At 36.5% G+C, this 72,089-nt stretch overlaps 1 protein-coding gene across 1 annotated transcript; it reads left to right on the top strand.

Annotated features, from left to right (window-relative positions):
• Positions 1–33,545: 33,545 nt before the first annotated feature.
• On the top strand, positions 33,546–62,499 carry LOC128207398 (vam6/Vps39-like protein). Its single transcript, XM_052910287.1, has 26 exons — positions 33,546–33,695; positions 36,083–36,154; positions 39,365–39,429; positions 40,038–40,080; positions 40,701–40,798; positions 41,758–41,835; positions 42,051–42,089; positions 42,704–42,796; positions 43,967–44,150; positions 46,027–46,147; positions 46,787–46,904; positions 49,214–49,343; positions 50,187–50,329; positions 50,951–51,088; positions 52,165–52,306; positions 52,567–52,653; positions 53,497–53,570; positions 54,066–54,170; positions 54,670–54,793; positions 55,505–55,630; positions 57,502–57,604; positions 57,888–57,921; positions 59,659–59,805; positions 60,307–60,441; positions 60,738–60,832; positions 61,460–62,499. Exons 1-26 carry the CDS (start codon positions 33,620–33,622, stop codon positions 61,530–61,532), a joined length of 2,643 nt encoding a protein of 880 aa, XP_052766247.1. The 5' UTR covers positions 33,546–33,619; the 3' UTR covers positions 61,533–62,499.
• The last annotated feature ends 9,590 nt before the right edge of the window (positions 62,500–72,089 follow it).

Genomic DNA, 72,089 nt, shown 5'->3' with positions numbered 1-72,089 from the left:
AAAGAGATAACTCGGCTGTGCAGATTACTGCATCCACAAGCTCTCAAAGGAGTCCTCCAAGATGAGGATTAACCAAAAGATCAGCAGCCCCTTAAATAAATAAAGTGATATTCCATCAGTGGCTCTAGCAATTAATATGTGCAATACCCTTTGGCTTCATTCAAATGAGCTGGTCTGGTCCTATCAACTATTGAAAACAAAATAATTGCCCTAGGGAAAAAAATGCTTTAGTGCCAACCTGGTGTACAGTCCCTTAAATAAAACTGACTCACTTTTTATTTCTATTGCCTTGAGTGTAAATGTTAAAATGTCAAATATTAGATTTACAATTTCATATGCAAACATCAATATTCTTCGGTTAAGCACTGTCAACTGGCCAAATTTCAACCAGATAGCTGTATAATTCCAAAATCCAAATGTCACTGGTATACGTTACATTCCCGAAATAAGAAAATAAAACGCTATCTATAGAAAGATAATTATGTTTCAAACATCAGAGGAAGGCTCCTAAAGAGATATCTCGGCTGTGCAGATTACTGCATCCACAAGCTCTCAAAGGAGTCCTCCAAAATGAGGATAACCCAAACGATCAGCAGCCCATTATATAAATAAAGTGATATTCCATCAGTGGCTCTAGCAATTAATATGTGCAATACCCTTTGGCTTCATTCAAATGAGCTGGTCCTATCAATTATTGAAAACAAAATAATTGCCATGAGATTCGTTATAGAAAAAAAATTCTTTAATGCCAATCCGGTGTACAGTCCCTTTAATGAAACCGACTCACTTTTTATTTCTATTGACTTGAGTGTAAATTTTAAAATGTCAAAACTTTATCAGAAAACAATGTATTATTAATTTATATTATGTATTAGTATATTTACAATTTCATGCTCAAACATCAATATTCTTTGGATAAGCACTGTCAACTGGCCAAATTTCAACCAGATAGCTGTATATGTAATTCCAAAATCCAAATGTCACTGGTATACGTTACATTCCCGAAATAAGAAAAAAAACGCTACCTATAGAAAGATAATTATGTTTCAAACATCAGAGGAAAGCTCCTAAAGAGATAACTCGGCTGTGCAGATTACTGCATCCACAAGCTCTCAAAGGAGTCCTCCAAGATGAGGATTAACCAAAAGATCAGCAGCCCCTTAAATAAATAAAGTGATATTCCATCAGTGGCTCTAGCCATTAATATGTGCAATACCCTTTGGCTTCATTCAAATGAGCTGGCCCTATCAATTATCGAAAACAAAATAATTGCCCTAGCGGAAAAAAAATGCTTTAGTGCCAATCTGGTGTACAGTCCCTTAAATGAAACAGACTCACTTTTTATTTCTATTGCCTTGAGTGTAAATGTTAAAATGTCAAATATTAGATTTACAATTTCATACGCAAACATCAATATTCTTCGGTTAAGCACTTTCAACTGGCCAAATTTCAACCAGATAGCTGTATAATTCCAAAATCCAAATGTCACTGGTATACGTTACATTCCCGAAATAAGAAAAAAAAAACGCTACCTATAGAAAGATTATTATGTTTCAAACATCAGAGGAAGGCTCCTAAAGAGATAACTCGGCTGTGCAGATTACTGCATCCACAAGCTCTCAAAGGAGTCCTCCAAGATGAGGATTAACCAAAAGATCAGCAGCCACTTAAATAAATAAAGTGATATTCCATCAGTGGCTCTAGCCATTAATAATTATGTGCAATACCCTTTGGGTTTATTTAAATGAGCTGGCCCTATCAATTATTGAAAACAAAATAATTGCCCTAGCGGAAAAAAAATGCTTTAGTGCCAATCTGGTGTACAGTCCCTTAAATGAAACAGACTCACTTTTTATTTCTATTGACTTGAGTGTAAATGTTAAAATGTCAAATATTAGATTTACAATTTCATATGCAAACATCAATATTCTTCGGTTAAGCACTTTCAACTGGCCAAATTTCAACCAGATAGCTGTATAATTCCAAAATCCAAATGTCACTGGTATACGTTACATTCCCGAAATAAGAAAAAAAAACGCTACCTATAGAAAGATAATTATGTTTCAAACATCAGAGGAAGGCTCCTAAAGAGATAACTCGGCTGTGCAGATTACTGCATCCACAAGCTCTCAAAGGAGTCCTCCAAGATGAGGATTAACCAAAAGATCAGCAGCCCCTTAAATAAATAAAGTGATATTCCATCAGTGGCTCTAGCAATTAATATGTGCAATACCCTTTGGCTTCATTCAAATGAGCTGGTCCGGTCCTATCAATTATTGAAAACAAAATAATTGCCCTAGGGAAAAAAATGCTTTAGTGCCAATCTGGTGTACAGTCCCTTTAATGAAACCAACTCACTTTTTATTTCTATTGCCTTGAGTGTAAATGTTAAAATGTCAACACTATATCAGAAAATAATGTATTATTAATTTATATTATGTATTAGTATATTTACAATTTCATGCTCAAACATCAATATTCTTCGGTTAAGCTCTGTCAACTGGCCAAATTTCAACCAGATAGCTGTATAATTCCAAAATCCAAACTCACTGGTATACATTACATTCCCGAAATTAGAAAAAAACGCTATCTATAGAAAGATAATTATGTTTCAAACATCAGAGGAAGGCTCCTAAAGAGATAACTCGGCTGTGCAGATTACTGCATCCACCAGCTCTCAAAGGAGTCCTCCAAGATGAGGATTAACCAAAAGATCAGCAGTCCCTTAAATAAATAGATATTCCATTAGTGGCTCTAGCCATTAATATGTGCAATACCCTTTGGCTTCATTCAAATGAGCTGGTCCTATCAATTATTGAAAACAAAATAATTGCCCTAAGGAAAAAAATGCTTTAGTGCCAACCTGGTGTACAGTCCCTTAAATGAAACAGACTCGCTTTTTATTTCTTTTGACTTGAGTGTAAATTTTTAAATGTCATATATTAGATTTACAATTTCATACTCAAACATCAATATTCTTCGGTTAAGCACTGTCAACTAGCCAAATTTCAACCAGATAGCTGTATAATTCCAAAATCCAAATGTCACTGGTATACGTTACATTCCCGAAATAAGAAAAAAACGCTATCTATAAAAAGATAATTATGTTTCAAACATCAGAGGAAGGCTCCTAAAGAGATAACTCGGCTGTGCAGATTACTGCATCCACAAGCTCTCAACGGAGTCCTCCAAGATGAGGATTAACCAAAAGATCAGCAGCCCCTTAAATAAATAAAGTGATATTCTATCAGTGGCTCTAGCCATTAATAATTATGTGCAATACCCTTTGGGTTTATTCAAATGAGCTTGCCCTATCAATTATCGAAAACAAAATAATTGCCCTAGGGAAAAAAAAATGCTTTAGTGCCAATCTGGTGTACAGTCCCTTAAATAAAACTGACTAACCTTTTATTTCTATTGCCTTGAGTGTAAATGTTAAAATGTCAAATATTAGATTTACAATTTCATACGCAAACATCAATATTCTTCGGTTAAGCACTTTCAACTGGCCAAATTTCAACCAGATAGCTGTATAATTCCAAAATCCAAATGTCACTGGTATACGTTACATTCCCGAAATAAGAAAAAAACAACGCTACCTATAGAAAGATAATTATGTTTCAAACATCAGAGGAAGGCTCCTAAAGAGATAACCCGGCTGTGCAGATTACTGCATCCACAAGCTCTCAAAGGAGTCCTCCAAGATGAGGATTAACCAAAAGATCAGCAGCCCCTTAAATAAATAAAGTGATATTCCATCAGTGGCTCTAGCAATTAATATGTGCAATACCCTTTGGCTTCATTCAAATGAGCTGGTCTGGTCCTATCAATTATTGAAAACAAAATAATTGCCCTAGGGAAAAAAATGCTTTAGTGCCAATCTGGTGTACAGTCCCTTTAATGAAACCAACTCACTTTTTATTTCTATTGCCTTGAGTGTAAATGTTAAAATGTCAACACTATATCAGAAAATAATGTTTTATTAATTTATATTATGTATTAGTATATTTACAATTTCATGCTCAAACATCAATATTCTTCGGTTAAGCTCTGTCAACTGGCCAAATTTCAACCAGATAGCTGTATAATTCCAAAATCCAAACTCACTGGTATACATTACATTCCCGAAATTAGAAAAAAAACGCTATCTATATAAAGATAATTATGTTTCAAACATCAGAGGAAGGCTCCTAAAGAGATAACTCGGCTGTGCAGATTACTGCATCCACAAGCTCTCAAAGGAGTCCTCCAAGATGAGGATTAACCAAAAGATCAGCAGTCCCTTAAATAGATAGATATTCCATTAGTGGCTCTAGCCATTAATATGTGCAATACCCTTTGGCTTCATTCAAATGAGCTGGTCCTATCAATTATTGAAAACAAAATAATTGCCCTAGGGAAAAAAATGCTTTAGTGCCAACCTGGTGTACAGTCCCTTAAATGAAACAGACTCACTTTTTATTTCTTTTGCCTTGAGTGTAAATGTTAAAATGTCAAATATTAGATTTACAATTTCATACTCAAACATCAATATTCTTCGGTTAAGCACTGTCAACTAGCCAAATTTCAACCAGATAGCTGTATAATTCCAAAATCCAAATGTCACTGGTATACGTTACATTCCCGAAATAAGAAAAAAAACACTATCTATAGAAAGATAATTATGTTTCAAACATCAGAGGAAGGCTCCTAAAGAGATAACTCGGCTGTGCAGATTACTGCATCCACAAGCTCTCAAAGGAGTCCTCCAAGATGAGGATTAACCAAAAGATCAGCAGCCACTTAAATAAATAAAGTGATATTCCATCAGTGGCTCTAGCAATTAATATGTGCAATACCCTTTGGCTTCATTCAAATGAGCTGGTCCTATCAATTATTGAAAACAAAAAAAAAATTGCCCTGAAATTTGTTATAGAAAAAAAATTCTTTAGTGCCAATCTGGTGTACAGTCCCTTTAATGAAACTGACTCACTTTTTATTTCTATTGACTTGAGTGTCAAAACTAATAAGAAAATAATGTATTATTAATTTATATTATGTATTAGTATATTAACAATTTCATGCTCAAACATCAATATTCTTTGGTTAAGCACTGTCAACTGGCCAAATTTCAACCAGATAGCTGTATAATTCCAAAATCCAAATGTCACTGGTATACGTTACATTCCCGAAATAAGAAAATAAAACGCTATCTATAGAAAGATAATTATGTTTCAAACATCAGAGGAAGGCTCCTAATGAGATAACTCGGCTGTGCAGATTACTGCATCCACAAGCTCTCAAAGGAGTCCTCCAAGATGAGGATTAACCAAAAGATCAGCAGCCCCTTAAATAAATAAAGTGATATTCCATCAGTGGCTCTAGCAATTAATATGTGCAATACCCTTTGGCTTCATTCAAATGAGCTGGTCTGGTCCTATCAATTATTGAAAACAAAATAATTGCCCTAGGGAAAAAAATGATTTAGTGCCAATCTGGTGTACAGTCCCTTAAATGAAACCAACTCACTTTTTATTTCTATTGCCTTAGTGTAAATGTTAAAATGTCAAAACTATATAAGAAAATAATGTATTATTAATTTATATTATGTATTAGTATAGTTACAATTTCATGCTCAAACATCAATATTCTTCGGTTAAGCTCTGTCAACTGGCCAAATTTCAACCAGATAGCTGTATAATTCCAAAATCCAAACTCACTGGTATACATTACATTCCCGAAATTAGAAAAAAAACGCTATCTATAGAAAGATAATTATGTTTCAAACATCAGAGGAAGGCTCCTAAAGAGATAACTCGGCTGTGCAGATTACTGCATCCACAAGCTCTCAACGGAGTCCTCCAAGATGAGGATTAACCAAAAGATCAGCAGTCCCTTAAATAAATAGATATTCCATTAGTGGCTCTAGCCATTAATATTTGCAATACCCTTTGGCTTCATTCAAATGAGCTGGTCTGGTCCTATCAATTATTGAAAACAAAATAATTGCCCTAGGGAAAAAAATGCTTTAGTGCCAACCTGGTGTACAGTCCCTTAAATGAAACAGACTCACTTTTTATTTCTTTTGCCTTGAGTGTAAATGTTAAAATGTCAAATATTAGATTTACAATTTCATACGCAAACATCAATATTCTTCGGTTAAGCACTGTCAACTAGCCAAATTTCAACCAGATAGCTGTATAATTCCAAAATCCAAATGTCACTGGTATACGTTACATTCCCGAAATAAGAAAAAAACCGCTATCTATAGAAAGATAATTATGTTTCAAACATCAGAGGAAGGCTCCTAAAGAGATAACTCGGCTGTGCAGATTACTGCATCCACAAGCTCTCAAAGGAGTCCTCCAAGATGAGGATTAACCAAAAGATAGGCAGCCTCTTAAATAAATAAAGTGATATTCCATCAGTGGCTCTAGCAATTAATATGTGCAATACCCTTTGGCTTCATTCAAATGACCTGGTCCTATCAATTATTGAAAACAAAATAATTGCCATGAGATTTGTTATAGAAAAAAAATTCTTTAGTGCCAATCTGGTGTATAGTCCCTTTAATGAAACAGACTCACTTTTTATTTCTATTGACTTGAGTGTAAATGTTAAAATGTCAAAACTAATAAGAAAATAATGTATTATTAATTTATATTATGTATTAGTATATTTACAATTTCATGCTCAAACATCAATATTCTTTGGTTAAGCACTGTCAACTGGCCAAATTTCAACCAGATAGCTGTATAATTCCAAAATCCAAACTCACTGGTATACATTACATTCCCGAAATTAGAAAAAAAACGCTATCTATAGAAAGATAATTATGTTTCAAACATCAGAGGAAGGCTCCTAAAGAGATAACTCGGCTGTGCAGATTACTGCATCCACAAGCTCTCAACGGAGTCCTCCAAGATGAGGATTAACCAAAAGATCAGCAGTCCCTTAAATAAATAGATATTCCATTAGTGGCTCTAGCCATTAATATTTGCAATACCCTTTGGCTTCATTCAAATGAGCTGGTCCTATCAATTATTGAAAACAAAATAATTGCCCTAGGGAAAAAAATGCTTTAGTGCCAACCTGGTGTACAGTCCCTTAAATGAAACAGACTCACTTTTTATTTCTTTTGCCTTGAGTGTAAATGTTAAAATGTCAAATATTAGATTTACAATTTCATACGCAAACATCAATATTCTTCGGTTAAGCACTGTCAACTAGCCAAATTTCAACCAGATAGCTGTATAATTCCAAAATCCAAATGTCACTGGTATACGTTACATTCCCGAAATAAGAAAAAAAACGCTATCTATAGAAAGATAATTATGTTTCAAACATCAGAGGAAGGCTCCTAAAGAGATAACTCGGCTGTGCAGATTACTGCATCCACAAGCTCTCAAAGGAGTCCTCCAAGATGAGGATTAACCAAAAGATAGGCAGCCTCTTAAATAAATAAAGTGATATTCCATCAGTGGCTCTAGCAATTAATATGTGCAATACCCTTTGGCTTCATTCAAATGAGCTGGTCCTATCAATTATTGAAAACAAAAACAAAATTGCCCTGAAATTTGTTATAGAAAAAAAATTCTTTAGTGCCAATCTGGTGTACAGTCCCTTTAATGAAACTGACTCACTTTTTATTTCTATTGACTTGAGTGTCAAAACTAATAAGACAAGAGATGTTTGTCAAACATTATGCCCCCTGAGCGCCAAGTTGCCAGAAATATTTGGACAATTGAATGAAATATGCATGGACTGAAATGACAGCTGATTTGTCATTGGATGCATATGAGGCAGGTCATCTACTGGTCATACCTAATCTTCATGTCAAGTTTGATGACCATAGGTCCGGGAATTGTTGAGTTATCACTCGGACAAGCTTTGGTCTTCCAACAGACCGACCGACATGTGCAAAGCAATTATATAACCCCTCTGCTTCGAAGGGGGGCATAATTAAACTAGATGTTCACTGAAAACTGATACTTCAACTCATGCATTTAGTGACATATAAATTTCTACTGTCTACTATATAAGAAAATAAAATATGGACAATCAGAAAACCTTTTTTCAGCTTACAGTCACACTGACCTTGACCTTTGACCCACTGACCTCAAAATCAATAGGGTTCATCTGCTGGTCATGACCAATAAGCCTACCTAGTATGAGGTCCCTGGGTCAAAGCGTTCTCAAGTTATTGATCGGAAACCGTTTTTCATGTTAAGGTCACACTGACCTTGACCTTTGACCCACTGACCTCAAAATCAATAGGGTTCATCTGCTGGTCATGACCAATACACCTACCAAGTATGAGGTTCCTGGGTCAAAGCGTTCTCAAGTTATTGATCGGAAACCGTTTTTCATGTAAAGGTCACACTGACCTTGACCTTTGACCCACTGACCTCAAAATCAATAGGGTTCATCTGCTGGTCATGACCAATAAGCCTACCTAGTATGAGGTCCCTGGGTCAAAGCGTTCTCAAGTTATTGATCGGAAACCGTTTTTCATGTTAAGGTCACACTGACCTTGACCTTTGACCCACTGACCTCAAAATCAATAGGGTTCATCTGCTGGTCATGACCAATAAGCCTACCTAGTATGAGGTCCCTGGGTCAAAGCGTTCTCAAGTTATTGATCGGAAACCGTTTTTCATGTTAAGGTCACACTGACCTTGACCTTTGACCTCAAAATCAATAGGGTTCAAAATCAATAGGGTTCATCTGCTGGTCATGACCAATAAGCCTACCTAGTATGAGGTCCCTGGGTCAAAGCGTTCTCAAGTTATTGATCGGAAACCGTTTTTCATGTTAAGGTCACACTGACCTTGACCTTTGACCCACTGACCTCAAAATCAATAGGGTTCATCTGCTGGTCATGACCAATACACCTACCAAGTATGAGGTCCCTGGGTCAAAGCGTTCTCAAGTTATTGATCGGAAACCGTTTTTCATGTAAAGGTCACACTGACCTTGACCTTTGACCCACTGACCTCAAAATCAATAGGGTTCATCTGCTGGTGATGACCAATACACATACCAAGTATGAGGTCCCTCGGTCAAAGCGTTCTCAAGTTATTGATCGGAAACCATTTGGTATTCCGACCGACCGACCGACAGACCGACCGACCGACCGACCGACCGACCGACCGACATGTGCAAAACAATATACCCCACTTTTTTCAAAAGGGGGCATAAAAATAATGTATTATTAATTTATATTATGTATTAGTATATTAACAATTTCATGCTCAAACATCAATATTCTTTGGTTAAGCACTGTCAACTGGCCAAATTTCAACCAGATAGCTGTATAATTCCAAAATCCAAATGTCACTGGTATACGTTACATTCCCGAAATAAGAAAATAAAACGCTATCTATAGAAAGATAATTATGTTTCAAACATCAGAGGAAGGCTCCTAATGAGATAACTCGGCTGTGCAGATTACTGCATCCACAAGCTCTCAAAGGAGTCCTCCAAGATGAGGATTAACCAAAAGATCAGCAGCCCCTTAAATAAATAAAGTGATATTCCATCAGTGGCTCTAGCAATTAATATGTGCAATACCCTTTGGCTTCATTCAAATGAGCTGGTCTGGTCCTATCAATTATTGAAAACAAAATAATTGCCCTAGGGAAAAAAATGATTTAGTGCCAATCTGGTGTACAGTCCCTTAAATGAAACCAACTCACTTTTTATTTCTATTGCCTTAGTGTAAATGTTAAAATGTCAAAACTATATAAGAAAATAATGTATTATTAATTTATATTATGTATTAGTATAGTTACAATTTCATGCTCAAACATCAATATTCTTCGGTTAAGCTCTGTCAACTGGCCAAATTTCAACCAGATAGCTGTATAATTCCAAAATCCAAACTCACTGGTATACATTACATTCCCGAAATTAGAAAAAAAAACGCTATCTATAGAAAGATAATTATGTTTCAAACATCAGAGGAAGGCTCCTAAAGAGATAACTCGGCTGTGCAGATTACTGCATCCACAAGCTCTCAACGGAGTCCTCCAAGATGAGGATTAACCAAAAGATCAGCAGTCCCTTAAATAAATAGATATTCCATTAGTGGCTCTAGCCATTAATATTTGCAATACCCTTTGGCTTCATTCAAATGAGCTGGTCTGGTCCTATCAATTATTGAAAACAAAATAATTGCCCTAGGGAAAAAAATGCTTTAGTGCCAACCTGGTGTACAGTCCCTTAAATGAAACAGACTCACTTTTTATTTCTTTTGCCTTGAGTGTAAATGTTAAAATGTCAAATATTAGATTTACAATTTCATACGCAAACATCAATATTCTTCGGTTAAGCACTGTCAACTAGCCAAATTTCAACCAGATAGCTGTATAATTCCAAAATCCAAATGTCACTGGTATACGTTACATTCCCGAAATAAGAAAAAAACCGCTATCTATAGAAAGATAATTATGTTTCAAACATCAGAGGAAGGCTCCTAAAGAGATATCTCGGCTGTGCAGATTACTGCATCCACAAGCTCTCAAAAGAGTCCTCCAAGATGAGGATTAACCAAAAGATAGGCAGCCTCTTAAATAAATAAAGTGATATTCCATCAGTGGCTCTAGCAATTAATATGTGCAATACCCTTTGGCTTCATTCAAATGACCTGGTCCTATCAATTATTGAAAACAAAATAATTGCCATGAGATTTGTTATAGAAAAAAAATTCTTTAGTGCCAATCTGGTGTATAGTCCCTTTAATGAAACAGACTCACTTTTTATTTCTATTGACTTGAGTGTAAATGTTAAAATGTCAAAACTAATAAGAAAATAATGTATTATTAATTTATATTATGTATTAGTATATTTACAATTTCATGCTCAAACATCAATATTCTTTGGTTAAGCACTGTCAACTGGCCAAATTTCAACCAGATAGCTGTATAATTCCAAAATCCAAACTCACTGGTATACATTACATTCCCGAAATTAGAAAAAAAAACGCTATCTATAGAAAGATAATTATGTTTCAAACATCAGAGGAAGGCTCCTAAAGAGATAACTCGGCTGTGCAGATTACTGCATCCACAAGCTCTCAACGGAGTCCTCCAAGATGAGGATTAACCAAAAGATCAGCAGTCCCTTAAATAAATAGATATTCCATTAGTGGCTCTAGCCATTAATATTTGCAATACCCTTTGGCTTCATTCAAATGAGCTGGTCTGGTCCTATCAATTATTGAAAACAAAATAATTGCCCTAGGGAAAAAAATGCTTTAGTGCCAACCTGGTGTACAGTCCCTTAAATGAAACAGACTCACTTTTTATTTCTTTTGCCTTGAGTGTAAATGTTAAAATGTCAAATATTAGATTTACAATTTCATACGCAAACATCAATATTCTTCGGTTAAGCACTGTCAACTAGCCAAATTTCAACCAGATAGCTGTATAATTCCAAAATCCAAATGTCACTGGTATACGTTACATTCCCGAAATAAGGAAAAAAAACGCTATCTATAGAAAGATAATTATGTTTCAAACATCAGAGGAAGGCTCCTAAAGAGATAACTCGGCTGTGCAGATTACTGCATCCACAAGCTCTCAAAGGAGTCCTCCAAGATGAGGATTAACCAAAAGATAGGCAGCCTCTTAAATAAATAAAGTGATATTCCATCAGTGGCTCTAGCAATTAATATGTGCAATACCCTTTGGCTTCATTCAAATGACCTGGTCCTATCAATTATTGAAAACAAAATAATTGCCATGAGATTTGTTATAGAAAAAAAATTCTTTAGTGCCAATCTGGTGTATAGTCCCTTTAATGAAACAGACTCACTTTTTATTTCTATTGACTTGAGTGTAAATGTTAAAATGTCAAAACTAATAAGAAAATAATGTATTATTAATTTATATTATATATTAGTATATTTACAATTTCATGCTCAAACATCAATATTCTTTGGTTAAGCACTGTCAACTGGCCAAATTTCAACCAGATAGCTGTATAATTCCAAAATCCAAATGTCACTGGTATACGTTACATTCCCGAAATAAGAAAATAAAACGCTATCTATAGAAAGATAATTATGTTTCAAACATCAGAGGAAGGCTCCTAATGAGATAACTCGGCTGTGCAGATTACTGCATCCACAAGCTCTCAAAGGAGTCCTCCAAGATGAGGATTAACCAAAAGGTCAGCAGCCCCTTAAATAAATAAAGTGATATTCCATCAGTGGCTCTAGCAATTAATATGTGCAATACCCTTTGGCTTCATTCAAATGAGCTGGTCTGGTCCTATCAATTATTGAAAACAAAATAATTGCCCTAGGGAAAAAAATGCTTTAGTGCCAATCTGGTGTACAGTCCCTTAAATGAAACCAACTCACTTTTTATTTCTATTGCCTTGAGTGTAAATGTTAAAATGTCAAAACTATATAAGAAAATAATGTATTATTAATTTATATTATGTATTAGTATAGTTACAATTTCATGCTCAAACATCAATATTCTTTGGTTAAGGACTGTCAACTGGCCAAATTTCAACCAGATAGCTGTATAATTCCAAAATCCAAATGTCACTGGTATACGTTACATTCCCGAAATAAGAAAAAAAAATGCTATCTATAGAAAGATAATTATGTTTCAAACATCAGAGGAAGGCTCCTAAAGAGATAACTCGGTTGTGCAGATTACTGCATCCACAAGCTCTCAAAGGAGTCCTCCAAGATGAGGATTAACCAAAAGATCAGCAGTCCCTTAAATAAATAAAGTGATATTCCATCAGTGGCTCTAGCAATTAATATGTGCAATACCCTTTGGCTTCATTCAAATGAGCTGGTCCTATCAATTATTGAAAACAAAATAATTGCCATGAGATCTGTTATAGAAAAAAAATTCTTTAGTGCCAATCTGGTGTACAGTCCCTTTAATGAAACCGACTCACTTTTTATTTCTATTGCCTTGAGTGTAAATGTTAAAATGTCAAAACTATATAAGAAAATAATGTATTATTAATTTATATTATGTATTAGTATATTTACAATTTCATGCTCAAACATCAATATTCTTTGGTTAAGCACTGTCAACTGGCCAAATTTCAACCAGATAGCTGTATAATTCCAAAATCCAAATGTCACTGGTATACGTTACATTCCCGAAATAAGAAAAAAAACGCTATCTATAGAAAGATAATTATGTTTCAAACATCAGAGGAAGGCTCCTAAAGAGATAACTCGGCTGTGCAGATTACTGCATCCACAAGCTCTCAAAGGAGTCCTCCAAGATGAGGATTAACCAAAAGATCAGCAGCCCCTTAAATAAATAAAGTGATATTCCATCAGTGGCTCTAGCAATTAATATGTGCAATACCCTTTGGCTTCATTCAAATGAGCTGGTCCTATCAATTATTGAAAACAAAATAATTGCCATGAGATCTGTTATAGAAAAAAAATTCTTTAGTGCCAATCTGGTGTACAGTCCCTTTTATGAAACCGACTCACTTTTTATTTCTATTGCCTTGAGTGTAAATGTTAAAATGTCAAAACTATATAAGAAAATAATGTACTATTAATTTATATTATGTATTAGTATATTTACAATTTCATGCTCAAACATCAATATTCTTTGGTTAAGCACTGTCAACTGGCCAAATTTCAACCAGATAGCTGTATAATTCCAAAATCCAAATGTCACTGGTATATGTTACATTCCCGAAATAAGAAAAAAAACGCTATCTATAGAAAGATAATTATGTTTCAAACATCAGAGGAAGGCTCCTAAAGAGATAACTCGGCTGTGCAGATTACTGCATCCACAAGCTCTCAAAAGAGTCCTCCAAGATGAGGATTAACCAAAAGATAGGCAGCCTCTTAAATAAATAAAGTGATATTCCATCAGTGGCTCTAGCAATTAATATGTGCAATACCCTTTGGCTTCATTCAAATGACCTGGTCCTATCAATTATTGAAAACAAAAAATGTTTCAAACATCAGAGGAAGGCTCCTAAAGAGATAACTCGGTTGTGCAGATTACTGCATCCACAAGCTCTCAAAGGAGTCCTCCAAGATGAGGATTAACCAAAAGATCAGCAGTGCCTTAAATAAATAAAGTGATATTAGGACTCATGAAAGTCTCATTCATTCTACACATAATGTCACCGTAGCTAGGACTAACACATCTGTTAATCTCATTAACAGTGACATTATATGCAAAACGCTCATAGTTTTAAACCATGTGTTGTTTTTACATATAAAGCACAAATGTACATTAGTAAATCATTTGAAAATTGTATAGATAATCATATCAAAGATAATATTTACAAAATATGCGTATAGGACTCAAGAAAGTCTTAGTCATTCAAACTTTTCTTTTACCAGGGTTCATACAGACATACTAGCAAAAGACTCAACTGATCATGCTTATGTTAATTGTACAAGGAAGTTTTAAACCTGTACCATACCTAATTTCACACTAAGGCAAACAGATTGGAAAGGCAAATGGCTTAAAGCAAATTACCATTAAGATCAAAGGACTTTTGGATAGATATGTAGATTATTTATCACTACTGACACTTCATTTGGAATTGGCAGATATATCATTGTACCTATAACACTAACTGGGCTAATAGGCTTACTGTAGTTAAGAAGGGAACGTTTAACAATGATCTTACCATTCAAAGTGGGCAACTAGACAGGATTCTTATAATCTTATATTCAATACTGGTAAGCAAATTGCTTATATTAATTAATATAGCTGTTTGCAAAGACAATACTTGGGCACAATGCTAATCCACCTCATAATGGTCATTGTACAACTTATGCTCCAGAAATTCAAAAGCACTCATTGAGTGTTTTAACAATGTTCTTCACTATAGCTGTTAGATTGGCATTTCATTCATTTATAGACAATGATGTTGCCATTTACTTTTCAACTGTAGGTGACATTTGAACTAAAATTAACAACGTTAAGCCAGGAGCAAGCAATTGGTTATATAAGCAAAAATGAGCAAAACCCTAACACCGCAGACAAAAAAATGGCCAAATGAAATCAATTAAAGGGAAATAATAAAAAAACAAAGGGCAATACCTCTAATATGGAAGCAAGAGTTACATTTCTTGTGCACTGCACTTGCCCTCAATGAGATCTATTTATCTATTAAGTTTCAGGTTGATACCACTTATACGTTACGATATATGCCTCTGACAAAATTTAAGCTTGAAAATTAACAAAGGGCAATTACTCTAAACATATAGATGCAAGAGTTACAGTTCTTGTGCACTGCACTTGCCCTCAATGAGATCTATTTGGCTATGAAGTTTCAAGTTGATAACTCTTATATTCTACAGGATATGCCCCGGGCAAAACGTTTAAGCATAAAAATTAACAAAGGGCAATTACTCTAAAACTATGAAAGCAAGAGTTATTGTTATTGTGCACTGCACTTGCCCCAGACAAAACTTTAAGCATGAAAATAAACAAAGTGCAATTATTTTGTAACTATGAAAGCAAGGGTAACAGTTCTTGTGCTTTGCACTTGACCTCAATGAGATTTATCTACATATGAAATTTCAATTGATACCACTTATAGTTCACAAGATATGCTCTGGACAAAAGAAAACAGGACACAGACGCCAACAAAGGGCAATTACTCTAAAAGTATGGAAGCAAGAGTTATGGTTCTTGTGCACTGCACTGTCAATGAGATCTATCTTGCTATGAAGTTTCAAGTTGATAACTCTTATTATCTACAAGATATGCTCCAGGCAAAACTTTAAACATGAAAATAACAAAGGGCAAGCAATTACTCTAATTAAACTTAGCTCTCAATGAGTGTTGGTTGTCTGTAGAGGTGGACAAGGAGACAATGATGACATCATACAGTTGTGTCTGCGACGATTTGTCAGGGGTAGCGCTGATGATGTAGGACATTATATTACGCGGCCATGTTGACGCAACAAACGTTCATCAGTTCAAACTTGCATAGCAGGCATAATCTGAAGACAACAATATAAGGTTACTGACATAGGCATTTAAACAATTAACCAAGCAACTTCATTGAATTGATATTCCTTACCAGACGGCAAAGTAGATGGCATAGATGCAAGACTTAGTGTTGGTGAAATACCAGACAGGAAAGTAGATGGCATAGATGCAAGACTTATTGTTGGTGAAATACCAGATGGCAAAGTAGATGGCATAGATGCAAGATTTAGTGTTGGTGAAATACCAGAAAGCAAAGTAGATGCCATAGATGCAAGACTTAGTGTTGGTGAAATACCAGACAGCAAAGTAGATGGCATAGATGCAAGATTTAGTGTTGGTGAAATACCAGACAGCAAAGTAGATGGCATAGATGCAAGACTTAGTGTTGGTGAAATACCAGACAGCAAAGTAGATGGCATAGATGCAAGACTTGGTGTTGGTGAAATACCAGACAGCAAAGTAGATGGCATAGATGCAAGACTTAGTGTTGGTGAAATATCCCAACCAAAACATGCAATGTGGTTGCAAAATGATGGACTCAAATGAACATGATGGGGGAAAAAGTAGGAAAAATAAGTAATGATTAACATCCTGAGTTAAACATTTGAAACAATCATAATGTCATACATACATGTCCTTTTAAAAATCATTAAGTGCAGGAGGCGAATCTTATTTTTGTACGATCAGGATAGGGTACAAATGTTAACATTGATTGCCCAGATGCACACATAAACATGTCTACCATTACTATATCCCCTTTGCCTTTTTGCAAGAGATATCAATAATACATGATTATATCAGTAATTAACAATGTATTCATAATTGTACAATAACAATGTATATGTATTAAGCAAAACATTTCATACAATAATTCATAAAAACAATTTATAACATAAGCAATTCATAATTCAAAAGTTATCATAGTAACATATTAATACAAGTGCATACCAGGAATATCCTTATCCAAGAATCACATTAACTTGATATGTAAAATTCTTCATAACTGTTTTTAAATTTTAAATAATGTGTATAATGTGTATTGAACTATATCAAGCTTTTGGAATTTAGCATAGGAATGAATAAGAAGGGGTAGTGCAAGAAATAAAATATGGCAAAGGATAAGAAAGTAATTGGTGTCAACCATTGTTAACTTATGGATTAAAATGTCACTCAAACTGACCATTTGTCACTCTTCCATAAATGATAATTTGTAATAGCCTGGTCACTGGCTTCATATAAAATTGACATGAAACCCATACAAAAGTCCTGAGTTATATATTTGAGTTACTTTTTATGGCAATAATTTATTAGTATCAATTTCAATCAGGAGAAAATTTGAATCACTGAAACACATCTCTATCACAGTTAGTTGATCAGAATGAATTCCTGCTTTGGTGTACAAGGTTTAGTGACATTTAACCTAAAACATTTCTTCTCTTCAAATTAATCGAAGGGGTCTCTCCTTTGAACAATCTAGCATGAAAAAACTGAATAACTGCAGTTAAACAATGTCTGAAAATCTCGAAATGCCCAAATATCTGAAATTAAAACAACTTAAATTTGATCGAATGTTTGGAGTAAGAATAACATGCCAAGAAAAGTATCCAAAGTCACATAAAAAAACATGCAGCCTACATGCACATTACCCTACAATCTTTCAACCAGAATTATCACCTGAACCTGTGTCTAGTTAAAGAAATTTGTTTCCAAATGTATCCAAAAACAAAGAGGCCCATGAGGGCCTAATATGCTCTACTGGCATTGCCCTTGTGGTCATTTTCAATCCAGAGCATGTATGTATGTATGGGAAATAGGCAAGAGAAGATTGTAGAAGTTTTTCTTATATAAGTTTCTAGGAAACATGCTTTTCAAACATTTCCAAATTGAAGTATACCAAACATGTGAGCCCACAGGCATGGCAAGTTAAATGACCCCAGGGGCATAATTTGAACGAACATTCACAAGCAGTTGTGTTTAGATGGATGCATGAATGACAGACACTTCTGGTCATTGGCCAATAGAGCTAAAAATGGCCATTGGATAATAGAGCTAAAAATCAACCAAACCCTTTAAATTGTAATTTTGATCTCTTTCAAAAAGGGCAAGGGAGAGTACAACATAAAATCAACTGCACAACCAAGAGACAAGTTGTCTCTCTTTAATCCTCGACTTGGCTATACATGATGACTTGGCTAAAAATAGCTTTTTTTAATACCTTCAAGGGCCATCATCCAGTCATGCATGAGAGATCTGGCTGGTTTTCGAAAGGAACCAAGTTCTGATGGATATCTATCTATTCTGTACAAGTTTCATGTTAACAGACACACTGATGCACGCATGGACACATATACAACTTAAACATTACCATCACATAAGCTTTTCTGGCCTTTAGTGATAATCGTATCTAGACACAGTCTGTATAATGATGACAAAGAAAAAAAAAGATAAGTTTTTTTTTATGCGTGTTGATTTAAAATCGCTAATGGTGATGAACAATCAGTTCCCCAAAAGAAGCCAAAATGAAATCATCTGTCTGTTAAAACTGTTTCAAAGTGGAAGAGGGAGTTGAACATTAAATTGACCATCAACACAGATGACAAAAGGAACATTTTCAAAATATTTTGCACAGACCAATACTGGCCTGATCAGACTTCATCAGTACTGTCAGTGTTACATATACATGTGTATGATGATATTGTTTAATGTACAATTACATGATAATTCATTAAAACAAACTATACCTTAAATCATTGTTTTCCAAGCAATATATATTTTTTCCTAGCAAACACAAAGATTTGCCTTAAAAAGTGCAAGTGAGTGTCTGGTTTTGCGAGTTGAAAATTTAAGCACTTGCAAAAATTTGCGAATATCAGACAACGCGAAAACTTTTTTTTCTTCACAGGACATTGCGACAGGTAAACACTGAAAGTTTACCTGTCACACCAAATGTTACAAACAGTATTCATGCAGTTACATCAGCCTAAACCTTGATTTTAATACTGCACTTTCACAGATATACCATCTTTACAACTTTTTAACACCGCCGCTCAAAAAAACTCATTTTTGAAATAAAAATAAAATTGTGATTTCGTTTTTTTTTTTATTTCCACCGATGAAACTTTATCGTGGCAAATCATTAAAAGCAGAGGACATCGCAATAGTTGTAAAAACATTGGTGTAAACATTTCTGAAAAAGTTTAAGCCAATGAAAAACATTCATCGGATTTGCAGGCTGGTGCTAAAAACCTGGTATCCGGTACCTGGTATCCCCCGGTATCCAGTATCACTTTCTGATACCGAATTATGTTAATATCAGGGTTAATATCAGATGATAAATTCAAGTATCCACGGTCCGTTAATAATTGCTTTTTGACAACCAATGCATACTTTAAATAACACAGTATCAACATAATCCGGTATCATAAACTGTGATAACGGCTTTTCTCGATAATATCGATACCTGGTACCGGGTTTTAGCTCACCAGGATAATCCTTTGCGGCAGAGTGACTTCCGGGTTATAACAGCGATAAATATGGACTAAATATCGTTCCAGGTTTGTTATTATTTATTTATTTTTATTAGATTTGTCATTTAAATGAGTTTATATTACATTATTGTGATATAATTTGAATGTCATGAGCTATAAATCGCTTGACTGTTTACCTGGACAGTTTAGTTCTGGTGGGTGGGGTAGATAGTTCAGAAAAGACTGCGGTTACTATTCTTATTGGAGTATTATTAATAACAAAAAATATCTATTCTAAAACCTTTGTTCTGAAAATTAACACAAATAATACATTAAGCTGTTTTACTATCTGACATGTAATTATGATAATCTAATGAGGAATCTGTATGTATATTACCAGGAACAGTATAACTATTTAATAGTCTTATGAATGAACATATATAAATCATCATCAATATATATTATGTTTTTATACTGCTCTGTGTGTTATAATACTATGTAATAACAATTTTAGATAAATAAGTCTGAAAGTAACTTATTTTTTTTATAAAAAATATACTTTTAATGTTCCATTCTTTTCTTTACAGATATGATTCAAATATGCTGATGTTATCTACTGAGACCATCACTTTCAATGTAGAACATCACTACAATCGGTTGGGCTGCTAGATTGGTAGCAACATGATGTAAGCTAGTGCCTGTTGAAACTCTATTGTTGGTTGGGCATCTATTGCTTACTAGACCGCTATATTGGATGGACCATACGTGTTGGTTGAACAACAGTTACTATAAATGGATGGACCACCAGTGTTGTTTGGACCACCAGTGTTATTTGGACTGCTTGTTGGACAGAATGTGTGATGGACAACTAGTATTATTTGAATCACTGTTGGATAGACAGCTTTTGTTTTATCAGACAGCTATAATCAGTTGATTTACAAGTTCCTGGATTGCTAGTTCCTGGCGGATAAATATTCCCTGTATAGAAGGAAACAAAAAAGCTCTTTTGCAAACTGTAACAATGACATGGTTGGTGAATTGGTATCAGACAATTTGCAGCCAAGACAACACAGTGAAGTGATAGCCGATTCCTTAAACTCAAAATGGCAAATAGATTTACCGAAAATAATTGATTATTATTATGTCACTTGTCTATTATAACCTGCATTTACAAAGTATAAAGAGTGATTAATGAAAATATGAAGTGAATATGAAGTGAACTTGTCAGATAGAGCAAAAACAAATGTGCACACTTACATATTGACTTGACATTAAAATAGAAAGTCGTAGAGAATACATCATAGCTTTTGCTTTTCTGTGTTTTTTTATTTTTATTTCCTCCTCCTCCGACACTTCACAACTCTGGCCGTTCGTAAAACATAATTAAAAAAAAAGAGGCCAAAACAGTGATATAAGATTGCTGACAAAAAATCAGATTGTAGATTTCCATATTTCCGTTCGAAAATTAATGTTTTATGGCTTAAACCGTTACTAACGGTTTAAAGAAATATATTAAACATCAATTTTTGAACTTAAATATAAAAAACTGCGATCGAAGTATTTGTCAGCAGCCTTATTTAACTGGTTTTCATGGAGTTTCGCAAAAATTGGGTCATTCCAAGACAAAAAATAAAAAAAGTTGTCAAAACGTTCAATCTGTGAGAGTGCAGCTTTAAGCCTCTTATTTAAATAAGTTTTGTAATTCCCCATTTTAACAGGTCTAGATTTCCTTGGTTATATGTGTCCTACTATTATAAATTACAAAAAAGAAGCTAAACACCAGGTCAAAGAAGTCAATATTTCGGATCTTAAGTTCTATTTTTTTCTGTCTTGCCTCCCAAAAAAAATTATAGCTGGTTCGTCTGCCAATCGAGCAGCTAGACTTTACTATTTTAATTCATCTTTAAATTAAAGATACAGTACAGTTATACAATTTCAGTTCCTTGACCAAAAAATATTACTCGTTCATACTAATGTGACTGTATGGTCGAATGTTTAACAATAACGAGTTGTACTACATGTCAAACTCAAACACAACATTGATGCGAAAACGAAAGTAGAGTTCTTGTTATTGGCAATGTTAAACAGAGCGGAAAGAGTGTCAGCTCGGTATATTCATCATCATTTTTAAATCAACATGATTGCCGGGAACCACTTCGCCGAAAAAAATTACATAGGAAATTTTGTAATTTCCGAACATTTCCGCCTATTCAAAAGTATTAGAGTACGAGCTGAAATCGGAACCTTACGTGTTTTTTCGGCCTCTACGGAAACATGTGCAAAACTGGGTTTACAAATAGTGATACACGGATTAACATGCTGAATAATCATGATATAATAGTTAAAAATAACTCTGAACATTTATTTAGAAACTGAAAGTAAATTTTCCGAAAATTTAACGGTGCTGACTGTAATTTTTCACTGGACATTGTGACCGACCAAAACAAAAGTTTTGTCAGTCAAAATCGAAATATAATGGACATGTCCGGCTGTCTGACGGACATTCGCATTGTCTGGAGTATCAAAAAAAGTTAAATTCAAGCCCTGTTAATTATATGGTGTTATGTAACCTAATTGTGCGATGGCCGTAAACAACTGTGTGAAGTATTAAGTCATTTGAATGAAGGGTATAGAAGTAATTAGTGAAAATCCTAACTTGCCATTAATCTTTACCCAGACAAAATGTGCCCAAAAACTTAAACCTAAGTTTCTAAGTCAATCAGGGGCCATAATTTGTATTTAGAATGAAATGGTGTTATGTAACCTAACTGTCAGGTGGTCGTCAATAATTGTGCGAAGTATTAAGTCATGGAATGAAGGGTATAGAAGTTATAAGTAAAAATCCCAACTGCCCTTAAACTTAAACCTGACACAATGTGCCCTTAAACTTTAACCGAAGTTCCTTTAAGTCAATCAGGGGCCAACACCAATGCTGGAGCGAGTAGTGAAGCCTCCTATTCTTCAACTAGTCGAGCTAGAAATAAACACTGTTTAGAGGCACATGTTAAGGGTCACAACAACAATGAACTAGAGACACAAAACCATAAACACCTGACTAACAGACCACACACTCAACAAAATACATTTACTGATAAATTATGGAATTATCACCTTGGAACTTTCAGTGAAACCCAAGTTCACTGGAACCCAAGTCTACTTAAGGCTTATAAGTATCTTTCCTTTTGTGAACCAATTATTAAATTGTAATTGAGAAGCATGGATTAAGATTATAAGTATCTATCATGTGTTTCCGTTCCGGATAGAAATATCTGACCCGAGGGCACGTGCTTAAGCCGGTAACGAGGCTTGCCAAGTTACCGGTCACGCAGCGTGCCCGAGGGTCGGATTTTTCGATCCGGACCGGAAAAACATGATTGATATTTTTTCTTGCATATCTGAAATTATCAATTTGTGGGAAAAAATGACGTAGAAAACGCACGTTTGTTCATGTCACCAAAAGGCATGTGTGACGTTGTTTATTGACATCACAAAGCATAGAAATTTTAAATAACTAAAAATCGCGTATATTACAATTATTTTATTTTCAATTTTTATTTAAAGTCTTGCATGTATACATATATTTGATTAGGCTTTATTGAAATGGCATAATATTTTTTTCATAAACCATGCAATAAAAGAAATAAGAAGTTGCGCGTTGTTGTGCATGACTCATCTCTCATGGTCACATGACCGGAAACACACGTCCGGTATGCAAGAACAAACTAGTTTGCATGGCACCATAACCTTAACCTTGTCTCAACATTTATCAATTATTACTAATTTAAAAAAATAAGCCTCATCAGAGCACGCATCAACTAGAAAACAATGAAGGATAAGGTCAAGTTTTACTTCAATCCATTAAGTACTTTCTAAGATATAAATTAGATATTGCCCGGACAATCACCTATTTTCAAAATAATTTCAGATAAGGGAAGTTCCAAGGGAGATAACAGAATCAGGGCAGGATTATGGCTCTTAGGTACAGCTTTTCCTCTTATTGACATCTGTATACATTTCAAGTTTCATTTCAATCCCTTTAGTATTTTTCCAAGATATGGCTAATAAAATGACCAATAAGAGTGTCACCCTCAGTGACAAATGCCCCCAAAGCAGTACTCAAGTGTGATTCAAAGGCCATTTAAAAAGGATATGTCAGTTTTATATGTCGAACACACGTAGCAAGTTATTTTGAAATCGGTCCATACTTGAGAAAGCTACAGCCCGGACACGACCATCTATTCTTTATGTCCTTATATGCAGCATTCCATAGTAAACAAACACTAAGTGTGACCTTGACCTTAGAGGTCAGGTCACGGGTCTTGCACATGACATGTCATCTTGGTATGTCCAACACATGTGGCAAGTTACTTGAGATATATGAATGGCAGGATTAGAGTTCTTGTACACTTCACCTCCTCTTTAATTGCCATCTATACATATTTAAAGTTTTATCCCTTTTTAATACCTTTTTCTAAGATATGACCCAGACAAGCACCGATTATCTTGTGCACTGCATTTTCTCTTATTGGCATCTATATATAGTATACACACAAAGTTTTATTTCAATCCAATCAGTAGTTTTGAAGTTATTCTCTGGTTAAGTGTGTTCTAAGCACAAATTGCGAAAAATGATTATAAGTGGAGATTACTGAATTACTATGCATGATAGGATTTTGTTTCGTGTGCACTGCACTTCCTCTCATTGCCATTGATCTGTAGACCTAATCACTTTAGAATTTAGAAGATATGGCCCACACTCTCTGTTGTTTTTGTTTTTATATTTATCAAACAAGAGCTGTCACAGAGACAGCTTGCACAACTATTCCGCTGCTTTCAGTCGAATAATAAAGGGCATTTATTTTGCATTAATGCAAACTAGAGTTATCTTACTTGGTTAATTAAGTAGGTTGGATGGTTGAGTACCATTGGGTACTCTCAACGCAATTCATCAAGTAGTTGCGGAGATATTAACCTATGTCACAATGTGTGCTCACATGCAAAACCTTACAAGAATTTCTAAGTCAAATAAAGCACCAGTCAATTGAAACCAAGCCCCCCCCCCCCACCCCGGCCCCCCAGGTCCAGGGGTATACCAGAGATAGCCAGGGAAATGGGCCATGTTTTTACCTTTTAGGAGGTGCAGTGCCAGGTGAATGCGGTGGTTTTGTCTTTGCGGCAAAACTGGCCGGGCCTCTCTTAGAGTCCCAGCAGTTTGATGCCGCAGGACAGGGATTTTATCCAGTCTTTGCTGGACAGAAAGTCCCCGCTTTTCCTCGGACCTAAAGGGGCGTGATACAATTGACTGGTGCATAATGAAGGCCCATTATTTGCATTGTATTCAAATAAGTGTTATCTTACTTCATTAATTTAGGAGGTTAGAAAGTTGGGAATACATATCCAAAGTTTCAATGCAATACATGATGTATTTACTAATTCAGTAATGCCTTAAAGGTGCCTACATGCAACACATTTTACCAAGTTGTGGCGCTGACGCCAACACTGACGCTAGGGTGAGTAGTATAGCTCTCCTTATTCTTCGAATAGTCGAGCTAAAAATCGTCAAAATCTCTGAAGCCCCTGTTTGTATAGATAACATTCAAGTCAAAGCAATACACGTGTATTTCGCACGTATATCGCGAAAACATATTACATGAAACCAATTAACACGAATATTATATTTCGATTAAAAAGTATCTTAAACAATAATGTGGGGATTAAAGATAGTTATAAAGACTATTGAGATACACCAATAACTTTGCTTAAACTTACCAAGAAAAGATGAAACAACACTTCGGTATATTTGATGCGTTTAACCAGTAATTGGACAAATCGGCATAAAATAGACTGGTCAATTAGGCACACATATATTCGGCACTAAGTGGACTCGGCGCCATGTGCCAGGCATACTCTCCATATATTCCAAGAGTACTTCGATTGTGAAAAATGAACACTTTAAATGGCCTAAAAATTGTTAACACCTACGGGGGTACATGCCAAGTGTGAAAAATATCCAAATCTAAGATAGATAGATAGATTCTTTTATTCCTCCAATAAATTATCTGATCCACTGGTGAACGTCACATAAATTGTAGCTTGGACACTAAAGTATGGCCCTTCTGTCCTTTGATATTGTTTAAAAAGTATTAATATGACATGACAATAATATTCTAAGAGAAAAAGTATATTTACCGCAATAAAAAGCCTTCGGATCAGATTAATACGCGTCTGAAAAAAAGTGTAAAAAGTGTAAGATTTTGTCAATTATTTTAAGAACTATTTGATGTAATTATTATGGAAATGTGGTTTTGGTGATTTCTGGACATGTTTACCATATACTGTATAGTATAATATATATATATTATTATAATATCATGAGTGGTCACTACTTCGAATTATTTTGAAATCCCACCATGATTTGAATAAAATTCTAAGAGTTTTACTTGAAAAAATAACACACACACATATATATATATATATATATATATGTGTGTGTGTTATTTTTTCAAGTAAAACTCTTAGAATTTTATTCAAATCATGGTGGGATTTCAAAATAATTCGAAGTAGTGACCACTCATGATATTATAATAATATATTAAAGTAAACTCACATGTGACTAACAAGAACTCTAATAAATAAGGAATAAGAAAAGTCTGGCAAACTTATGTTAACAATGAAGGTAAACATACCCGCTTGGCTCGTTTCTGAGTCTCGAGGTATTTTCTCCGGTCCCTTGAAGTTCGCGCAAACGGGGTTCGACTGTTGTTGATAATTATGAGGTATGCTGAAAAGTAAGGGGAATCACGACCTCAGCCCATTTAAACCGGACATGTCACTGCCAGAAACAATTTGCTGCCGCGATAAACTGAGAACTTTTCAAAATGACAACTTTATTTGTTTCATGGGTTAAGTGGTATTCGCCATATAGGAAGTTATTATGGGTCAGGGGGCATTGACGGTAATAAGATAAGACTTGCCGCAATTGCTCATATGTTCTACAGTACAATCTGGAACGGGCGACGGTTTCTGATTGGCCACACGAGCATAAGGGTCAGTCAATGAGAGCACGACGACAGGGGGTCCAACGTGATTTGTGTTTGCCGAATTTTAAGTGAGGGAAATTGTGTGAAGCCGAATGAAATGGCGGCGTTTGAAGGAATTTCGGTGTTTCAGGTAGGTATTTTCACCTTGTAAGTAAGTTACATCACCATTCTCGCAATATAAATACGCCTACCCGGAGACCACACGTGTAATCGTCTCTCGTTTTTTTTAAACTATTGTTTCTAGAGGCCTTAACAAAAAAGTTATTGAATGTACAAGCTGAGCGATTGATTGCTAACGAAGTGAAAATAGAAAATTGCATGACTTCAAACTGTGTTTCCAGTCAAAGTTTACCATTCTTGTGCCTATTTTAGCTATTTGTTATTGATTTTTTGCATTAATTATCTTTTCGACGGCTAATGCACTTACATGGGCACTATACGGCCGATTATTTTATGTTTAAACACCTACCCCTGGACGAGGAGGTCATGTTTTAAGTGAGCTACAAGAAAGACAAAGCTGGGCGTGAAGGTTTTGATAGCAGTTAGGGGCAGTTACGGTTGAAGGAAGGCGATTCCATTCTCGAATTGCAGAAGGAAGGAATGAAGTTTGATAGAGTTGAGATTTGCAAGCGATAGGTGTGGGTGTGATGAAGTTGTTGTTTCTGTGAGTGTATCTATGATTCGGCTGGTCAGGAAGCAAGAGCAATAAATATGTTTGTGTCAGATTATGTTTCGTTTAATAAAAAAACCCAGCAAGTTCGCCTTCTGTTTTTCAAAGTTGACTTCTTTGAAGACTTCAGATATATTACGTTATTTTGTAGTGCTCAACAGTTATGATTGTTGCAGCTTCAAGTTGTACCGCCTCAATGTCAGCTTTGAGCTGCTCAGACGCCTTGTCCCAGATAACGTCGCCGTTTTCGGGCAAGGGGCGAACGTTTGTGAGGTTTTCGAGAAGGAATTTAAGTTTTCGGAGACAAACTTTCCGTTGACAGCGTAAAATTGAAACCATTTAACACTGATAAATAAGAATAAATATGTCATTGATTTACATAGATGGCCAGACGTCTTGAGATAAACCATTATACTACAATTTTTTGTTTGAGCATTTGACGTTGAAATATCAGAATTTGACGCTATTGGACGATTTTAAGATAAAGGGATTTGTTATTAAAATCGGTCAAAGTTTTCTTTCTTGACGACCAATATGGTTGTTATTATTGGAAATAAACAACAATGACGTCCATTACAATCTTGGATTCTAAAATGTATTGTAAGTCAACGGCAACAACTCTTTTTAATTTAAAACTAGATATAATTTAATAAAAGGTGTTTAAACCGAATAATGTCATTTGACTGTACTGAGTTGTTCCGCTTTGCTTTATGCGGAGGTCACATAGTGCCGATTATTGCTCCTGTTTGAGATCAGACGCGTAAGTTACGGCCATGACGACACGAAAAGTGATAAAGTTAGATTACCAACCACAAATCATGATTAGACTTTTGACAAATTTTAATCGGTAATGGTCATTTCAAGGACGGCAGTATATAAGTAGATGTGTCACTGTGACTGAGAAGTAAATTATGTTGGCGATCACACATTGTCGACCATGGCTCCCGTTTGTGATCATACAGCACTACGTCACGAAAAGTAAAAAAAAAAAATCGGATTATTATCCCCAATGATCTGGAATATCCTATCATTGACTGGAGGCAGTCGTATGCGTTCGTTTCAGAATCCTGCTGACCGGGACTAGGCCGCCAGGATGGAGTTTTCAGCCATGGACCTCATGCGGAGTGATAGAGTGCTGTACCACTGAGCTAAATTAACATTTGGTATCAGTGTGTGTATACCACGTGATAAATTACGTCATTTATGCTACGTCGGAAGGCAATATTTAGCTTAAAATAAAGACTTAAATCAAAGATAACTTTTCGCTCACTACACCATTTTAAATGAAACAAAGGCCAGTCTATACCGCTTAAAGAGCCCACTCTTTGTTTTATAACCGGAGTTTGATAAGGTGATTAGTTTCGTCAAACACTTCGACAAACCTGTTCCCAAACATGTTTTGACAGTGCTCCGTCAGACGGCCGTATCGTGAAAAGGTTTATCGAAGTGTTATGAGAAACTGAACTCTCAATCAAGATTTGGTAAAAGAGCGAAGGCGGGGCTCCGTCAGCGGCCTAGACTGCGCTATGTTTCATTTAAAATGGTAAATAAAATGAAAAGTTATCATCGTTTTAAGTCTTCAATCGAAGCAAAATATTGCCTTCCGACGTAGCATTTATGACGCAATTTATCACGTGGTATACACACACTGTATAATGTAAAAAAGGTACAGAAAATAAACGTCCTAAAACAGAGTTTATAGCCATTTACAAACTTAATTACCCAGACTGCAAACATCTAAGAACATAAATCCAAACTGGTACCGAGTTTTAAGTACCAGGATGGTCACGGGCTACCAATTCACATGCAGACATGTTTGAAAAAGATGATTTGTAAATTTAAGTTTAAAATGAATAGTTGGACAGCTTTTTGCTTCGCAAACGTAAGTAAAACATTGACAAATGGCGACTTAAAGATTATCGCTGCAAAGTCTGCATTACAACATCGAATCAGAAGTTTTAGACTGTGTTGCTCCTTCCTTTGTCATCGAAATACAATCGAAACCTTTTGGCTTAATATCGTTCGATTTCCTCGTCGGTTCGAACTGGATGTCAAGGTCATATGTGTTTTCACTCTTTGTAGGCATTCCCGCTTGGCTCGATATTTGCAAGGCTCGAAGTATTTTGGTCTGTCCCTAGGATATTGAGCCAACAGGTTCGACTGTGTGCGTAATCATTAAAATATTCCCCTAGCTTTCAAATTGTCCTACAATGAATACTGGTTTCCATCATAATCGAGAAACGATTCAATTTATTTACCATTATATTTACTTAGGGACGCATCCATAGTGGTCAGGGGCGTAGCTAGGCCTAAAACAACTTGTAGGCCCGATGGTTCTATAGGAGTTTGGGGCATTACACACACTTAATTATATTTGCAATGATTACAATAAAATCAAGCAATACACCATGCACGTAGTTTAAACAAACACCAAACTTTGGTAAAATAAAACAAACTTTTGATTTGTTCAAAGTGTATGAGAATCTATTGGTTTTTATTGCATTTTTTTGGTTATTCAAATTTTGTCTTTTTTCAAAAAAAGTTGTAGGCCTACACGGCCTATACGTATGTACCTTCGCCACTGGTGGTGATCATAATAAATTACTAATAAAGTTTATAGTTAACGATGGTAAATGCCTTTTTATCAACTTATGATAAGCAATATGTTGCGCGAGTGTGTAGTTTTGTGTTGTTAGGGTAACCGGAACAGCTGTAGAAAACCCACTTGTCCGGCTCGATTACCACTAACTAATCCCATATATAAACTTACAAATATATCACCTCCTACATAAATCACGACGCTGTCAGATTGGTCTAGAGTGAGGGGTTGAATACTCCATAAAACCATTGTAATTTATACCCAACAAACAAGTTCGTCTTTTGAGTATTCGTTTGTATGAGTTCGTCTTTTGAGTATTCGTTTGTATGAGTTCGTCTTTTGAGTATTTGTTTGTATGAGTTCGTCTTATGAGTATTTGTTTGTATGAGTTCGTCTTTTGAGTATTTGTTTGTATGAGTTAGTCTTTTGAGTATTCGTTTGTATGAGTTCGTCTTATGAGTACGAGGTATGTTCGGAAAGTTCCCGGACTGTACTAATAACTTTGTTATTTTTCAACGTAGAGCTTTGAAACTTCGGCCAAGTTGAGACACATATATATTCATTTTGATAATAAGCGGACATTCGCCTAAGTCAATACATTCTTAAAATATTGTATCCATAGCAACATAATATTTGCTGTTGTGGAGCAAGCCATATATTTTCCTATAATGTTCACATTAAACGCATTTTGTAACATTAAAACACGCGGGAAACGTCATCTTGACGTCGAACCACAACATGACGTCATTAGTAAAATACGCATGACGTCATTTGAACAGACACCGCCTCGCAAAACAAACTCCAAAACAGGTGCTCAAAGCAAACATGCAACGCGAAATTATTGAAAAACAGCGTGTCGTGATACAGTTTCTCCAGAGTTTAGGTGTTTCACCGTCGAAAACATTGATACAGTTGAAGAAATCGTTTGGAGACCAAACTTTGAGTCGCACAGCTGTTTTTGAGTGGCACAGACGCTTTTAGGAGGGGCGCGAGTCAACATCCGACGACGAGAGATGTGGGAGGCCGGCACTTGTGGCGAAAAAGCGCGAAATGGTAAAGTCCATGCTTGATAGGGACCGACGAGTGTCTACACAGGAAGTGGCCGAGGAATGTGACATTGGGGTAGCAACAGCGTATAAGTTAATTACTGAAGAGTTTAAGATGACAAAGGTGTGCGCACGTTGGATACCAAGGCTGTTGGATGACAATCAGATGAAGGATAGGGTGAATAAATCATTGAACTTTTTGAGGTCCTATCGACGTGAAGGGGACATATTTCTTCAAAGAATAATCACATCGGATGAAACGTGGTTTCAGGACAATGCCCCAGCGCACAGGGCCCGGTACACAGAGTTGGAGCTGGATGTTCTCGGGATCGGCAGGTTGGAGCACGCCCCCTACAGCCCAGACCTTGCGCCACTTGATTTTGCGTTTTTCCCTGCCGTCAAAGCCCAGCTACGCGGAATCCGGTTCGATGATCTCGAGAGCCTACGTTGTCACGTGCAGACAATTATGTCTTAATTTGATAAACAATGGTTTCAAACTGTTTACACATCATGGGTCAGGAGACATGAACGTTGCGTGCAAGCACATGGCTGCTATTTCGAGAAAGAGTAAACTGAATTGACGTTGACGTTATAAATTTTAACGTCGGGTTGCTCCGCCATATCTTTGGTACATGTTTTAAATTTATTGTAACGTTTTTACTGTTATATGTATGGAATCGAAATTTTAGAGTGAAATGGAATAAAAGATGTAGTAAATCCGTACTTAATTTCATTATAATACAATGAGCCTTTCAAAAGGAATGCGTTCAATCCGGGAACTTTCCGAACATACCTCGTATTTGTTTGCATAGGTTAGTCTTTTGAGTATTTGTTTGCACGAGTTAGTCTGAGTAATAGCATGTATGAGCTCGTATATGTGTAGTAGTTTGCTTAAGTAAGTCGTATGAGTAGGAGATTGTATGAGTTCTTTTTATGAGTAGGAGTTTGTATGAGTTCTTTTTATGAGTAGGAGTTTGTATGAGTTCTTTTTATGAGTAGGAGTTTGTATGAGTTCTTTTTATGAGTAGGAGATTGTATGAGTTCTTTTTATGAGTAGGAGTTTGTATGAGTTCTTTTTATGAGTAGGAGTTTGTATGAGTTCGTCTTATGAGTAGGAGTTTGTATGAGTTCGTTTTATGAGTAGGAGTTTGTATGAGTTCGTCTTATGGGTAGTAGTTTTCATGAGTTCGTCTTATGAGTAGTAGTTTTAATGAGGTCGTCTTATGAGTAGTAGTTTTTATGAGTTCGTCTTATGAGAAGTAGTAGGTTTTTTAGATGTGGGTTGTGTATCCAAGTGTCCACTTTTGATTTTCCAATGCGGTTTAGGACAAATGGTCCCCAGGTACCATCAAACCCGGCTTCAAGTGTTATTTATTTTTGTTAAGCTCGTCTGTGTATTTTTTCTACAATAATAAACATAAGTTACATAAATCAGTTAAGTACCATGCACTTAAGACCAATAATTAAATCATTTTTATTTGGCCATATACATGGTGTCCAAGTTGAGTAAAGAGAACACAGATTCATGAGTTGCTCGGGGCCTGTTTGTTTAGGCGATAAGTAAATAAATGTACACGCTCATGGTCAATGACTTTCTTTCGTGGTTCCGTGGTCCAGTGGTCCTGCGGTCATGTGTTCCAGTGGTCCCGTGGTCCTGTGGTCATGTGTTCCAGTGTTCCAATGGTCCCGTGGCCATGTTGTCATGTGTTCCAGTGGCACCATGGTCCTGTGGTCATGTGTTCCGGTGGTACCATAGTCCCTTGTCCCCGTGGTCCTTTGGCCATGTGTTCCAGAGGTCCCGTGGCCCCGTGGTCCTGTGGTCATGTGTTCCAGTGGTACCATGGTCCCTTGTCCCCGTGGTCCTTTGGCCATGTTTTCCAGTGGTCCCGTGGTCCCCTGGTCATGTGTTCCAGTGGTCCCGTGGTCCTGTGGTCATGTGTTCCAGTGGTCCCGTGGTCCTGTGGTCATGTGTTCCAGTGGTCCCTTGTCCCCGTGGTCCTTTGGCCATGTGTTCCAGTGGTCCCGTGGTCCTGTGGTCATGTGTTCCAGTGGTCCCGTGGTCCTGTGGTCATGTGTTCCAGTGGTCCCTTGTTCCCGTGGTCCTTTGGCCATGTTTTCCAGTGGTCCCGTGGCCCCGTGGTCCTGTGGTCATGTGTTCCTGTGGTCATGAGTTCCAGTGGTACCATGGCAGATCCTGCAATCATGTGTTTAAGTTTCGCGCTATACATTTTTGTGTGGATTTTATTTCAGGATTCAGGCACATGTTGTAGAACACGATGCCACAAAAATCATTTCTCCCTGTATTTGTGCTATGGATACCATAATTAATATTGTGCTAAATTGATGTTTAACATTCATGATGAGTTTTATCCAAATCTGTATTGTTTAAAAATCAATTATCTTTTTTCTACGAAAAAGCGAGCTAAAGAAGCATAACACAGGAAGTAAGTGCATATATAACAATATAATACAAAATATACTGTATGAGAGGTGTTCCATTCAATAAGACATGGGTACAGTTTATCACATAAGGTTCTAGAACCACTATTAGGTAAAGTGTCGTTTGGTTACCGGTTACTTAAGAGTACAACCAAGAAATTTATCTTATGTCTTAATTTATCAACACGCAGATACAAGCCAAAACTGTGTTTCCTAGTACATTTAATCGATTGGGAGAAGTAATTAATTAAACACTCAAAAGTACTTCATAAAGATGCTACTTCTTACTATAATAATAACACTTGTACATATCATGATACATTTGTCAGGATATGGCCTCTTACATACACTGATCGCTTTCATCGATAATTATTGATATGTTCTTGTAACTAGAACGACTAGAAACTTCGGTTTAAAATGGATGCATATTACGTGGAAAAGATTATAAGTTTTAAAACTCTTGGAATTGCAGCGTCCTGTATAGCCGCGCATGGTAGGCTTTTCATACATCCACGTTCATGTTTTTTAAATTTGATATATTTGTTAAACAGAAGAAACTTAAGTGGATTACTTAAAGTATGCAAGGTAAATGGTACATTTGCCTTTAGGTAATCCACCCATCTGTACCACAAAAAGTTGTTACTGGTAAAGTTTCATTTTAAAGTTACAAAATGTTAAGTTTTGATATGCTTTAAAGTGTTCACTGAGAGCATTTTTATATAAACATTATGCTATTGAAGAAACACAAAAATGAAAATGCTATATAATCGTAGTAACAATTAACATGACGCGGCCTGTCAGTGAAACTGGCCGGACGATACCCGACTAACCAATCAGCGTCCAGATTAGGCTGGGCTTATCAGTTGCCCGTTGCTATCCGCCATAGCCCATTCTTCAAGGAATGACGTCACCATTACGAAAATTCTCAATAGAAAAAAAAAATCTTATGATTGATAGACATGTTTTCACATGCTCAATATACTGTAAATCAAAAATATCATTATTCCTGAAACTTTTATACCTTAAGTATCTATTCTTGCTTGATTTATCATTTAGAGTTGAGATTAAAGCATAAACCGCTGCCCTATAGTTTAAATGTCATTTTGGAAGAACTGTCATGGCGGACGGTGCAATTTTTAGAGTTTGTTTTTCAAGTGGAGTGATTTTTCTTAGGAATAACTTGAACCCCCACCCTTTTATTGGCTTAAAAGGTAATTTAAAGCTTGTTCTTTAAGAATATATGTGGTTATCATAGCCTGCATTTGCTGGAAATGCCTTTAAATGTTGTCTAAAAATTATAATTTTGCATTGAATTATATAGGGAATAACAATGGTGGTGTGTAACCTTCAAATCCTCCGATGATCTGCACTTATCAACAGTAGTGTAATCACTCTGTTTTCTAAATATTTAATACAAAATATGTTTCTTATAACTGAGAGATGGTAAAAAACAAGAAAGGAAATCCATAATACTGGCATTTTCCCTTATTGCCGCTCAAATGATGCATGTTTATGGCATTTGTTTGATAACAACGTGACCTTTCAGTAGACCATTTCAACCATCCAAATTGTATCTTTTCCGTTAGTCTTAAAACAAGGAATATCATTCAATATGAGTATTAATGCATAATATAAACGATATCTTGCGATTTATTTTGATTTTGATTATTTTCTCCTTCTTGTGCGTAAAGTTTTAAATCCGAAGCATATACATTTGCTTTTAACTTTGTTTGGACATACTGTTAGTGAAACAGACAATTCAGTTGATTTGAGTTGCCTTTTTTATGTAATGTAGATAAATGATCTTATATCATAAAGCTTAAGGTCACAAAAATTGAAGTGTATACGTACTGTATTTATAAAACAAAATCATCTTCGTAAATGACGCAAATTAATGTATAAACCTGTGCATTTATAATGACTATATGATCATTTTAACTCCTACATGTATGTTGCTTGTTAGAACAGTTTTGCATTTCATTCAACACGGATATTATTTCATTGAGAGAAACATTACGGTAGTTATATCAATAATGATAATTCACTAAACTTGTATCTATGTTGACTTAAATGGGGGAAGGAAGATCAACAGCAAAATACATTTGATCTAAACAAAAGTCGTTTATTGTTGAATTTCGTCAAGGAAATTAACACATGTTTTGTTTCTCTACATTTGAGTTTTACAATAGAGACTGCCTTTCTGTTGTAACAAAATTCAGATGCTATTTAGAAATTGATTATTGTAATTTATTTAAATTAAAGCCATTAAATTATATCTACCTGAATCAAACATTAATTCAATTAGTAATAATAATTAACTAATTTAATGTTATACTTGCTTTCATTGCTATGTTTGACCATGTTCCATGCATTTTTTTTATCTGAGTGTCAAGTATAACTTCTGTACAAATATCGTCTGCTTCTGTGTTCATGTCGGAAGGACTTACTAAGCGGTCACGTGACACTGTAGGCGTGGCCTTATCGTAATCGACGTGGTGTCAATTTGTTTTATTTCCTCTTTTTGATATATTTTACCATAATAGAAGCGTTATTATGGTGTTATTCAAAAATGTAATGCACCCTAGTGCAATAACCCGATAACTGCATTTAGAAACAGAAGCAATTATTGAGTTCTTGCATTAACGTGACGATTTATGGTAAATTAATATAAAAATAGAAATAAACTCGATTTTAATAGTTATATAACACATCTTTGAAGGCTTACGTTAATCTGCTCTAGTAGTCATAACTTCGTTATATTATGGTGTGGCGTTTTAAAAGTAATTTATAACTGAAAACTATACAAGAAAACACACAAATGTTTTATGTACAAGCGAACTTTGATTAAGTTGTTGTTAGATGAAAAGTTTTTAATTTCAGGCGACATTTTGTTGGCGGTTGTTGACACCGAACTTAGAGAGTATAAAGCTGAGACCAGTTTCGATGCCTCAAGTAAGCAAATATATACATTATGTCTTACTTTTACATGGTGAGACCAGTTTCGACCCCTCAAGTAAGCTAACTATACATTATGGCTTACTTCTACAAGGTGAGACCAGTTTCGACCACTCAAGTAAGCTAGTCTATACATTATGGCTTACTTTTACATGGTGAGACCAGTTTCGATCCCTCAAGTAAGCTAATCTATACATTATGGCTTACTTTTACATGGTGAGACCAGTTTCGATCCCTCAAGTAAGCTAATCTATACATTATGGCTTACTTTTACATGGTGAGACCAGTTTCGATCACTCAAGTAAGCTAATCTATACATTATGGCTTACTTTTACATGGTGAGACCAGTTTCGATCACTCAAGTAAGCTAATCTATATATTATGGCTTACTTTTACATGGCGAGACCAGTTTCGATCACTCAAGTAAGCTAGTCTATACATTATGGCTTACTTTTACATGGTGAGACCAGTTTCGATCACTCAAGTAAGCTAGTCTATACATTATGGCTTACTTTTACATGGTGAGACCAGTTTCGATCACTCAAGTAAGCTAATCTATACATTATGGCTTACTTTTACATGGTGAGACCAGTTTCGATCACTCAAGTAAGCTAATCTATATATTATGGCTTACTTTTACATGGTGAGACCAGTTTCGATCACTCAAGTAAGCTAGTCTATACATTATGGCTTACTTTTACATGGTGAGACCAGTTTCGATCACTCAAGTAAGCTAATCTATACATTATGGCTTACTTTTACATGGTGAGACCAGTTTCGATCACTCAAGTAAGCTAATCTATATATTATGGCTTACTTTTACATGGTGAGACCAGTTTCGATCACTCAAGTAAGCTAGTCTATACATTATGGCTTACTTTTACATGGTGAGACCAGTTTCGATCACTCAAGTAAGCTAGTCTATACATTATGGCTTACTTTTACATGGTGAGACCAGTTTCGATCCCTCAAGTAAGCTAACTATACATTATGGCTTACTTTTGGTGAGATCAGTTTCGATCCCACAAGTAAGCTGATCTATACATTGTGGCTTACTTTTACATGGTGAGATCAGTTTCGATCCCACAAGTAAGCTGATCTATACATTATGGCTTACTTTTACATGACGAGACTAGTTTCAACCCCTCAGGTAAAATAATCTCATCATTTTATGGCATACATTCACATGATGAGACCAGTTTCGATTGTCGATCGCAAGCGAATCTTGCATTATGGCATACCTTTACATGACGAGATTTTTTTCGATCCCTCAAGTCAGATAATCGCATCAAAATGACATATTTTTACAAGCTGTGACCTTTTTCGATCTCTCAGGTAAGCTGATCGCAACAACATGGCAACATCACTTCCATATATTGCTATTGTTTAGTTATGGAGCTTTATTCTGTCAAATAGCATGGCCCCTGGTTGACTTAGGACCCATTGGGCCGATTGTTCAGAACTTTGTTAAAGTTAACAACGTTATTAACATCATCGTTGTTAACTTTCAAATCAATATTGCTCTGTAAGTTTCACAGATACACTTATGATCTGCTGCAGTATTCCTAACAAGAGGTGAGACAACTGTTTAAGTTGTACTTGTTTTATTTGAATATACGAGCATATCAGCAAATATTTCACCTTTAAAAGTTAACAACAATGTCGTTAATTCCGTTGTTAACTTAAACAAAGTTCTGAACAATCGTGCCATTGTGTCAGGTTCTAGTTTTAGGGCATAATGGGGTTTTCAGTTATTACTTCTATACCCTTAATTGAATTAAATTAATACGCCACACAGTTGTTTTCGGCTCTCACGTAATCATGTTACATAACTTCATATTATACTTAATACAAATTATGGCCCTTGATCGACTTAAAACGTTTGGTTTCCAGTTTATGGGCGACTTTCAACTCAGATCTCAAATACCGTTCTTCCAATGGCCTTCATTCGTTACACAGTGGCCATCACACAGTTATGTAGCTCCATATTAATCCTCGATACAAATTATGGCCCTTGATTTTTTCTTTTTTTACTTTTTCATTACTTTGGACATGCACATTTTTATATTTTTAAAAGGTCACTGTTACTAAAATCAAAGGCAGTTCAAACTGAATCTCACAACGAATGCTAAAGTTCTTCTGTCAATCATTGAAAATCTGGTTTCGTCGCATTGTGGCGTTTCTTGTTTACATTGTTATTTTACTGTTTTGTATCGCTTTTGACAGGCACATATAGTGCAACATTATTGTATTCATTTCTAAGACAAAGCGGCGGCTTATATTCGAGCGCGCTGTCTTGCGACAGCTCTAATGGTTTGTCATGGTATACATGTTTGAATAATTGTATTGGTCGTCATCTGTATGCTGTCTAAATACTTGGGTCTGTGACTTTCTGGTAATAAATGTTTTGGGCCGGTGATTAAAATAACCCTCTTAAGTAATTCATTCAAGTCGATTTTATAAAAATGTTTATAGTCATATTTAAAGAAAAGTACAAGTGTTTTAACCTGAACGTAAGTGTTACATAAACATAAAAAATAAAAATATTTTTAGATGTCATGAAGTTATTACGAGTTACTTATAGAAGGGAAATGGCTCAAGTAAACACATAGCTTAAGATGTTTTATGAATATCAGCACTATTATGTTTTGTTCCGCTCTATCTACATGTATCAATATTCATGTAATCTATGTCGATTGTCTTGTGACAGTGCGTGTTTCCCTTTTTGTTTATTTTAGGCGTTGTTCCGTGTGCCTTTAAAGGGACTAGACACCAGATGGTCCAAATATCAGAAAATACAGTATGTCCTTGAAACAAGCCTAGAATAGTCAATGCGAGCTAGAATGAGGCCGATAATACACAATCATGTTGCTGTCTCATCTGTGTTTCCCCCTTCAAAAATAGGGCATAATGGTGTCCCGGTTTAAATCATATCTGTTTATGAGTACAAATGAATATACAGACGCTATTTTTAAACTTTCGAACTTGAAAAATGCACAAAGACTGCGAAAGATGCATGTGTCGTAAGTGATGTGATACACCAGTTAGTAAGATTCAATGCATTGAACACAACCATGTCAATTTTATGTAAGTTTTTGACAATTTTCCTTTTTTATTGCAATTGTATCATATGGTGTCTAGTCCCTTTAAACACGATGTTTGACAATATTTCAAGTGTTTTAGCTTTACTTTTTATTTATTTTTCAGAAAACCGGGACAGAGTAGGTCACAAATGTGTCACTCACAATGTTTTCAACACTGTCGTGCGAGAGGTGAGGCTAGTCCCTTAATACATTTTCCTTTTTTAACAAAATATGATATTGTCACATCGTAAATGTTTACATCGGGAAATATTTCGAGATACCGAACATACGATAACACCGAAATAAAAGAAGTGTTTAGCTTTTTTCAACACATTCGAAAAAAAAGTTCGTCATAACCAGAACATCGAGATAAAAGAGTTTTACATATCGAGTTTCGACTGTATCTGACAAATGAAATCATATATATATTGATGCTTGAAATGTTCACAATAAGCCATATTGGGTGAACAAAATTGCATTAATATCGAATATGTTCTCTCTTAATTTAGTGTTTACGCCCATGCCTCCGCAAATAGGATGACCGGTAGGATTCACCTTAAAGTTTAATAATTTAGAAAGGCTCTGTCGAAAATAAGCGCCAAATTTCCGTTAAGTCAATATTCGGGTTTAATAAGTTATTTAGACGTTCGCGCATGCGCGTGGCAGTCGCAGCCACTTTTAAGTAAGTATTTAGATTTACTTCGCGAATCAAATAAATCGCCGGTGTTAGATCGAATACGTGGTAAATACAATAACTAGTTCATATAATAGCTAACTGTATCATTGAATGTTTTCAGATGAAAATTGTCCCAGAAATCAACCAGGTTCTCATGGATTACGGTAAGATCGAAGCTCGGAATGATTCGCTTTATATCTGTATTTGGTACTGCTGATTTTGATGCTCGTTCTTAGAGGAAAGGATGACCGTGTCAAAACTATTCATGTAATGCATAAGGCTGCATCTCTCTCGTTTTGTGCCTGTTTAGTTAGCCTTTATCCTTATGCCTTTAATTTTAAAAATGAGGCTACTAAGCTCAAGCGAATCTAAAATATGTCACACGTGTAGAAGCAGAAAATAACATACATGTAGTCTTTTATAGGCTAAGAAACATTTCCAATTCTTTTCTCTCATTTTTTTAGCAATTAACGTCACTTTCGTGTTTGTTTACATCGGTTACGACCCGTGGTGACCCTTGTGAGAACCCCGTTGAAGTCACGTTATTCCTCACCTTGAATCTTGCAGAAATAATAACCATTGTTTGCACCATATGGGTTTACACGTTACCTGCATAAGTTTCAGAGTGAGGATGTTGCTTGGGATCTTCGTATATCGATTAAATTTTAATTGGTTTAAATTCTTTTTTGACGTATGAACGAAAAATGTATCGTATTGTGCAAACAAACTATATATTTTAGCAACTGAATATATTCATTAAGCCATTACTCCTTCATGTCTACAGGCGATGGCTTGCACGTGCACGACTTTGGCGACAACTACGAACATATACTGGACATACCAGATACAGAGGGACTTACATTCTTCGACGTTTTAGTCAAAGTAAGCGATTTGTTGGTAAATGCAATAAGATAAAATTCTTATAATTAGTTTCTTAACAAATAAGTCGAAAGGCTAGATGCCAGAATAATTTCTAACTTTCCCAGTGTTCAGAGCGATATGCCTATCGAATGCCTATATTCAAGCCAGAACGCATGCGCAAGCATTTTAACGCTTTAAGTTTGAACTAACTTAATAAAACTGATTAATGACTAAATCGAACGTTGACGGCTGTAATCTGCTTAATGGATTGTTTGTTGTCAGAGCTGTTCTAAATGTGATTATGTCCGGCGATTTCATTGGCGTATGCGTGACCCTGGATACTGGATAATACAATGTAATAAGAAGTCGAGATAGGAAATACAGAACATTTTAAAACCTTTTTAATGACTTCCTAGTGTATTACTTCTGCAAATACAACATGTCCCTTTGGTTTCCATGGTGTTTTGATAAATGTAAATGTACATTGTCTTAGTAAGTATAATTAAAGGATGAATTCTACTGATATATTACATTAATAGTTGGTGTTAACTGACATTTTCAACAAAAAGACACGTTAATAAAAGAGCTGTCAAAGAAACAAGCATTAACAGCTTAAGATGGGAACTACATGTTGCGTTAAGCCACTTTAAGAGAGGTTGAGAAACGCTGCTTGTACGATAACGTGTAGTTTCGCACTACGTTCTGTGTGCTACGTCACCAACATCTGTGTACACGCACGAGGATAGTAATCTACAGCATTTATTTCCGTACGGATAGCAACACATACAAGTACATGTATATTGTTTCACACCCTATCATTTTGGTGCTTTCTAACCTCAAGTTAATATTGAACATAACCGGACATGGGTATTTATTAAATGAATTATGTTTTTGTTGTTGTTGTTTTGTTAATTGTATGCCAAAGTTTTCATACTACAATTCCATTAATAATTAATTCCAAGTGACATAATTTCTTCCAGGAACAAGTAGATGTACTGAAAAAAATTCAGCTCGAAATTGAGGTTCAACTCTGTCTTGTCATTGGCAAAATCCTTAAGGTAGGTATTCCAAATACTGAATGTAGAAACGACAAATCTTCAGGACTTAAACAAAGAAGTAACTTTGCCCGTTTTTAAATGTTTCTTATAATTACGTGCACAACTTCTTTTATTGCTTTCTTTGTTGGTGATGTTCAGAACAACGTAAAGCAACGTCAAATGTGACGCCGACGTGAGTAGTTTTTGCTCTATAAAATGTTTATATATATTTCTAGGTTTTTGAATGGAATGGCAAGGAGTATGTTGAAAAACACGTAAGTACCCACTCGTATTGTAAATACGAGTAAAACTAGTTTTTTCACCATTTCAATTTTACACTATCCCAAGAAAGACAATGCTTTTGTTGTCTTATCAAAACAATGGAAGCCTTAAGTGTTTCTTATAGTTTCTGTATGTGTGCTCGGATAATGGGTTGACCCCGCCGTGACGACATCACGATGTTATTTTTTTGGCATCTGATGGAAGTGACTGCCGTTCCCTGTTATCTTGATAGAAACAAACGGAGAAAAAATGAGATCCGGGTGCGATACCCTAGCCCTTTCGAAGATACCAATGGGTTCTATTACGTTTCAATTTTCAAGTTTTATTGTTCTCAAGGCACAAAATTGAGGATATGAGTTAACATAAAACAATACAAAGTAACAAACAAAGTAATAAAACAACACGCTGTTATGTATCTAATTTAAATAGATGCATTATTGTACTATTATTCAATCTAACAGTAAAGTAAATTATTATTACATTCTCTATAAGCACTTCGGACGGAAATTTGGTTGTGGTTCCAGAAACTAAACACACATGATTGGGTTTGGTAAATGATGTGTTTCGTGTCGTGAAGTTTTGATAGGATTGCCTATGTTCATTTCAGGTCGACTTGAAGCTTAGCAGGCCCGCCAAAGCTGCCATGTGGTGTGGAGACAATATTGTCATAGGGTTCAAGGACGAATACATCATTGTCAAGGTCAGTATTACTTCATCCCTGCTATTTTTTCTTAATACAATCTTATTCTGTATTGTGCTCAGCTTATAACGTATATAGCACATTTTCAAATGGACCAAATATGCGCATCAAACAATATACAAGTATGTTGCTCATATGAATCCGGTGTTGGTTACAGGAATAAATACTCTGGCTTCATTTGAATTTTTGCTTCATATGTAATTATAGTATTTATGATTCTAAAATATGTGTTTGATGCCTCGTGAACTCTTGCGGGTCGGAATGAACCTATCTTACACTCTCGGCCATGGAAGATACTTATATTCCGACCCGAGCGTAGGGTGTTTTGCGGAAACGAGGTTTACCAAGTTTCCGCAAAACACCCTGCGCGAGGGTCGGGATGAACATATCTTACACGAGCGGCTATGGTAGATGCTTTTTCTCCCACATCAGTTAAACAAAATTAAGTAAAAATATTTTTTTTTGCTGGAACTCTTTTGTGCTTAGTGAAAATAATTGCGTACGGATATGCGATAATTCGTGGTTGTCATGGATATTCGCGCAGTGATTCAGAGTATGTAAATGGTCTGATCGGTCTTTAAATAGTTCTAAGAAGAGTAAAGCATTATTTCTTGAAAGGTGTGTGAAAACTGTTTTCTGGTGACATTTGAAGCGAGAAATAATTAACTAGCGTTCTAAATATTGCCACAAGACAAGGTGTCCATGATGCGCTACAGACGACAGTCTTCAACAAGGGAGGTAATTACAATGTGGTGACCATAAAAAGAAGTTCCATACGGGCATTTTATATTCGCCCGTGGGCAAGATAAGAATTTCAAGCATGGTTAAATTAATGGATCTACGTATCTGAGGTAGGAGAAAATTAAAGTTTAATTTTGAGCTGTTAATGTTGTCCCTAACTGTAGTTTCTAATTTAATTGGAATTACTAGTATATACATATCATTCCTGACGGGAGGCCATTAAAACCAAAATGAAGACCCTTCAGACCACTATATCACTTTTAAAGGAGCAATGAAAGGTCTTCCGCATAATTTATTATGTATTGTGAAAACGAAACACTTGTCAGGCTATATGAAATTACAACACCTTGCTAGAATTGCGGTCAGTATGGCATAAAATAAGTTGGGACATTAAGTAATGGTTTACTCATTTGATGTGCTGTTTTAAAGCCTGATAGCGGGAAAATGAAGGAGGTGTTCCAGTTCGGTAGTGGGCAGACAGAACCAGTTATGCTACGAATACCTGGGGACCTCATCCTCCTTGGCTATGACGTGAAGTCGCTCTTTGTAAACAGACGAGGAAAACCGGACAGGGATGCGTATATTCAGTGGACAACAAGGCCACGATTGCTGTGTAAGTGGTTTGCTTATTCTTAGAGCCATGTGTCCAGTGTTATTGTTCTAGATGGCGCAATGATCGAATATAATCGAATAATCGGCGTCCATCGAATATATAGAGGATGTTTGTTTATTTCAGTGTAAGATCGTATTTTATTTCACGAGTGTCATAGAAAAACATATTTTCACGAGTGGCGAAGCAATTCGAATACAACCGAATAATCGGCATCTATCGCATATAATCGAATACTCGGCGATAAACACCGTATATCGGTGATAATCGAGTAATCGGCGATAGACACCCAATATCGCTGATAATAGAATATAATCGACTAAACGGCGACGGACGCCTAATTCCGGCGATAATAGAATATAATAGAATATTCGGCCTTCATCGAATATAATCGAATAATGGGCGATTTACGCACAATATCGGTGATAATCGATTTATCGGCCATGGACACCCAATATCGGGATAATCGTTTATAATAGTCCATAATTGAATTTCATCGAAATTATTTTTTTACTGTTAATCGTCAATCAATGTATGATTTTTTCTACAGTCTTTCAATATAATTGGCCAATTCTGATATTCATATGTTTAGGAAAATACTGAAATTGTCATAAATGTTATTTGCATACCAGTTTTTAGTAAGTATTTTCATGTTCGGTTATTTTTTATTCGATGATCGATTATGGTTGTCTATAACGATTCGATTATCGATTATGATAGTCGTTCGGTTATCCAACACGTGATATGGATATAGCATTTCACGGACACATCAAACAAGTCTGCAATCTAATGGCAACGCTTATCCAAATTGAAGATGGTATGAATTTGATATGGCAATCGACAAAGAATTAAAGGACCAACAACTATGCATCATATTACATTTGACGTGTACATTCGGAACTCCTCGGCCATTTTTATCGAAAACAACCTCGGATGTACATGTATATGGACGGTTTACAAGTCAGAAATCGGTACACTTTAAGTCCGCTGCAAGTAGATTGCGTAGTAATTTTATTTGGCAGTTAAACTTAATGACTTAACTCTTTGAAAAATCTTAATTATGTTGGCGATAATACACTTCACTGACAATCAATTTAAATTTAGATTAACAAATACAAACTAAAACACTACATTTAATAAATGATATAATTCAAAATTGTACGAACTACTTTTACTGAAGTACCGGCACATATCCTAGTCTATTTAAGATAAAAATGGTCGAGGAGATCCGAATGTCGAAGTGTCTTATCATCTTTCAAATGTCTTTGTTGTAAAAAGAACAATGTGTTTATTTAGGTGCGTGAATGTTGGTCACCCGTACCGTACAGCTCTGATTTCATCCATAAGGACGATCAGTAGTTTGTGGAGACGTTTTAGTGTTCTCAGTAACATGTAGATGTCATTAAAACCAGGGGCGTAGCTAGCCCTCTATTCATGTGGATTCATAATTGTTTGGGGTCCGGGGGCATGCGCCCTAGGAAAATTTTGAAAACCATGGCGCAATCTGGTGCATTCTGGGCGTTCTGAGGTGCTTTATTTAGTGTACTTGAAAATGGACAGTTTTAGGATCATGTAGTCAAGTACGCAAACTGCAACTTTGTCTGATGTTTTTGTCAGAATCATGTGGTTTCATGTGGCCGCGTACTCGCGTATAGGCAGCAAGGCGCCTGAAAACCATTCGACTTCAACATGTTCTTCCGCATATATGTAATGGCATGTATCTAATCTTCTAGAGCTAATTATATCAGCGGTAGGACACTGGAGGCTGTTAAACGTTTACCTATCAGTTGCGTTTGCTTTTAATCTACAGTAACATGATGCTGGTGTATGATGGTGATTGCATGTACATATTTTAATGTAGTGGTGTTTATTTTCGCAGTCTACGACTCCCCGTATGTGATTGCAGTTATGCCAAAGCATTTGGAGATAAAGTCAGCACAGCCAAGCATCTCTATACAACAGATATATATGAAACTCGCCAAAAATGTCTGCAAAGGAAGGTACAAACATACACTTTTTTCATATCATATAATTCACCATTGTATAGGTTTTGTTTAATGTTTGACCAGTTTAAAGTTCGACAGGTTTATTGAGTATTCTTTCGTTTTGTTTTAATCACAAAATTGAAAATTACCAAAGAAATACACATTTAATTTATGACTTATCGAATTAAACAAATTGTATGTACGGAAAAACATTTTTTACATACGGTACATGTACTAACTTCAATTGAATTTTTCAGTTTTAAATACATCTTATGCTTTCAAATAACGCGGCGTGTACGTTATGTTTATTTTTATTTATTTATTTTTTTTGAAAATAGAAGGAATTGTGGTCGGAACAAAGCTTTGACCTCGACTGACCGCCGGTTTTCGAACGACCGCCTGTTCGAACGTCCGCAATTCGACTGTACCATTGGGAACAAAGCTTTGACCTCGACTGACCGCCGGTTTTCGAACGACCGCCTGTTCGAACGTCCGCAATTCGACTGTACCATTGTTTGTGCCGTCCAGTGTGTTCCATTGTAATTTGTGTTACCGTTTTTCGTTTTTATTTTGTACCAATAACCAATAACACAGTGGCCAGAGTGGGAACATTTGCATTATCCGTTTGCACTAGTCATTGAGTATCCATTTCAGGGAGGTGATATACGTTCAGACAGAGACAAGCGTTTACATGTTGACTCCTCGACCCGTGGAAGACCGCGTCAAATACCTTTCCCAGCATTACTGCTTCGACCTTGCCATTCAGATACAGGTCATATTAGATAAATACACTTCGATATTGTAGTTCAAATACAGGTCAACATTGTTACTTAGTTATGTTTACTTCGACCTTACCATTCAGATTCAGGCCCTCTAAGTTTCGTTGACGTACACATTGTCATTCATATAGAGGCCGTCTTAGTTCCGTTCACGTAGACGTCGCCATTCATATACAGGCCATCTCAGTTACATTCACGTAGACGTCGCCATTCATATACAGGCCTTCTCAGTTACATTCACGTAGACGTCGTCATTCAGATACAGGCCATCTCAGTTACGTTCACCTAGACATCGCCATTCAGATACAGGCCATCTCAGTTACGTTCACGTAGACATCGCCATTCATATACAGGCCATCTCAGTTACATTCACGTAGACATCGCCATTCATATACAGGTCATCTCAGTTACATTCACGTTGACATCGCCATTCATATACAGGCCATCTCAGTTACATTCACGTACACATCGCCATTCATATACAGGCCATCTCAGTTACATTCACGTAGACATCGCCATTCATATACAGGTCATCTCAGTTACGTTCACCTAGACATCGCCATTCATATACAGGCCATCTCAGTTACGTTCACGTAGACATTGCCATTCATATACAGGACATCTCAGTTACGTTCACGTAGACATTGCCATTCATATACAGGACATCTCAGTTACATTCACGTAGACATTGCCATTCATATACAGGACATCTCAGTTACGTTCAAGTAGACATTGCCATTCATATACAGGACATCTCAGTTACATTCACGTAGACATCGCCATTCATATACAGGCTATCTCAGTTACGTTCACCTAGACATCGCCATTCAGGTACAGGACATCTCAGTTACGTTCACGTAGACATCGCCATTCAGATACAGGCCATCTCATCGCCATTCAGATACAGGCCATCTCATCGCCATTCAGATACAGGCCATCTCATCGCCATTCAGTTACAGGCCATCTCATCGCCATTCAGTTACAGGTCATCTCATCGCCATTCAGTTACAGGTCATCTCATCGCCATTCAGTTACAGGTCATCTCATCGCCATTCAGATACAGGCCATCTCATTGCCATTCAGATACAGGCCATCTCATTGCCATTCAGATACAGGTCATCTCATCGCCATTCAGATACAGGCCATCTCATCGCCATTCAGATACAGGCCATCTCATCGCCATTCAGATACAGGCTATCTCATCGCCATTCAGATACAGGCCATCTCATCGCCATTCAGATACAGGCTATCTCATCGCCATTCAGATACAGGCCATCTCATCGCCATTCAGTTACAGGTCATCTCATCGCCATTCAGATACAGGCTATCTCAGTGCCATTCAGATACAGGCTATCTCATCGCCATTCAGATACAGGTCATATCAGTTACGTTCACGTAGACATCGCCATTCATAAACAGGCCATCACAGTTACATTCACGTAGACGTCGCCATTCAGATACAGGCCATCTCAGTTACGTTCGCGTAGACATCGCCATTCATATACAGGCCATCTCAGTTACATTCACGTAGACATCGCCATTCAGATACAGGCCATCTCAGTTACATTCACGTAGACGTCGCCATTCAGATACAGGCCATCTCAGTTACATTCACGTAGACATCGCCATTCAGATACAGGCCATCTCAGTTACATTCACGTAGACGTCGCCATTCAGATACAGGCCATCTCAGTTACGTTCACGTCGACATCGCCATTCAGATACAGGCCATCTCAGTTACGTTCACGTCGACATTGCCATTCAGATACAGGCCATATCAGTTACGTTCACGTAGACATCGCCATCAGATACAGGCCATCTCATCGCCATTCAGATACAAGCCATCTCATCGCCATCAGATACAGGCCATCTCATCCCCATTCAAATACAGGCCATCTCAGTTACGTTCACGTAGACATCGCCATCAGATACAGGCCATCGTATCTACGTTCATGTAGACATTGCAATTCAAATACTGGTCATCTTTTGACGTTCTTTTCGACCTGGCCATGCAGCTTGAGGTCATTTTAGTTAAGGATTCAAGGTTACCATTTTATTACTTCAACTCAAAGATGGGAGCATCAGTGTAGGATGGCGATACGATTTTTTAAAAAATCATGATAAAACTGAATGTGTCAAACTTGGGATGAAACTCGTAGATAAAGGTTTGATTTGCAGTTCAAATTCATGATTCAACTTCTTCTTTCCGCTTCGATTAAGATATATTGAGTAAAAGTCAGGCTTACATTTGGTCGAGGTTAGTCACAAATATGTGTTATAATTCATATATTCTATGTTTTAGATGCAAAGCAGCGAGGCTGCTGGTCACAATCAGTCTCTGATTAACTCCATCAGAGCTCACCAAGGGGTTTATTTTTTCTGCAAGAACAAGTTTGTTGAGTCCATGGAAATATTCAGTAGACTGGACACTGGTAGGAAGGTGTTGTTTTCTTTGACATATTTAAATTAGATGTCCAAGTATCCTCTCCAATAATAGTTGGACAACTTGTGACTTAAATACAGTACGACAGGAAGAGCAATCGGGATAGGAATTCACATGGTGAAGCTACCTTTTTTTTTAAAAATCCAACTATTTCCAATGAATGATTTCAGATCTTAAAACAGGAACAAATTTTAGATGTGTTCTTGTATTGAGGAAAGGTTCACCTTTATACAGATTCTCCGTTGTTGTTTTTTGGCTACTGGTAGTACAGTGGGATTGGCCTTTATAAAAACATATGTTAAGCATGTCTCAGACTTAACACCCATCATATGAACACGGGCGGCGCTCACACACAGTTATGAATTCTACACCTCGTCACTATGGTTACGGGCAACATGTTTAGGACAAGTTAGATAACTAGCCGGAAATTATCCTTTCACCTCGGAGTTATTGCCATGAGCGAAAACGATTTGACAGTGAACGCCCTTTAACTTTAGCAAATATATACACACCGTTCAAAAACTTTAGTGGTCACATGTTAATGGTTTAAATACCTTGAACATGTTAAATAACTAGCGTGGAAATCTCAGAATTCAGATTTATCGCCCTTCTGTTTGCACAAATACATGACTGAGGCCCGTTGTTGGCTCTCTTACTTTTGCAAACGCATACCAATCATTACTAAACTTGTTGGATAATGGTCGATCTGCACAAATTGCTCTACGCTTGTAAAATATCATCAATTTCCTAATGGAATTGAGTCGCATCCGTGATGGTATTAAGTAGAATATATAATTGTGATTTGAATGTTAGTATTCTCTCGTTGTTGCAGACATTCATCACGTGATTGGTATGGTCTCAAGCCTTCTTCCGTCGAGCTGGCGCAACCGGATACAGTACCCAGAAAAAATCCCAACGCTTCATGAATCTGACCTTCGACTTGCATTTGAGGCAATGGATGATTACCTTACTGAGGTATACCTTAAAGCCGCACTCTCACAGATTTACCGTTTTTACACCGTTTTTTTTTGTCTTGGAAAGAGCAAATTTTTGCGTTAATATCTGCAAACCAATGATAAAAGACGGCTGACAAAAGATCAGATCGCAGATTTTCATATTTCCGTTTGAAAATTAATGTTTTATGGCTAACGGTTTAAGAAAAATGCATAAAACGTCAATTTTGGAACTTGAATAAAAAAAATTGCGATCTAATTTTTTGTCAGCAGTCTTATATAACTGGTTTCCATGTCTTTTTGCAAAAGATGGCTCGTTCCAAGACAAAAAATAAAAAAGGTCAAAACGTTCAATCTGTGAGAGTGCAGCTTTAATGGTCAAGGCGGGTGGTAAATATGTCCATGATCTGTTCACCCAAAACGTACAGAGTGTCGAACCTTGCTCGGTATCTACAAGATTATTTGGATTTCTCGTATGTCGAATTTCAACCCAGCACGGTATTTTCAATCGTGATTCATTTTGTTCGTATAAAGCTGCAATAGTTGCACTGCATCGTTGTTTTTATTAATGTTAAGCTGATGCATTTATACTCTCCAAACATCATTATTGATGTGCACATAGAACCCTGCCTTTTATATTCAGAAGCGAGCGGCGATCGTGTCTGGAGGAGAGGACGTGTTTTTCACGCCAATATGGCCACACAAGGATAACGTGACTCTGGAGACGAAGGAAGAAGCGTTAATAGTTATTGACACGACATTGTTGAAAATATACATTCAGGTGACTCACTTTTTTAAACATTGTTGATCAAGACGATGAAATATGGTAATAAAAACATTGGAAACTACTGGGACAAATGGCAACAAAATCCATGATAAGCCCGTTTGAAGACACCATGTAAATACCATAGCATTTAGTCCGGAATCTGGTTCAATGCTTTTCGCCAGGGTTTGTCCGTGCAGTTCCCATTTGTTAGAAAAGACTTGCAATGCAATGCTGATGGTACGGGTTTCGAAGTGATAAGTTTGTGTATTACTTAAAAATGGCACTTGTGTATATAAGGAATACACTGAGTATTAAATGTCCTCCCTGAAACTGCATATCGGATAGGAACAAGTGGCACCCCTGTTGAGGCAGCCGGACAACATGGCCCACGTGCAGGCGGCGGAGAGGGCTCTGGTCAGAAGCCACAAGTACAGTGAGTTCATTATACTGTATGATTACCGCCAATATAGTATCCCTCTATTCACAGATCCGAGAAGAACAAGTGGCACCCCTGTTGAGGCAGCCGGACAACAAGGTCCACGTGCAGGCGGCGGAGAGGGCTCTGGTCAGAAGCCACAAGTACAGCGAGTTCATCATACTGTACGATCACCGCCAATATAGTATCCCTCTATTCACAGATCCGAGAAGAACAAGTGGCACCCCTGTTGAGGCAGCCGGACAAAATGGTCCACGTGCAGGCGGCGGAGAGGGCTCTGGTCAGAAGCCACAAGTACAGTGAGATCATCATACTGTATGATTACCGCCAATATAATATCCCTCTATTCACAGATCCGAGAAGAACAAGTGGCACCCCTGTTGAGGCAGCCGGACAACAAGGTCCACGTGCAGGCGGCGGAGAGGGCTCTGGTCATAAGCGACAAGTACAGCGAGTTCATCATACTGTATGATTACCGCCAAAATAGTATCCCTCTATTCACAGATCCGAGAAGAACAAGTGGCACCCTTGTTGAGGCAGCCGGACAACATGGTCCACGTGCAGGCGGCGGAGAGGGCTCTGGTCAGAAGGCACAAGTACAGTGAGATCATCATACTGTATGATTACCGCCAATAAAGTATCCCTCTATTCACAGATCCGAGAAGAACGAGTGGCACCCCTGTTGAGGCAGCCGGACAACAAGGTCCACGTGCAGGCGGCGGAGAGGGCTCTGGCCAAGAGCCACAAATACACAGAGCTCATTATTCTGTATGAAGAACACGGACGACATGCTGATGGTAAGAATGAGAAGTATAAATAATCAGACTGAGTAGATACGGAGATCAATGTACTGACATTTTTATTATTTATTATTATCTGTTTGTTCATTCTTTCGAATATGTCACTCTTTCTTCTTGACAGTCATGAATTATACTAGAAATGTATGTTATAATGTCAATTGGGACAAATAAAAACAAAAACTACAAGGATAACAATTGTTGCATTTTTAATTCATTTTCTTTCACTATTATGACAAAACACACCTCGGAATTTTCAGCCTTGCAAGTGATGAAAAACCAATCAAAGAACACCAAGTCATCACTCCAGGGCTTCGAGTCGACGATACACAAACTGCAACAGTTGGGTGAGCCTCATCAATGTGCAAAGACGAACACTGCATGTTAGGTCCTGTATTAGACAGTTTTGGTAGCGTGCTGTCTATTGTTTTGGCCCCAATTTCTCGAATTTTCTTAAGCTTAACAGGCTTAAGGCGCTTATTTCAATTAGCCAAAATACATACTGAAAATGGATTTTGATAAATGAAAAATGGTTTATTCTGATAATCATACAGATTATTCCTACATAATTTCTTATATTCTTGAAAAGGTAAATATAACACATTTTATAGAACAACAAAAATAGTGAGATTAGCATTAATCCTGTTATAAGGGACTAAAGAAGTTTCGAGAAATTGGGGCCTGGTGCTTATCTCAGTGAGAGAGCATTAAAGTAGTATTGGTAATAATCAGTTTTCAATACGTCTGCCAGAAACCGTGTTCATTTTTTAAAGTGAGCTTCCATACATGTACAACAACAATCCCCTAAAAGCAGAGAGGCCTTCTGCTACCAAGTATAAAATATAGCTGCATTTCAGATACCATATATTCACTTTTTAAGGATTTTTTTCTCATTGCGTTATTATCATTGTTTTGCTTTATATTAAATGTTTCATATTTAACTGTTAAATTATTTCAAAAACATTTTTTTTCTATATTTGGAACGCGGTCACGTATGTGACGTGGGGATTGGTAGACGTCATTTGTTGGCCAAAGAAGCACATGAAAATTTAAATTTGATCAGATTTACAAATTTATTTGAAACAGCTGCTTGTTTACTACTCTTATTACTACTATTATTATTACTATTATTATTATTATTATTATTATTATTATTATTATTATTATTATTATTATTATTATTATTATAGGCACTGCACATCTAAATCTGATATATGAGTGGTCAAAATGGGTGTTTGAAGTCAACCCATATGAGGCGCTTCAGGTACATTTACACGCATTGATAAACTCTACCTTTTAAATCAGACAAACTATATGAATTCATTTGGAAGATTTATTTGGTTTGACGAAAAACTTACCATTCAAAAAAATATAAAAAATGGTGAATTTTAAACACGGTAGCACTATCGGACCCAGGGGAGGGGCGCACCCAGCATCCCCCACCAAAAAAACGTTCAAGTTGTCTTTTTATTTCAATATTGGAGAAAAAAGTAATAAAATACGCTCAAATGCACCATTTCGGACTAGAAAATGTTAACATTTTCCTTGGGGGAGAAACAACCTCCTGCCAACACTTAAGACAAAATAAATTTCGGTTCTGAGGGAGGGGTATAAGTCAAAATGTTACGCCCCTTAGTTATGCCCCCTCTAACGCTGAATTCTGGGCCGCCCCTGGGTAGCATCGTTTATGTACAACTAGTGTTGAAAAGAACATCGTGTATGTGTTGTATTACACGTGTATATATTATATGTGTTGTAGATATTTACTGAGGATGTACAAACGGTCCGCGAGTTACCACGTGGCCATATTCTCAGCTTCCTGGAAACACTCGACACACTACCGATGATTGTCATCCAATACCTGGTGAGTAGAACTACAGAAAAACGTGTGTATTTTATCAGGGAAAAAAATGAAACGCACTTCTTATCTTATATATCCTTTGTGGAAATATGAATCTTAGTGTCAAAAATCACTGTTGAATAATTTAAACTTCATTTATTTTAAAACGATTGTGAAGAAAATCCTTTTAAAATGCTAAGTCAAACGCGTAACCACGATGTTGCACGAAATTGTGTGAGTTGTGTTGTGAGGAAAACCGGAGAACCCAGAGAAGGCATACGTGTCCGGTTTGGTTACCACCAAGCAAGCTCATAAATGCCCAGGCCGGGAATCGAACCTGACACGCCTTGGTAAGAAGCGAGTGCGCTAATCTCTGCGCTAAACGACTTCTCAGATGTTTCCTCTCTTTTATATAGACGCGGACATTTTAATAATAGTTTCGCTTAAATATGAACAATGAGTTCAATGCAAACTTCGAACGTTCATGTTCAAAACTATTATGTCATATGATGACGTCATTCAGGAGCACGTGATATACGAGTGGGGGGACCAGACTGAGGAGCTTCACCAGGCGCTTGCTTCTCACTTGAAGAATGCCGTGCTCAAGGAGTACCAGGACTCCCGAAGTTTTCACTACATGCCGCCATGTATGTAAACAATATGTAAAGTCGTGTCTTTGTCTTAAGATTTCTTTCATACGAGAAACGAAATTTGTCAAATATAAAAATAATTTTCGCAAAATGCTAAAAATAATCCTAACATCAAATCTATGATACGATTTACTAATACAATCGAAACTACATGAATGACTCCAGCAGTCAGGAAATTAATGAGCTCGTTTAAAGCTGCACTCTCACAGTTTTACCGTTTTGACAACTTTTTTATTTTTTGTCTTGTCTTGGAATGAGCCCATTTTTGCGAAGATATCTGCAAACCAGTGATAAAAGACTTTTGACAAAAGATCAGATCACAGAGTTTCATATTTCCGTTCGAAAATAAATGTTTTATGGCTAAAAGCGATACTTACGGTTAAAGAAAAATGCATAAAACATAATTTTTTGACTAAAATATAAAAATCTGCGATCTAATTTTTGTCAGCAGTCTTATATGACTAGTTAACATGCATTTTCGCATGAATTGGCTAGTTTCAAAAAAAAAAAATATGTCAAAACGTTCAATCTGTGAGGGTGCAGCTTTAAATGTACAATAATAAGAGCTCAACGAAAAAAACACAACACTCACTAAATTACATATATATCGGACTGCCTATAGTGTCCGAGTTCATAAAATAGTTTATTTTGATAATCAGATTTGATGTTTATCCAACCATGCGAGAGTGGTTTTTTTGCAAACCATAGGTGATCGTGAAAGTGGCGGGAAAGAAACCGGAATGTTGACTCTGTACCGTGGGAAGTTCCTGCGCTTCCTAAACAAAACCAGCCTTTACCAACCTGACCACGTGCTCACCCATCTTCCTATGAATGGTATGTCCAGGGGCCAAGTCTAGACTCAGACTCAGATAAGCATTTTTATAAAGGAACAAAAAGTCATATTAATTCCATTTCTTTTACAAAATTTATATTAATAACAGTTAAACATCTAAAAAGTAATATATATGTCAGCAAAATTTACCATCAATGTGTGAGCTAGTCACTGGTCAATTTGTTGGTTACCATAGGTACAGCTAGACCCTTCTGAAAACTCTTTCTCGGCAAATGACAGTATAAAATGGCAGACCCGGCCCAATATCACAAAAGTACTTATGTCATATCTCGATCTCAGACTCAGCTAATTTGACTTCAATACACCAACAGATATTTAAACTCGTGTATGTTTTCAGTACCCCTTTTAAAGGCGCATTCATGCTTAGAGCATGTTGAATAAAAACTAATTAACGACCTAGTACTGCCTTTAAATGCCATACAATTGCGTTAGAAGGTTTTGCTCCAATCTCAATTGTGGTCGAATAGTTGAAGCAAATTAAGGGCTTAAAGCTGCACTCTCATAGATTGAACGTTTTGACAACTTTTTTGTCTTATTTTTTGTCTTGGAACGAGCCAGTTTTTGCGAACATGCATGGAAACCAGTTAAATAAAACTTCTGACAAAATCAGATCGCAGATTTTTATATTTAAGTTCAAAAACTGATGTTTTATGCATTTTTCTTAAACAATTTGTAACGCTTCAACCCGTAAAATATTAATTTTCGAACGGAAATATAAAAATCTGTGATCTGATCTTTTGTCAGCAATCTTTTATCATTGGTTTGCAGATATTTACAGCAAAATTTTGCTCTTTCCAAGACAAAACAATAAAAGAAAGTTGTATAAACGGTATATCTGTGAGAGTGCTTCTTTAAAGGCAGGATTACTCCTAAAATCAGGATTGAGAGGTTTCTACGTCAGACTATAGTGCAGAACTTTGTAAAGATTGTTTTTTGCTTGGACATTTGTATCAAATTTGATATGAATATAAATGACTTTGGAAACAGTTTCAAATGGGGCTTTATCCCCATTACCAGGGTTAAATCCCACATACTCATACAGACCCCCTGCTAGCTTTTAGGATCGACAAATGTGAGCTCTATGAGCCACTTTAGTATACTCCACGAGCCATTTTTTGCGAAAATGCATGCAAACCAGTCAAATAAGACTGCTGACAAAAACAGATTGCAGATATTTCTATTTAAGTTCAAAAATTGTTGTTTAATGCATTTTTGTTAAACCGTTATTAACGGTTAAAGAAATAAAAAATTAATTTTCGAACGGAAAATTGAAAATCTGCGCTCTGATCTTTTGTCAGCAATTTTTTATCGTTGGTTTGCAGATATTTACGCACATATTTGCTCTTTCCAAGACAAAAAAAAATATGTGAAAACGGTATATCTGTGAGATAGCAGCTTTATAAGTGTAAGTTATTAGAATAACATACGTCGTTGTTTAGGCGGTTGGACTCACCTGTGACACTGAATAACTTTAGTTAGAAAAACGGTTGAAACTGAATATGTTTAGTTGGTGTTTACATATTGTGACCAAAATTGCTATGTAGAAATAATTTATGGAGACCTTTTATTGAATTTCGTTTGGGGCCCTTTGGGTCACCGTTACTAAAATTAGAAAAACGATAACTTTAGTTAGGGTTTACATATTTTGACCAAACTTGGTACAGGTATATAGTTAGAGTGTGTGGAAACCGTTCATGGGATCGTATTTGGGGCCCCAATCTGAAAACACCTTAGAAAAAAAACTTAGAATCTTTAGTTAAGGTTGACATATTGTGGCCAAACTTGTTTTGTATTGATTCATTTTGAATATATAGTTAATCTAGTTTTAATTTAAGACAGCTATTCTTCGCAGGCTTGTTTGAGGAGAGAGCTGTGTTACTAGGCCGCCTGAAGAAGCACGAGCAGGCCCTCGGTATCTATGTCTACGTGCTCTGTAAGATTGCAGACGCTGAAGAGTAGGTGCCTTTTTACATTTTCAAAATATTGATTATTTTTATATACATGTATTTGCAATCCCTTTTCAATGACTCAACATGCATAAAAAGTGTTTGAAGATTCGAACCGTGCCGTGCACGAAGTAATCGTTTTGATTTTGTTTTATTGATACAAATTTTAATGAATGGTTTACATTTCATTGTCAATGTAAAAGGGACAAAATAAAGTCCGGACAACCCATATGCGGTATACCCTCGTTTTTGTATTTGTGAAAATCTTATATTCTGTTTTGTTTCATTTCAGTTATTGCATCCAACACTATGAAGGCCATAAAGACGTAAGTCATTAAAGTCCCATTATATTTTAGTGATGTAAACGAACGAAATTTGCGTTTCACGTGACTTTCTGAATACGTTAAAATCTATGTTGAATAAGTGTTTTAAAACTCAAACAGTGCCGGTATCTTGTTATTATTATTTATCATATACATTGTATATATATTTGTTTCAAAATGCAACATTTGTGTCCATTTGTGTACATCTTTGAATATGTTTTGTTTAAGTACATATGTGTGAGTATGTATTTGGATATGTTATATTAAAGTGTGTACATCTTTACTTAACAGGTTAAAAGCTCGTGTTTTTTTGTATACAAATGTACAAGGAAAAGTGCTGTCATTACGTCAAACATAAACGTAGCGAACTGAAACTTTCTTTGTTTACGACATGCACATCAGAATGAAGTGAAGATAGAACAAAACTATAAAAAAGTGTATTATGTGTATATATGTATACAAATGTATTTTACTTAATATATTGTCCTGTCCGATAACTCATTTATCTGCTCCTGAATTTTGCTTCAAAAGGGAAATTTGTCCCCGGAAGCAGAAAAATTATTACAAATGCCATGCTTAAATTTCGCCTTGTTTGGGTGAAGTCAATGATTCTTGCATACTTTTTTTTATAGAAATCCAAAAGTATACACGAAACATTGACTTGACCTAAACAAGCCAAAATTGAATCATAACATTTAAAATATAACTGTTCTGCTAAATCTCCCGGCTGAAGTGTATTCAGGGGCAGATGCATGTCTGTCTAATCGGTCAAGTCACTTTGATTGCACGATGTTGCGCAAGATTGTTGTATTCAGTTATGTGTGGAAAACGGAAGGCCCTGTCCTGCATGGTAACGACTAACGCCTAGGCCGAGATCCGAACCCGTCCGGACGCCTTGGTTAGAAACGAATGCTAACTACTGCGCTAGCTGGACAATCACTGCGCTAGCCGGACAATCACTGCGCTAGCTGGACAATCACTGCGCTAGCCGGACAATAACTGCGCTAGCTGGACAACCACTGTGCTAGCCGGACAACCGGACAATCACTGCGCTAGCTGGACAATCACTGCGCTAGCTGGACAATCACTGCGCTTGCCGGACAACCACTGCGCTTGCCGGACAATCACTGCACTAGCCGGACAACCACTGCGCTAGCCGGACAACCACTGCGCTAGCCGGACAATCACTGCGCTAGCCGGACAATCACTGGGCTAGCCGGACAACCGGTCAATCACTGCGCTAGCCGGACAACCGGACAATCACTGCGCTAGCCGGACAATCACTGCGATAGCCGGACAGCCACTGCGCTAGCCGGACAACCACTGCACTAGCCGAACAACCACTGCGCTTACCGGACAAACTCTTGTATTTTAAAATGTTAGAAGTTGCATTGTTTATATAAGGATCTATTTGGATATATTAAAAAGTGTATTTTTATACAGATGTATTTGGATGTGTTGGGAGAATATTGTTTGTTGAAGATCTCTATGTATATGTTAAAAGTGAAATGTTTGTCCACAGATGTACATGTATTTGGAAACGTTAAATGCGTACGGTTTAAAAATCTTATTTTATTGTATTGTATTGTACAGGTGTTCAAGTGTACTAATGTACTAGTACATGTATTTGGAATAAACCCTGTCAATGGGAAACGGACATAGTTTCTATTATCTTCAGACGTCTTTTATACACTCTACAGGATAACAAGAACTCATTTATAGTTTACATTTTATATACAGGTGTACCTTGACTTGTTAAAAGTGTACCTGTATCCTCCAAAGCCGCTCAGCCTGGGAATACAAGAATTCCGTAGGGAACCAAAACAGAAGTTGGCCGACGCCCTCGCGATGCTGGAGACCCATGCTGCTGAAATCAATCTTTATAAGGTGAAACTTAGTTTATATGTTACGTTTCGACGATTCTCAGTCGTCGATTTTCTGTCCAACGGTAAAAAACCTTGTTACTTTTACTTCGGTCGATATATATGGTTCACTTAACTGAGAAATTGATGTCTGGGTTTGTAGTCTACATTCAACTTAAGTCAATGCTATACTCATTCATCATTGACTTAATTCACTGTATAGATCTTGTTTTTTTTAAGCAATCCGATTAGCTATATCGATGTTAAATGGAATTTAGACCACTAATAAATACCACACCTGAGCTGATATACAAGCTGCTTTTAAATTTAACATTGTTAATAGGTAAACTGCGCTTATGTTAGAATTATGAGTATGTTAGTACTGCAAGACTGTCCGTTTCGCTTTTGGTCCGTAAACTATGAGATCGGGAAGGGTTTGTCTGTTGGCTGTGCCCGTGTAATTAATATCGTTTTTAATGAAAACTTGTGAATTTGAACGTCATTCTATGTCAGGTATGATTTTCAGGCCGTTTCCATCCTACCCGAAGACCTTACCATAAAGAAACTTCGCTCCTTCCTCGAGGTGGCACTAGAAGCGGTCATTTCTCAGAACTATATGTGTCAAGTTCAGAAAAAAATAGAACGCCAACATAACATACAGGTAAAAAATCAGTTGAAGTAGTTCGTATTTTTTTAATCATATCATAAATTAAATGTAGTGTTTTAGAGTTGTATATATGTATCACGTTTAAATTGATTGCCAGTGAAGTGTATTATTGCAAACATAATTAATATTCCCAAGAGTTAAGTTTAACTGCTAAATAAAATTACTACGCGATCTACTTGCACCGGACTTAAACGTCCAAATACATCCGAGGTTGTTTTCGAAAAATGGCCAAGGAGCTGCGAATGTTAAAAGCCAAATAGTTTATACCACTTGTTTGGCAATGATTTCAGATAAATATTTTGCGGAGAGAACTTTGTTGCAAAACACCAATCAAAATTGCCGATGAGACAGATTGTCCAATTTGTAAATTCAAGATTGGCAAGACGTAAGTATTTGTGAAATATTAATTAAGTTTTCGCAAATCCTAATCAGTTCATAATTATTAAAGCTGCACTCTCACAGATTTACCGTTTTTTACAACTATTTCATATTTTGTCTTGGAATGAACATTTTTTTCCGTAAATATCTGCAAACCAGTGATAAAAGATTGCTGACAAAAGATCAGATGGCAGCTTCCGTTCGAAAATAATTGTTTAATGGCTAAAAGCGTTACTAACGGTTTAAGAAAAATGCATAAAACATCAATTTTTGAACTTAGATATAAAATCTGCGATCTAATTTTTTGTCAGCAGTCTTATATGACTGGTTAACATGCATTTTCGCATAAATTGGCTCGTTCTAAGACACACAATAAAAAGTTGGAAAAACGTTTAATCTGTGAGAGTGCAGCTTTAAGAATTTTAAAAAAAATATGAAAAAATCGGGATAACATTTTAATGTAATTTTTTTTAATATTATACAAAAAATTCGTTTACTTGACGATCTTCTTAAGCAAATTGAGACGGAAACAGAAATATTTTGTATTATAAAATAATTATAGATATCCTTTGTCTAATATTGTACAACTGGTTTCCCATTTATTGTTTAAAATAACTTGTTGATACATTTCCAGAGTGTTTGTCCACAGTCCAGATAAAACGATAATTCACCTAGGATGCAATATTCAGAAAAACACTTCTACTTAACGGTATATCGCCCAATGGTTCATCAGTGAATGCCATAAAGGATACGTAGCGGCTGCCAACGAAGCGGCTGCCAACAAAACGGCTGCAATGCTCTATATTTCTAAACCCATTATTCAAAGAATATCTTGATTTGCTACCAAAAAAATAGTAAAAACGGTGTGTATGTAGAACTTCGGACCATTCCCTGTTTATTGAGAAAGGTCGTCTGTTTATTGTAGTATCACTCCATTTAAAGTATATCTTGACTATGCCCCTTGATTGATGAGTTCTAATTACACGCTTATATTTGGTGCACGATTTTCCTCTTCTTTTTCATCTTTTTTTGCTATTAATTTGTTGTATATACAGTGAAAAAATTATCAAATTGATTTCTTGTACCATGTTGGAGAGAGTTACTTTGTTTTCGTATGTACATTTACTCCCATATCTGAACGGTATCCAGTAGGCGGAGCTTAACCGTTCAATAAGTACCGTGCGTATAAATTACAATGCTATAATACACACGCTAGTTATTGAATGTTGTCCTTGACAACATGGTACAAAACAAGTAGTTTATTGAAATAATTGAAATAATACCTTTTGAGCTAATTTCAATAAGTCGGATAGCGGGTGCAGTTATTTTGGCATATTGTCTTGTATTTTTTTCAATTACTTTTTGCATACATAATTATATACTTTTATATTTGTGTACTTAAGTCGTGTTTTAAGTCCATATAAATCAATCATAATGAATAGTGTATGTGGATCGTCCAAAGCCGGGTACCATGTTTAAAGACAACATAATTTTATAAATGCATGTACGTCTTCTAAGGTTTGGAAACTATCAAGTATGATGAATTATCCACGTGAGTCGACGAAGATCCGAAACCATACACAATGAGTTTTAGAGCGACCGGGATGTTTCAAACACATGGCATTTTACATAACTTCATGTTATTTGATAATTAAAGATCACCAAAATAAACGAATTCACAGAGAACGTCGTCACATCTTTATTGTTTCCTTAAGTTAAGGCTCATGAAAGCCCCGTTGCATATAGAGGCAATCTGTCTCAAGGGTAGATTGAAAGAGATTTGGCATTGTCGTTTTTTGCCAATGAACTTCTAAGCAAGCTAGTAGCAGCCAAACTTCATCTTATGCTTACTCACGGTGCATATCCATATCGGTACCCTCTTTGTGAAATCTACTGAAACGGTACCCTCTTTGCACTTGCATCGGTTTTTCTCTGCTGAAAACAAATCGGCGATGGACAACAAGCCAGTAAATGTTTATTTAACTTCTGAAAGGAGGTATGTCATGTGTAAAAGAAGTATACCACGGAACACTAGAATGTTATAGCTATGTATTTTTTAGTCAGTCGCCCATTTTTCAATTACTGCAACTCCACAATAAGCTACACAATATCGATATGTATGATAGTTTTCTGTTAACTGAAGTTTATTTTACCAGAAACTGTTGTGTTTATTTCATAATCTTTGATAATGCGAAAAAAAATCAAACATTGACAAAATATTTACTTGTCGCTCTTTGTAGCCCTTGGAGTTTGGGGGTGGGTGTAATGAAACATAAATAACTTTTTTAATTCACGGTAAAAAATCTTCAAAATTTGGATAAAAGTCCCATAGTGTACCGTGATTATAACTATGTTGTCGGTTAAAGCTTTTAAAAAAGTGTGTATTAAGCGGCTAATACCTTAAATGAACCACTGGTTTGATTATGTACACCCCATACATATTACATGTATTCAGTTATATATCATATTCATACAAATGGCAATTAATAGTCTAAAATATGTGGTAAATTCATAAAAACACCCTACTTTCGGTTTTGCAGCGGCAGGGGTTACCCCTTTGCTATTGATTTTTTATAGCACAGGTACCCTCTCTCTCTTTTTAAAGCACGGGTACCCTCGTAGCACTGTTATCGAGTTAAGTAATTTGTTTTTACTTTATAATTGTATTTTTGTGTTTTCGCAAAGAGGGTACCGATATGCACCGTGTTACTACCCAAACCGCAATCATATCTGTCCTGTATATGTACAGCACTGTGACACGCTGATGCTTTACGGACAAAGTTGCACTTACGAGTGAAAGTCAGGTAACATTTATCGCTCCTCGCCACAACAAGTGAACCGCGCGCGAGAACTGACAAAAGCTCCACGCATGCTCCATTTATGCTGTTTGAAGATTATGGCCGCAAACACAGTTCAAATGTTCAGACATCTTCCTGATCTGCTAGATGGATTCGGAATAACATGTTAATTAAGGATTCAATGTCTGAAACCTCGACACATGTGTATTGGTTCGAGGTCAAGATCACACGTTTAAAAAGTGATCAAATGTCAAATGTTCACTATAAACCCCTAACCATTCGATCGGTTTCAGAATAATTTGGCACATACATTCACCAATTTTCAAACTCGCAGCGCGCATGTTCCAGATAGGTTTGTTTTCTTCTGAGATGTTACTCCTCCGCCGCAGGAACAAATACAGAACAACTTGGCATAAGTGTTCACGACATCGAAGCTTGCAGAGCTGATGTTTCAGCCGTGTCAGTTTAAGGTCCAGGTCACTGGTATCAAGATACATGTATGAATAACTTTTAAACCGCTGGTTTATTTCAAAAGTACTTGGCACAAGTATTCAGTACATCTACAAAATGTGGAGTGCACATGTTCAAGCCTGGTCTGTTCAGGTCAACTGGCATTAAAACGTATTCCATGCCTTGTAAACCCAAAGTATCAGTGAAAAAAGCAGCAGCAAGAGCAGCGGAAGCCGAAGTAGCAGCAGAAGCAGCAACAGTAGCAACCGTAGTAGCAGTAGCAGGAGAAGCAGCTGAAATGGCAGCAATACTAGCAAAATCATCAGCAGTAGCAGAAACAGCGACAGTTGAATCAGTAAAAGCAGAAACAGCAACAGTAGCAGCAGTAGTAGCATTAATAGCAGTAGCAGGAGAAGAAGAACCATCTCCAATAGCAGCAGTAGTAGAAGTGGTAGCAGCAGTACAAGTAGAAGCATCAGCAGAAGCAGCAGCGGTAGAATTAGTCGCAGCAAAAGCAGCAACAGTAGTAGCAAAAGGAGCAGTTGCAGGAGAAGCAGTAGCAACTATAATAGTAGCAGAAGTTTAAGTAGTAGTTGTAGTAGTATAAGTAGTAGTAGTAGTAGTAGTAGTAGTAGTAGTAGTAGTAGTAGTAGTAGTAGTAGTAGTAGTAGTAGTAGTAGTAGTAGCAGCAGCAGCAGCAGCAGCAGCAGCAGCAGCAGCAGCAGCAGTAGCAGTAGCAGTAGCAGTAGTAGTGGTAGGGTCCGGTAGTAGAACACCTGACTATCAACCAAGGAGTTGCATGTCCGATCCCCAGTCTCAACACCAAACCACTCAACACTAACCGTTTAGGGTAGGAACGTTAAACGGAGGTCTCGTGTCAGTGTTTTACAGGAATCCACGTTACAGACCCAATGTAGCTCTAACCAGGGTTATATTCTGTTTGAGTACTAGGCTCTGTGGTTGACAATCATGTCGATTAGCAAATGGCGTCGTAAAATAAATGAACCCCCTCCCACCTGCAAAATAATAATAATAATAATAATAATAATAATAATAATAATAATAATAATAATAATGATGATGATGATGATGATGATGATGATGATAATAATAATAATAATAATAATGATAATAATAACAGCTCCTTTTCAGCTGGTTTAAAATTTTGTTTATAGACATTTGCGATTAAAATTAGGTGTTGGACTATATCTTTAGTTGTTTGGGCCTCCAACACCGACGAAGCTTTTGTTGAATAAGAGATGTGGGTCTTCCGCTGATGGTGATGGGCGTTCACATTATGGACAACATTGAAGATAGGTAATCATTTTGCTTGTGTTGAACAACGCATCTATTTACATATCAGTGACAAAGGACCCATAATTGGAATCAATACAAGAATCACTAACATGTACTTAATAAGTCTGTTCCGCCTATCGAAGCAGCGTATATGACATTAATACACGAATTGACGATAATAAGAGCTATGGCGAGATTTACAAATTGTATGAGCATCTATGTACAGTTAACAGAGCGCTACTGACTGTACACAATAAATGGATTAGCTTCATCTTCATTACACCAATGTAAACGTCTGGATATATAGCTGCCTCGTGTAAAGAGCTCCGAGAACCGACAAATAATTCGTATATCTACGACGTTGCCCCTAGAAACGTAGCCGAGGAAGAGAGAGCACCTGCCTTATATACCCTTTGGACCAACCAGAGAGTACCTACCCGCTATATACTTTTGACCAACCAGAGAGTACCTACCCTTCATACTCTTGACAAACCAGAGAGTACCTACCCTACATACTCTTGACAAACCAGAGAGTACCTACCCTACATACTCTTGACAAACCAGAGAGTACCTACCCTACATACTCTTGACAAACCAGAGAGTACCTACCCCACATATTCTTTTGACAAACCGGAGAGTACTTACCCTACATACCATTTTGACAAACCAGAGAGTACCTACCCTACATACTCATGAAAAACCAGAGAGTACCTACCCTATATATTATTTTGACAAACCAGAGAGTACCCCTATCTCACATATTATTTTGATAAACCAGAGAGTACCTACCCTATACATTATTTTGACAAACCGGAGAGTACCTACCCTATACATTCTTTTGAAAAACTAGAGAGTACCTACCCTATTCATTCTTTTGACAAACCAGAGAGTACCTACCCTATACATTCTTTTGACAAACCAGAGAGTACCTACCCTATACATTCTGTTGACAAACCAGAATGAACCTAACCTATATACCATTTTGACAAACCAGAGAATACCTACCCTATACATTCTTTTGACAAACCATAGAGTACCTACCCTACATACCATTTTGACAAACCAGAGAGTAACTACCCTTCATACTCTTGACAAACCAGAGAGTACCTATCCTACATACCATTTTGACAAACCAGAGAGTACCTATCCTTCATACTCTTGACAAACCAGAGAGTACCTACCCTACATACCATTTTGACAAACCAGAGAGTACCTACCCTACATACCATTTTGACAAACCAGAGAGTACCTACCCTACATACCATTTTGACAAACCAGAGAGTAACTACCCTTCATACTTTTGACAAACCAGAGAGTACCTACCCTACATACCATTTTGACAAACCAGAGAGTACCTACCCTACATACCATTTTGACAAACCAGAGAGTAACTACCCTTCATACTTTTGACAAACCAGAGAGTACCAACCCTACATACCATTTTGACAAACCAGAGAGTACCTATCCTACATACTCTTGACAAACCAGAGAGTACCTATCCTACATACTCTTGAAAAACAGAGAGTACCTACCCTACATTCTTTTGACAAACCAGAGTGTACCTACCCCACATACCATTTTGACAAACCAGAGAGTACCTACCCCACATACCCGTTTGACAAACCAGAGAGTAACTACCTCAAATATTAATTTGACAAACCAGAGATTACCAACCCTACATACCATTTTGACAAACCAGAGAGTACCTTCCCTACAATCTCTTGAAAAACCAGAGAGTACCTACCCTATATATTATTTTGACAAACAGAGTACCTACCCCACATACTTGTTTGACAAACCAGAGAGTACCTACCCTACATTCTTTTGACAAACCAGAGAGTACCTACCCTACAAACTATTTTGACAAACCAGAGAGTACCTACACTACATACTCATCTGACAAATCAGAGAGTACCTACCCTACATACTCACCTGACAAACCAGATAATACCTACCGTACATACTCATCCGACAAACAGAAAGTACCTACCCTACAAACTCCCAACGGTATCCAATCGGCATTCATAATGGTTCCCGGTACATCGGCAAAAACGTGACTGATGTTGGTACTATCTATAAAGAAACACGTGCTGAAATTGCCAATAAAGAAAAACGTGTGTATTCTAACATGAAATATTATCAACCCCCGAAAGTCCGGTGCCAGTGAACATATATACCGATTAAATCACCAGACGGCAGCGATATTGTTATACAATCGAACCCCCGTTAGCTCGAACTACAAGGGACCGGCGAAAATACCGCGAGCCTCGTAAAATTTAAGCCAAGCTTGAATCCTTACCTTCAGTACAAAGAAATCGATCCTTTACATGCAGTTAAAGCCAGCAAAGAATCCGAGCAAAGCGAGTTCGAGCCAACTGGGTTCGACTGTACTAGAAAAGGACATTTATCTGTACACAAATTATATGAATGGCAATGCCCAAACCTGACAACAACTACCTTTCGCTGTGTTAATATGACCGCCCCGACACTATCAACGGTGGTTAGCGCTGCTGGTGATTAAGGTCCATAGTCTGATGGCGAAGAGGAAGAAAGAGAGGCGGTACGTGTCGGTTCTACAAAAGGGACAAGGTATCTGTCGGAGTGGACTCTTGTACTGAAGGAGGATGGGTGTAGGAGCCGGAGAGCCGGGATGGTTACATGACCGTAGACGATGCGAAAAGCTTGACCAGTTTTGCGTTAGTGCGGCGTTCTACAAGTTGATTCCAGCCCAGGTAGCTGATCATCTGGCTAGTTGTGGATGTTGTCCTGTAGTCGCCCTTCCCAAATCTTGCGGGACGCACTGACGCGCTTCAAGCTGGTCCATATTAGAGGGGCAGTTTCAGCATTTGATGTTACAGGGGGCGTTACTTAGGGGGGCGTAGCCTTTTGACTTGTGCCCCTCCCTCAGAACCAAAATTAATTTGGTTTAATGTGTTGATATGGGGATTTGGGGTACTCTTTAACGATTTCTAGTCCGAAATGGTGCATGTTGAGCGTATATCTTTACTCTTTTTTTCATATATATTATATATGTTGAAATAAAAAGTAAACTTGCACAATTTTAGGGGGAGGGGAGTGCGAATCATACACTAGACAAAAAAATAACGTCACAGTTCTTACGTTCGGAATCACCATCATATTTAATAGTTTCAGACTTAGAAAAACATAATTTCTTGTATAATTTATAATATAAAAAAATGGATGCGTATGATTATGCGCTACGTTTTTCACTTTTACTCAAAATGATAAGCTCACTAAACATTTCCCTATCGACGTCAACAGCTTTTCATGACAGTGCCGATTGTTCAGAACTCGGTTTAAGTTAACAACGTTGTTAACGTCATCGTTGTTCGCTTAATTTTAAATCCTTACTGCTGTGCAAGTTTGGCTTTGTCTAAAAAAAATTCGTGTAGATTTGAGACAAACCTTTCAGTTGTACTCGTTTTATTTAATGATATGAGAAAATCATTAACTATTTCGCGTTTAAAAGAGAACGCCCATTGATATCGTTAATTACACGTACGTTGTTAACTTTTAAGTCGGCCAAGTGTACATGTACATGTATGCAAGACACAGTTCAACCAAACCATAACTTATTTTTTTTAATAATTTAACAATGTTTTTGACCTTATGCACTGATGAGAATTTAAAGTAAAGATACTTTCAAAAACAGCGTCATTTAATGGTTTTCAACTGTATCATGTATCTGTTAAACGAAACTAAAATATAAAACCTTATGTATACATATAAAGCAGTTTTAAGAAAAAGGTTAAAAGTTATTATTAATATTATATAAATCCTACAGATCTAAGAGTAGAACATATTAAAATTATGTAAGACTTTAATTGAAATTGGAATGTGAACGCGCGAAATGCAATCGTGTTACAAACGTCATCAAGTATCAAGTGACGTCATAAATGTGTCTTCGCAGACGCAGATGGCGACGATGTCATAAATGTTTTAAATAAATTTTGAAATGAGACATGCGAAGCGGCTATATATTTACAATTTTGCTGTTAGGTAAGATATATTTAAGCATTCATTCCTATATGTATTTTTGGAAATTGTCCTTCTTTTAAACATAGCCTGGTTCTGGTAGAGGAAGACGGATTGGATTTAGAATGCGGCGAATTCGGTCGAAAATAGTTACAATAGTCTGAATAGATTATTTACATACTATCCATGGATCTCGTGGTTTTGAATTCAACACATCGAACCGTGGTGTGTAATGCCCATGAATGCCGAGTATTCAACTGTAAAGTGGGTGGGGCACTACAAACGTGGCGACCAAAACGTGACTACACTGTATGTGTAATCACAGTGGCTTGATGACAAAGGCTCACCAAACTGTATGAAACGTATTACAGTATAGGGTACTTTTGAATTTTGTCAAATCTCATTTTATGTTTAAGGCAATGTATTATATTGATGATATACAAGTTCAAGATTGATGATATACAAGTTCAAATGTGTGTAAAATATAATTTTGGCTTGTTGAACTGATTTATTATGACTTTAATTAGCTAAAGAACTTCAGCGAACACGTTATATATTACCTTTTTGGATGTAAACATCAACAAAATAAATATCAACATTAAAATTATGGAAGCCAGAACTAGACTTTAATGAGCCTTTGTCATCAAGCCACTGTGATGTGTATCACTGATGTTGTGATGATGTGCAATGCTGTAGAAGCTTTTTGGTAAATAGTTTGTGGAAAAAAAGATGATGAATAGTTCAACGGCAGATATTGGAATAAAAGCATGAATTTGCCATTATAAAAACTTTGGGTAGAGTATACAAATATACTGTACACATGTTATCACACATATGATTTGCCTTGTATGATAAGTATAAGTACCGGTAAGTACATGTAGTAGAAATAAAGGTTGTCCGGTCAGCGCCCTCACTTCTTACCTAGGCAACCCCTTTGATTGCGAGTCTGGGCACATGCGAGGCTGGTTTGTGGTCACCAAGCCGGACAAGTGGGTTTCTTCAGGGTAATGACTGGTTTCCCCCATGACAACAGACCTGACTGGTTTCCCCCATGACACCAGACCTGACTGGTTTCCCCCATGACAACAGACCTGACAGGTTTCCCCCATGACACCAGACCTGACTGGTTTCCCCCATGACACCAGACCTGACTGGTTTCCCCCATGACACCAGACCTGACAGGTTTCCCCCATGACAACAAACCTGACTGGTTTCCCCCATGACAACAGACCTGACTGGTTTCCCCCATGACACCAGACCAAACACACATCGCATCATGATGATGTGCCAATGAGAGTGATAATATAATGTTGTAAAAACATGTTTTACAAACTTTGTAATAATAAATAAGCTTTGACTTACTAGCAGAAATAACATTCACATACATGTATGTGTACTGTAATTTTCACTTTCCTTTAAGTTGAAAGTTTATCTGCATTTTATTATACTTTTAAGTGCATGTGTACTACCCTTCAAATTCCCAGGGAAAGAAAAATGTGATTCTGTACACTTAAATTTTTTAATTGAAATAATCCTTATCTAGTATTCAAGTATTGAAGAGTCAGTATTGAAGAGTCAGTAGTTAAAGAAATGTTTCAAGCACCTGATTGATTACCATCATATTTTGGTTTGATACTTTGTGGGGTTGATGTAAGATGGTACAAAGCAAAATTCAAATAATTTATACGGTACCTACGATTATTATTACTATGATGCTTCCAAAACAAAGGGCAAGAGGCTTTCCACAAACTAAATGTTCACTGTCAACAGTTCCTCTCAACACCACCAGAGACAATATTTAATGTACAAACATAAATAAGTTATGTCCAATACAGCAAAACAGGTCCATACATGCCATATCCCCCGGTGGGGGGGAAAATCCCCCTGAATTTCGATCCATCCCACGGTCCCCCGGCGGGAGATAAAAATCCCCGGAATTTAAAAAAAAAAAAATTTTTTTTTTTTTTTTTAGAAATTTTACATCAGGTGAAACCACAGTATGTGAGTGAAACTGAATGTAAAGAAACAACTCCACAAGGGTGAAATGCCAAAAGGAAACTTTTACAACAAGTGATCAATTAATTTGTAGTAATTATCAAATGCAAAGAAATATTGCTATTTTGGAAGGAAGAAATTAATAATATTTATTCTATTCTCTTATTGTTGAAAATACTTTGGAGGAAGGTAATTTAAATTTAATTGTCTCGAAAACATATTTTTCCAATGACATATTTTGTTCTGCAAGTGCATTACAGTATGACATGACAGTGTATCATAAGAATATGATAAAAACATAATGACATAAAATAATTCTGTTTAATGAAAAAGTTAAGAAGTTTTCAAAGCAAACTATGTGAATACATTTTTTCGTACTTGCGTCTAAAAATACTTTAAAATTTCGCCAACTTAGACCTGCTAAAAAAAATCCCCCTGAATAAAACCAAAATCCCCCTGAATTTTCAGCCTTTTGAACAAATCCCCCTGAATGGTCTCCAGAAAATATGGCATGTATGCAGGTCACTTGAATTCAAACAGCTTTACAATATATTTTCCTTAGTGCTGTCTTATTCACTCTTAATCATTAAACTGACATGACTTAGTTGTAATGTTATCAGTTAGATGACATGAGCTAAAATCTTAATGATTAAGAATGGGCAGAGTGAGCGTAGCATACAAATTCTCAAACTGTGAAGGTTTCATCATAATACTCTAGTTTCTGCCACA

Source organism: Mya arenaria, chromosome 11, assembly GCF_026914265.1.
Source record: "Mya arenaria isolate MELC-2E11 chromosome 11, ASM2691426v1".
NCBI classification, from domain to species: Eukaryota; Metazoa; Mollusca; class Bivalvia; order Myida; family Myidae; genus Mya; species Mya arenaria.
This window is presented reverse-complemented; position numbering and strand designations above follow the sequence as displayed.

Coding starts and splice junctions, on each gene's coding strand:
- LOC128207398 (XM_052910287.1), top strand. CDS start 33,620: ATGGATGCATATTACGTGGAAAAGATTATAAGTTTTAAAACTCTTGGA. Junction 39,430..40,037: donor TCAACACTGTCGTGCGAGAG/GTGAGGCTAGTC, acceptor GAATGTTTTCAG/ATGAAAATTGTCCCAGAAAT. Junction 52,654..53,496: donor ACACAAACTGCAACAGTTGG/GTGAGCCTCATC, acceptor TTATTATTATAG/GCACTGCACATCTAAATCTG.